General features: G+C 37.7%; 2 protein-coding genes across 6 annotated transcripts; one reads left to right on the top strand and one right to left on the bottom strand.

Moving 5' to 3' along the window:
* Positions 1-22,438: 22,438 nt before the first annotated feature.
* Positions 22,439-47,701, bottom strand: IntS6 (integrator complex subunit 6). 5 transcript variants are annotated; one of them, XM_028300349.1, is made up of 17 exons: positions 47,318-47,701; positions 47,143-47,220; positions 46,382-46,621; positions 45,822-46,002; positions 41,895-42,106; positions 40,924-41,106; positions 35,961-36,113; positions 34,610-34,840; positions 34,031-34,240; positions 33,415-33,624; positions 32,606-32,806; positions 30,107-30,418; positions 29,573-29,690; positions 28,616-28,791; positions 26,271-26,351; positions 24,941-25,070; positions 22,439-23,823 (listed from the first exon to the last, which is right to left on the bottom strand). In XM_028300349.1, exons 1-17 carry the CDS (start codon positions 47,432-47,434, stop codon positions 23,600-23,602), a joined length of 3,057 nt encoding a protein of 1,018 aa, XP_028156150.1. In that variant the 5' UTR covers positions 47,435-47,701; the 3' UTR covers positions 22,439-23,599. The 5 variants fall into 5 exon arrangements, with proteins under 5 accessions (XP_028156150.1, XP_028156152.1, XP_028156151.1 ...); XM_028300351.1 differs by having other exon boundaries at positions 26,271-26,324; XM_028300350.1 differs by having other exon boundaries at positions 34,031-34,225.
* Positions 47,702-52,020: 4,319 nt separating this feature from the next.
* On the top strand, positions 52,021-60,229 carry Snup (snurportin-1). Its single transcript, XM_028300408.1, has 8 exons — positions 52,021-52,263; positions 53,164-53,254; positions 53,834-54,004; positions 54,382-54,573; positions 54,664-54,794; positions 55,246-55,394; positions 56,324-56,484; positions 58,372-60,229. The coding sequence occupies exons 1-8, from the start codon at positions 52,121-52,123 to the stop codon at positions 58,750-58,752; spliced, it is 1,419 nt and encodes a 472-aa protein (XP_028156209.1). The 5' UTR covers positions 52,021-52,120; the 3' UTR covers positions 58,753-60,229.
* Positions 60,230-72,089: the final 11,860 nt, after the last annotated feature.

The following is a 72,089-nucleotide window of genomic DNA, read 5'->3' as shown; positions in this document are numbered from 1 at the left end:
GTGTATCAGCTTCTAGTCCAGTAAATATAAATGATTAACCTTTCGTTCCTACACAGACAGAATTAAACAAAATGCTTCGTTCTTTCCATAAGGAAACGGAATTATTCCTGTGACCTAATAGAATAAAGACGCCTACACACTACACTACACAGTGCGAACAATTACAGCGCCTCTATAAAATGTAAATTGGAGATAAACAAGGAATTTCCAATTATGATGGTGTCTACAAACTTGCTCGTCTCATACGAGCTGGTTTATTTATTTTAATCCGATTTACATACAAAAGATGTACATGTTAATGAAACATTTGGAGAATTAATTACAAACTGTATTGAATTCATCAACATCATAAATAGATTGTACAGCTACTTTTAATAAGAAATGAGGCAGTAGATAAATAGATTTTAATAGTTTAAGGCTGAGTTGCAACACCTTATTTTAACCGTAACATCGACAAAAGCCTTTTTGTATGGAGTTTGACAGATTTTTGACATTTGTCAAAGTTAAAGTAGGATGGTGTAACTCAGGCTCAGGGCCTACCACAAGTTTTTTTTTAAATTCTTAAATTAGAAACAAGAAAATTCATTTCTATCTTTTCGAAAGATGGACGCCTTCTAACTAGGTGGAAAAGTAGAGATTTGGGAAACGTTTTTGGCAAAAGCTAGATGCTGAACACAGTGTAAAAGGGCGCTTATTGTGGCACATATTGATGACAAAGATTGACTTACATAGTAGCAAATTGAAATAAGTACGACTTTTAACTTTATAAAACACTTTTATAGATAAAATCGCAACCTACAATACTTAACGTTAAGCTGCATTGCATTTTCATGACACCTAAATTTTTACAATTACCCTCTATAGATATCTAAGGCTGAGTTACACCACTTAACTTTGACGGTATAACTATAACAATAACCGATGTTTTTGTATGGAGTTTGACATATTTTTGACGTTGGTGAAATTTAAAGTAAGATGGTGCAACCCAGCCTTAATAGTGGTCTACCTGTCAGACCAGTCAGACTTACGACAATGGGTCGCATCTAAGGCAAACTTGTGTGGACAATCGATTGGGGGTCAGCAAACAGATCACGCTAGCAAAAATAAGAAGTAGAAGTCTAGATATTGCTACGAACTATTTATTGACTTTCGATTATGTTGCTTTTTCTATGAGTTATATTTTCAGTCGGTTATTATTTGGCTAGGGCGTAGTCCCTTTAAAGATAAGAGGATTCATTTCAAAATAGTTATTTAAACCGATAGAATTCGAAAATAGAGTCCTTAGGTAATTTCAAAGTGTAATTTTACTAAAAGAACAAAAAAAATCATGTTTGTAACTATGAAAGAAAAGTGAAATCGCCCTCAATTAGTTACACTTACTTCAATAAGTATTTATAGAAACAGAACAAAGAGGGTAAATAAGTTTTCATTACGAGTAATTACAATTCTTGCGGTCCATACTAAATTAAGAAATACTAGTCATAAATCACTAAACGGTAATCTAGTCTAATAAATCTCTTTAAATTTTTCTCATCTAAAAAACTAGATAAATTAAAAATCTCATTATGAAGAACGTAATTTATTAGTGTTTTATAGTAAGTTTAATGGGCAATTTATGATCCATCACTTACACTAAATACTTAGATTGAGAGAAATTACGGTTAAGCAACGTTGTTTTTGTACGAAGATTTTTAGAATCGATCAAAGCCTACGTACTTTCTTATTTGTTTTTAGGACAATCAGGTTGATTCAATGTTCTAACCAAACTAAGATCCAATACTCAAAGTTATTTTACAGTTTGTGTCCCACCTGAGAATTAAAACCCAGAACCCCGATTCTGCTGCCTCGTACCATCACAGAATAAGTACCTACTAGTACTGGTACCACTACACAATGGGCACGTTCGACTATCACAGATGCATTTGTAATAAACACCACTACTATATCTCTAGTTCGTTCGTTCGAGCCGAAAGACGTCCACTGCTGGACAAAGGCCTCCCCCAAGGATTTCCACAAAGACCGGTCCTGCGCCGCTCGCATCCAGGCGCCTCCCGCGACCTTCACCAGATCGTCGGTCCACCTAGTGGGAGGCCTTCCCACGCTACGTCTTCCAGCTCGTGGTCGCCCCTCAAGAACTTTCCTGCCCCAGCGGCCGTCAGCTCTACGAGCTATGTGTCCTGCCCACATCTCTAGTACCACTGTTCTAAAGAGCTCGAAACAGATGAAGCCCCGCTCACACCTGACCAAAGTCACCTAAAGATTTTATCTTTCAGAAAACTACTTTAATTCGATAAATAAAACAAAATAAGCTATTATTTATTAAACCGTAGTTGTCCCTATCTGGATCCTGCCCAAAACTGAATATTATTACAGTTTGTGAGGTTCCGTATCGGATACCCTGGTGCTACGACCTCTACCTATCATTTCGGTAAAAAGGTCGATTGCTGGCTATAAAAAATATGGCAAGGAAGCTCTATCATAATAAACTAGGAAAATGCAAAACATGCTCTTAAACCTTTACGACAAATCCTCGTACCTGTTCGTTCCTGTCAATAGCTCTTCAGGTTTATTTACTGTACATCATGTCAGTTTTTCTTACAGTTTTGACCTTTGAAACAACGGCATTGAGTATAAAGTTGAGTGCGAAAAAGTAGCGACTTTAGTCAAACGCCATGAATGATTGTGTATGTGAAAAAAATATTTTGTTATGAACCTAGTAGTATGATGCAGCACAGGACCGTGCATTGTGGAAAACCTTGGAGGAGGCCTTTGTCCAACAGTGGATGTCATTTGGCTAAAACAAACGAATGTACGAACCTTATTAAGAAGACACTACAAGAACTTAAATTAGTACTTAAGTCTTTATAGTCACCTTTAAACACCTTAATTAGTCTACCTTTAAATCACCTCAAAATATTAAAACGAAGCTTTAACTCAAAAATGTTATCGCTGTTTTTCACTCAGTGAAATGATCCCAAACAAAAAAATCTTACCTTTTCGGTGTCTGTCTATTCAAGCTCAGTCTTACATATAAAGGGTGGCCCAGAAGAAAGTTCACTTTGGAAAATTCAAGGAAACGAAAACTGATCATTTTTGTAGAACTTTAATTATTGCAATTTAAAGGAAATTTAGTGCAATTTATTTTAAATTTACTTTCTTTCATATATTTTATTTTTTGTGGTGTTACATTAGGAATAGAGTGTACTTTTATAATCCAACAACCATGCAGCAACTGAAGCTGAGCATTCGGAAAAAAAATTAAAATAGGTTTCGAGGTAATTCTAACGAACGCAGTTCGAGATTTTTATGTATGTGGATCGAATGTTGTAAGCGTCAAGGAAATCTCCTGGGCGATGTAATTAAATAAAGTTAAATTTAAAAATAAATTGCATCACGTTTCCTTTAAATTGTAATAGTAAAAGTTCTATAAAAATGTACAGTTTTCGTTTCCTTGAATTTTCAAAAGTGAACTTTCTTCTGGGCCACCCTGTACATAAGTCAATCGTAAGGAATTTTGACTCTTCCCATTCACTCTTATCGATTACATCAACATTACAACTAATTAGGGAGTGTATTAATTGAAATAGGTACATTTATTATGTACACACTTGTCACGTAATGTGCTTACATACGTCACGGCAAGAGGCTGTCACCGGCAGCCATCATAAGTTCCGCATAACTGCTTACGCTCGGAACAGATATGCAAACAGTGACTGTAAACATGCTCCTCACTAACTTAAAGCAATTATGGCCTTGTTGCACAAGAAATGCAGTGTATGCAGCTTAAGACGGTAAACAGGTAAAACAAGGTCCGCACACCTAACTTAAGTGTCAGATTTAAATAGATTAATACCCGTTTTCACCTTCAATCCTTAATTTTTAAGTGACCTCTATGGATACATAACAGGAATTTTGTTTTCATAGGGGAGATTGATGGTGAAAAGGGGCATAAATCATATTTTTACTTTTGCGCTACGCTTTTAAGATGCCTTGTAATCGCAGTGAAGTGTGTTAAGGCAAGGCCTCCAGTAACAGTAATAATGCTGAAAAACATTACTATTACCTGTGCTAGGTATTACTGTCATTCCTTCAATGTAATGTACTCGTGTTACTGATAGTGTCTGGTCCTTTTTAAATAGTAAACTCCAACACAGTATTATGGCGTGTTTTAGATGTAATGCATAGGTAGAATAAGCTTAAATGTCTACATAACTGCCTGCTAGATGTCTGATTTAGAATAAGGTCTTAGATGCAAGTCACTATGAATTGTGGTCAATGAATGTCAAGATGTTGAAATTGAGATGAAACACAGACTAATCTCAAACACTATCTCGCACACAACACCTTGGAACACTATTTGTTATAGCGTTTTATCACAGTCAACTTAATTTAGCTAAAATATCGAAAAACCCTATTAAGTTTAAAAATAAAGACGCGGCGCGTCCACAATTTATGTTTCGCTCGAGTCTAGTGAAAGCCTCCGATGAAAGTTTCATCCTATCTGCGAGTTGCAGGCGTGAAAATAAAATTGGAGCGCTTTGGGCTTTTCGAATGGCGCTATCGGAGCGATGCGAAGCTCTCCCTGGCTGTTTGTTGCTACGCACGCCGATTCCACTGTGGTTCCACAGTCGTTGGTCTGTCTGTATATTTACAATAAACAAACTAAAACTTTTTTGTTGTTTATTTCCGAAGATTATAGGTAGGTATAGGAAGATACGCCTCTTTTGACACTAACAAACTGTACTAAAAAGAAGCCTGTCACAAGATGCGTTTAGCTTAACTTGATGTACAAACGAATGTATAAAACTCGTATCTTTAAATCTACGAGTATATCGGTAGATTTAGATACAATTTTCTGCACTTGAAACATGGATAATATACTTATTCAAACAAAAGGTTATAGTGCAGCATACTTAGCAGACTGAGGTAAAAATATCAAAAAGATGATATTTGACTCACTGGACTGAGACTGAAAATCTGAAAAACAATACAGAAAAGGAAAAACGACCTCCAGATGAGGCAACTACTAAGAAGATGGAATACAAAGATACAAAGTAAATACAAAGGTCGCGACACCACGTGACGCTCAATGAGGTCCCGCCACAAATAATTTGACGATACCATTCACTAAATACTCTTACAAATCTTGATTGGCTATTCGATCGTAGTCTATCCATAAATATTCATGGCACACAACCACTTTGTTCGGAAAGGCTCGTATATCGTGCACGCAACTTTATCAAACACGAAGTTATCGATTACCTCAGCTCAAATAAAACTAAAAGGGTCTGCATAATCCTGTTTTGATGGACACCAGCGCTGGAACACTATGCAGCCCGGGGCACGCCGGTTGTGGGTACAATCAGCATCGGAAAATACGAACAAAGAACGCTAAATGTAAACAAAAGCTTTTATTTAGCAAAATGGTGCAACGTTGCATGTTATGCTGTTCAAGTGTTGATTCTGATGTGAGATTTTAATTTGTTTTAGATGGGTATAACATTCATCAAAGGAATTTCAATGTGTTGAATTATAAAATTGCATGCATTGGTGAAAGCATATTATCTTACGTCCATTTTCTTACACGTTTATGTACATACTCGTATGTCAAACCTTCTACAATCTGAGGAATCATATTAAAACAGTTTAACTACTGAATACAAACCTTAGACTATAGTCTTTTTCACCTAAGATGATCCGTATGACGTTTCGAGTTTGAAAGATTTAGAGATGTCACATAACTAAACCATAGCGATTTATCGATCGATTTTTTTCGGAGATTTAGTAAAACCTACTTTTAGAGAAATATTTTGTATAGGTGTTATTTAACAAAAAAACATGTTTTTTTCAATAACCAATATTATTGTAACAATTTTTTAATGATAATATTCAAATTTCATGGTTCGTGTTCAAAAAAACGATTCCTAAAAAGTACTGGTTCTGTTTCTTTAAATTAAAAACCATTAATTTATTTTTAATGCGTTTATTTAAGTCAATTATCGAAAAATATAGTTGATTTTTGTGATGTTTTTAATAACTAAGAATTCACTGCAATCGATTAATGAACCGCGGAAATAATCGATTTTATTATACAAGAAATACCCCAGCACTAAATGTATTCCGTTTCACACATTGCGTACATTAAATAAAAAATATTTTTACATCGTATTTAATTAAAATATAATCAATAGACTCAGATTTTACTACATATTTCAAGACAAGGTAGTTATCTTTTTTTATCATATTGCTAATAAAATACAAATATTTTTTCAAAAATATTCTGCATATGTAGTATGCGTAATATGGATAACCTTGAAGTGTCATACGGATCATCTTACGTGAAAAAGACTATAGGGCGAAGGTAAATGTAAAGAAGCTGAATCATCCGTACCGAAATTCAAACATTTTCCTAACTGATGAATCATTCAAAATAGTTATTCCAGTACAGAACTTAGGTTTTGAATAGAACCTGTTCCATTTGAAGTCCAAATAAAGTTATCAAACTTTTTCCGTTACATTTGTTCTAACATTTCCGAAGCCGACCATACCCTAACAAAAGGACGACTGAACAACGCAGGTAAACAAAGCGTGTCAATTTCCAGCACTTCCACTTTTTGGACGCATCGCCGGCCACGTGCGAATGAATGGAAGACAGCGGGACATATCGGCGGATTCGCTGAATTATTCTTATTCGCTCATTCTCTTCGATTTATGCGGTTCTTAGTCGGAAATGAATATCCGTGGAATGGAAATGATACTGGAAGAAACGTGTGGGTATTTATTGACGTCATATTTTGGTTCCGAGGAAAGGTAAGTTTACAGGGGCTTTTGTGGGATTGTGACTGTATTAACTTGAAATCAATAGTTTTCATTTTTTAACAAATTTATCACAGTTTGACGTCTGGCTTGGTAGTGCATGAGCATGTACCCACTTTTCGGGCTACAACGATTGGCTAGGATCGCTTGCTTCCCGTTTTCCGTTGGGAAAATCAACTAGTAATTCGTTTTCCAGAATTAAGTAACCGGAATCGGTACACCATGCATAGAATGTTTATACATCCTAGCTAGAGCGTTTCATAAACCTGGTAAAAGATATAATGTTGAAAAATATAAATGGTTTTAAACCAATTCAAATTTTTATCAACTTTAGAGTGATAGAGGATCGTATAAATCTAGTTCAAATCCTTTGATTTGTAAATAATGAAAGCTTCTCGTAATTATCTACCTCTTGAGGCCGACTTGCTTAGTTTTCTTCAATCTAGGATTTACTTTCCTCCAGATTAAAATTTCATTTTGTAATTTCTATCAACTTCAAATAGTCTGACCATTGAATATTTGAATTCAATTGTTTTACCCTAAATTGAAAAAAGAGCGTAACTACTACAAATGGCAACCCTGAAATACTTCATGGAGATTGTCTCTGCTGCCAAGATTTTCGTCTTAGAATACGCGTGTTATTAATACCTCCGGCTTCCGAAGCATTGTTTTCTAAAGGAAAAAATGTGTCTGAGCCGTCATCTCATTTTTATCAGAGTCTTTCGCGCCGCTGCTTCGTCTGAATACGATGAATTTATTGCGTTGTACAACCTTCAGCGGAGCGCGAAGAATTAGCAGACAATCAGTGGTCTGTGGCCGAGGGCGGACAATGCCGTCGTTACGACGAGAAAAATGACGCTTTTCACATTTTAATTATTTATGGGTGTTCAATAGATAAGTTCAAGTCGTAATAAAAGAATCATTATTCGAATGTTTGAAGAAATAATTTCTGAACACAATGGCAGAGCCCCCACCTTTATTTTTAACGCCCCCGAGGAATGGGACTATTTTTGGCCATCTAGACATAAGCGTAGGTTACTTATAATTATTATGATTATGATTATTATGATTATTTAGATTTTTCATCTCCATATTTATAAAATATTGATAACTATTATACCCAACGGATCTTGTGACGTTACGAAAATTGATAGATTGACGACAAAAACAAATTATCGGTTCTTTTAACTTCTTTTCGAGAAAATGTAATCTAAACTTATCTCCAAAGCTTTACATTAAACTTAGGTAAGTAATAACTTTAAGGCTAATTTGCACCACCTAACTTTGACCGTAACTTTAACGATAACCGGTGTTTTTTGTATTGATTTTGACAGATTTTTGAAGTTTGTCAAAGTTAAAGTAAGATGGTGCAACCCAGCCTTAGTCTCTTCCTATCCGGCGTCTGTCGTGTTCTCTGTGAAACAGTCTTACAACTACTTGTAATTCAGAGCCCAGCTAATTGAGACGTGTCGCAGCGAATAAATATTACACGAAGGACCAGCAAACAGTGACGAGTAACAATAAACGTGAGTAACAGTAAATGTGATCCAAGTACATATTATGATCCTACTTTCGTACTAAATATTAAAGTCGCCATTTTCTGAGAAATAATAATGACGGAATTCTGAAGAAGTTATGAGGAAAGCGATTTATGGAGAAAAGAACTTTCTGGGAAATCTTACCACTCCCGTGAGACGAAATAAGCATGATATAATTATAATATGTTAGCAAGCACTTTATCATTGTGATAATTCCGCTATCATATAGGTAGGTATGAGTAACTAGATTTTGCTACTAATAATTATTATTTTGCACTAGGTAGGTATATTAATTATATAAACATTTTACTTGTAATGAAAATTAAGTTCTCTGAAATCCGTGCTCCAGCAATGGACGGAATTCGGTTGAAATCACAACAACTTTCCTTGAACTAATTCTATTAATTAATTAAAATACCTACTTTATGCATGTCTGGAACTTGGTTATTATTTAATTATTGCGCTTTACTTAATTTATCAAAACATCAACGAACCTTCTATTAGTAATAAAAACTCATAATGACTTATCATAACCCGTCCGCGTTGTTGCCCATTCGTTGCGTTCCTCCAAACACAGAATTCTAAACATACCAAAGTTTTAATTAGATTACTAAAATCCTTTCAACTACTCAACATACTACAAGACTAACCGGAGCAGGTCCCCAACCGTTAATCCGTGTGCAGACTGACATGAACTATCCTCAGACTGTCTAATTGAAACACGTCGGTTATATTATACGAAGTGTTAGTAGTTTACATCATTTATGGTACGATGCCCGAGAACTTCATACTTATGTATGAGTTTCACGTTCGTTTCAACCAAAAGACGTCCACAACTGGACAAAGGGATTTAAAGATTTCTACAATGAACGGTAATACCAGCATACAAGCGCTTCCCGTGACCTTTACGAGATCATCGGTCCATCGAGTAGGAGACCTTACAGTACCTACAAGCTTTGCTCAATATGTACTACTAAAACGCACACTGTTTTTCTCATGGATACATCCACGGTCATCTACCATGTAAACAGCCATGGCAACTTGTATACACAAAGCTCCCAACTGAACGGATGTAGCACACTCGAGTGGCGCCATCTCCGGGTCATTTGGGGAGCATCAAATAAAGGTTTTTCCTCTAACATGACAGATGAACTAACGGCTACGTCATACTTATTTATTTCGTGACGTAATCTGTAAAATAATTTCAGGAAAGTTATTATTAGGCCCTAGAGCTTTATTATGTAGACTATAAAAAGTTTGAAATCTTTTAGCTAATGACGTAAAACTCTGTTTTGTTCTTGTTCGTGAAAGTCTGAAAGTTATGTAAAAGGACTACGCTAAAAAACGCAATTATAACCAACTCTCCGGCATATTTATGTTTTGTTATTATTTTTCGATTCAATACGCGCGAATGGCTTCTGTATTCATTGCGTCGCCAAACAGTTACCTGGGTCGATTCCGGTCAATATCGAATCTAACGGTCAATAAAACCGAGAGATATGATCGCCTCGAATTTATCAGCAGCCCATCAAATACCCGCAACATTTCACGGGTCACTCGCCCAGGGGTAATGTTTACTTTAGACTTGTTACTCTAGGGTTTAGGGATGTTCCGTTTCAACATAAATACTCGAGTAAGAACGAGAAAGAATTTTTAATCGTTTGAATTAATACATTAGCAAATTCTCGTTGAACCGATGACTTTAAGCCTTAAGCCTGGCTAAAGCTGAATGAAAGATTGTACTTTGTAGCGTTCCTTGAGTGGCTTATCCAGCAGCGGACTGAACATTGACTGACATTAGCTGAAATCATGATGATGATTATAAAAAGTATGTTTGTGGTAGCACGTCCATGAAACTAAAAAGCTTATTTATTTTCGAATACCATGGTTAAGTACCATAAAAGGAACTATTTGTCGAATATTATTTAGGACCTACCACGCTCAATAGAGATTCCAATTTATAGGCAAGGAAGGGAATCGAAGCTTCACCCAAACGAATTTACGTCGCACAATCGATTTTCATATACGACTCCGCATCTTACAAGTCCGCATCAACCCCATCCCTATCATCAACAACTCGAACACCCTATCAAATTCGATATATTACGCTATTTTAGTTATTTGCTGTTCAGGCTCGGCTTTATAATGGTAACCACTAATCTCGGCGGTCGGGCACTGGCTTTTGACATCGAGCTTTGGCTTTGTTTACGTGAAATAATGAGGATCGGTATTACCGTCTGTTAGACATTTATGCTCATTGAACTATTGTTTCGATAGTCCTGGTAATTGTCAGTAACAAATCTAAAGGCCTATTTTGTAAGCAATCGAAATCGGCACTCAAATTCGTGCAGATAAAATTAAGCAATTGAATACGAGTAGGTATGCTTTCTTGGGTAAAGTAAATTGAAATCATATTTTATTAGCTTTTGTGTAAGTACATGTGATTTTTTTGTTGCAGACCGAAATCCAAGAAAGAAAAACTACAAGTGGAATCTACTGTTAACTTTTTGTTACCTCTTTATGTAAACATTATCACACAAACACACAGCTATCTGTAGTGACAACAAAATAGTCTAGAGAAAGATAAGTGAGAGAATTTTGTTATGACAAAGTGGTTTTGTTCGTTCGTTCGTTCGTTTCAGCCGAAAGACGTCCACTGCGTTCCTATGTGAAAAACAGCCAAGTACCTACCTAACTACAAATTGGAAAGCATTGGGGGAGGCCTATGTTCAGCAGTGGACGTACCATGGTTGAGATGATGATGATAACTACAAATGGAGCACAAGGTTTATCTTCTGTAAAAGTTTTCCATGACCTTGATTAAATCAAGATAGATAGGTAAGGTCAAAAAAGTTTATATTTTCATTACTTAATTTTAAGGCTGAGTTGCACCGCCTAACTTTGACAGTAACTATAACAATAACCTGTGTTTTTTGTATGGAGAATGACAGATTTTTGACGTTTGTTTTAAAGTCAAAGTAAGATGGTGCAACCCAGCCTAACATATCTTTAAAAGCTACCGTAACAATGAACATACCTCTACCCTGTACCACAAGATCGTGGATTTGAGAAGCTTTACGAATATTCTGTGAATTCCGGAGTAAACAAGATTTTCTCGGATCAAAAGTATAAGATATGTCAATCCAGCGATTGAACTGTCTCGTTCGGATCCCGTTATGTAAGTAGGTAAGTATAGAGGGGTGAACGAAATGAACATAGAATTTCAATGGAAGGAAGTTTTCTCAATATTTCTGAACTAAACTCTTTTTCTTTACCTACATTGTATGTGAGGGAGGAGTGCAAATTATTAGCGTGTTAAGCATCGATCCATTTCAAATAAAAGGTATCAAGGTGAGAAAATCAAAGTTCAGAACAATCGAGAGCGTGTGTAATAATTTGTATTGTCACTCTATTTTGGTATGGGTAATTTATATACTTCGTTCATGATCAGTGTCTTTCTTTTTTCTTTGAAAAAATCTGAATTCTAATAACTGATATTTTACTTATCTGAGGCTGAGTTTCACCACCTAACTTTAACCGTAACTTTAACGATAACCGGTGTTTTTGTATGGAGTTTGACAGATTTTTGGTGTTTGTTAAAGTTGAAGTGAAATGGTGCAGTGCAACCCAGCCTTAATTTGTAGGTAGAGGTTCTACGCTTTTCTTTCCTAAAGTACCTCGAAAGTATCTTCCTCCACAATTCCGCTTAACGAACGCTCCCCGCGGCTTTGCTTGCTGGAATTTAAAATGCACCCACTTATCATCCCTTTGAGTAATAATGATGAACATACGAATTCATACTCCCAAAAGATTTTTCTCTTTTACAAAATCACATGGCAATATTTTGTTTAAAAGACTATAGAAGTTGGTTTTAAAATTATTCAGAAAATGTGGATTAACCAAAATAAGTAATCGTAATCACCATCATCAGCATCAAGTCATTAAGTTTCCACTGCAAGAGCATCCTACCAACCGGGCAATATGGAAATCATTGGGGAAAACCTATGTTCAGCATTGGACTTCCTGTATCTGAAATGATGATAATGATCTTATTTTCATCAGGATTCAACCCATAAGTTAACTAAAATTTAAAAAAATAGTTTCCTAACTAAATTTCAAATTAACCTCATGTTTATTTTTGAATGTACACCCGAGTACTCGTATGTGCATATAAAAGGAAGATCTTGTTTTCTGTCCTGTCCGCACCAGATTTTATTGTCTGTAAGAGAAACAGGCGCCGTCAACGGTAGATTTGTGGCGTGGCTCGCTAGTGCCTGATGTACGAACCAATCGAGAAATATCAGTGAAATGCACCTTTTACGAGTATTCCCCGTACACAGCCTGTAAAGCCCTGATTGGCAAAAGCTTAAAAGTGAATTCAGATCACTACCCTGAATCCGATATCAGCCGTATTTTTTCCCGGAAATTAAAACTGTACGTACTGATTTCGTATGGTTTTGGAAAAGTTACACAAAAAATTATAATAATAATAAATAGTCTTTATTTTCTCATCACAAACATTACAATGACACAAGTTATTAAGCACATTACAAATTCATAAAACACAGTTGTTTGTGTGAGACTGATGCCTGTGATAGGTATTTGCATACCTGTATACAGGTCATCAGGCTCCCACCACCCCAGATATTGGCACAATTTAGAATTAATTTCCCGCCTTAGGCAGTTCGATTTTTTCAAGTTATTTATAATTTTCAATTTAGAATTAATTTAAGAACCGATAGTATATTACTATGACTCAGACATGGTAGTGATGTATGGCAACGTATTAACTATTAATTAACCTAATTAATCTAAATCAGAAAAGGAACACTAGGATTTGTTATTGTAGTGNATATTTACGAAGTAGCTATTTACCATATTGCAGGACTGTATGGGATTTTGAGCTAAGGTAAGTAATTTATTGGAAGTTTCTGGTTGTTTACTAGTATATGTAATTCTTTTAATATTATTCCACAATAGCTTTGGATTATTTCGAGCATTATTTAGTTCTTGGGTGTCATATTGCCTTTTAACTTTCTTGATAATTTTAGAACAAAAATTACGATATCTGGTATAGGTTAACCTAATAACATCGTTTTCAGGTGATTTCATATGTTTTTTATGAAGTTTGTCTCTAGTCCTCATGCACCGCAATAAGCCTGGAGTGATCCACGGCTTGATTATCGTTCTCCGAGAAGAAATTTTTATTTTGGAGCTATTACTTTTTATGGCGCTTGAGATTATATTAATAAATTCGTTGGTAGTCATTTCAGGGTCGTCAGATTTAAGAATAGCCGAGAAGTCGATGTTTTTGAAAGTTTCATCTAGAGTAGCATAATTAATTTTGGTAATAGTTTTGTCAATATTCATCCTGTGGGGTTTATTTTTAATGGAGAGCAATGAGGAGTAGTGGTCGGTGATCGTGGAGTCTAAAATAAGTGTAGTAGATGGGAGGTTCGTGCGGATAAAGATGTGGTCCAGACAATTGTTCTCTCTGGTTGGAAGAGTGTGAGCCGGTAGGAGACCGTGAAAAGCGAGGCAGTTTAAATAATCGTGCTGGCGGGAGTCTGTCGATGTCGGTTTTATGTCTATGTTTATGTCTCCTGCAAGTATTTAGCTAAACCAAGTAGTATTGTATAGAGAGATGAGATAAAGATAAAATTGAGATTCATATTTCAAAAAATACAAAAGTATGTAACCATATTATTACTTTGACTGGAGAGTTTCCCAAAAAATACATGTTCTGAAATAGTTATGTTAAGCTTTTTGCAGTTATGTCCTCTTTACCCTTAATTACATGTTTAAATAGTAAATTGTAAGCCCTTTCTAGAAAGCCAGACAGTTTAGTCATAAATTTTATTATAATCCTATACTGTCGGGCAGCCTGACACACCCCAGCTCATAAGCACTACCAAGAATCGTTTACAGAACAACGTCACAAAATATTTTATGACCAAAACTATCTGCGACGTATAAATTAAAAATTATTATTTACAGCATACTGTAGCGACATAGTCCAAGCTATATTAGGATCACTCTTGAAGTACAAACCACTTCCACAATTGAAATATTTCTAACGTTTCCCGAATAACACCTTAGTATCAACTTTTTATCGAAAGGGATAACGAAGTCGAGGTTTTTTATTGTTTACGTATTCAAGACGTACGATCCGCCTCTCCACTTTACCTGAGCCAAATGCAGTTCCCTAGTACGGCGCCTAGACATTATTCGATGCCACGGACCAACTCAAACGTGAAATTCGGCACTTTGGATTTACGACGCCTCCAGTGCTACACGCTGACCCCTTTTATTGAGTACTTACCCGGATGCCGGCGATAGTTAAAATTATCAAGCCAAGGTAATCTAATGTTAGAAATAGGAGACCCTTTTTGAAGAATGAAACTGGACTATATCTAGAAAATTGCCGCCCAGTATGATCATCTTACATGAAAGGAATCAATTTATTAAAGTCCGTATTATTTGTTATTTCTTGTAGCAGTTAGGGGTAGGGTCTAACTAGAGTTCTTAAAGCACAACAAGTCTATTTTTACTCAGATCACTTAGGTTCACTATTGTCTTTACAAGTCATAGAGTCGACAGTTGAAAACATGAAAGCTTCATTTAGGACAAATAAAAGCAAATTGAAGTGAAAATAGTCCTTGGTTGTAGCATTCCAAAATGTGCCTTCGCAAGGATTACGTGCATGACAGATATTTGTATTAGAACATTGAAATATGACGTTCCGTCCATAAAAAGAGAACGCAATTTGCCGCTTGTCTAGCCAGGAGTTGAGACCGACTCTCATTTTCGGTTTCGCTGAAAATATAAGTACTTAAGCCCGTGTCGCGCCAGTCATGTTGCCGAATTTCAGGATCACAAGTAGCTATACATTATTCTTAAAATAAACATGAGAAAATTATTTTAAAATGTTTTACGCAATCACTGTAAAATTAAATGTCGTAGGCAGTGTGTTTCATTCAGACAGAAGCAGAATTTATGAAATAAATTAGGTACTAAGAAGACGATGAAGTTATGCTATCTTTTTAGTGGCGGTAAGAGTAAAGGTCAAAGTGGCTAACTTCATATTTAGTACACGCGAAAGCCTGTAAGAACCGACGTCCATATTTAATTCCAAAGGTTATGAGTTACTCACCAAAGATGTGTTTCATAAATGTTCCTATGATAAACTTACTGGTCCTAACTACAATAAAAATTAGGAAAACGCGAGTTCATCACTAGTTTAAAATTATAATTCCACAGTTAACGTCAATTTAAACAAGTGTTCAACACGTAACTAGTACTATTATTATTCTGTGGTTCAACGCACATCCAACTTTTTGTTATAAGGTCCTATACTTTTGTACTAAAAACTCACTTTGCAGCACCTGTCAAACCTCTCGTCTCATTCGTAACTTTTAATAGCCGATGGTTAGTCAACTCCATCAACTTGATTGATGTTCATCTGTCCAGAGACAAGTTTTAATAGGATGAACCGATCTATAGACCTATAATAGCAATAATGGCTCGGTATTGGTCAACAGCTCCATTATTGAAATCAGATCGTCATCGCGGCACTGGACGTGATTATCTCTATGCTAATAAGCTCATGGATAATTCTCATCATCCTAAGTAGAATGCAAAGGACCTTTGAAGCATTAATTCATCTAGTGAATGAAACAACGTTAACGTGCAAACAAGAGGCTATTGAGTGGTGGAAGTCTACACCGGGATAAAAACACTCAAAAGCGCTCATTCAGGGATATAGCAACAAAGTAACTAAGGAACTCTTAAAGTTCAAAAGATTGTGCAGCTGCAAGCTTGTGCAGTGACTAGAATACTAACCGGCCACTGAAAACTAAAGTAACACAAATCAAACATGAACATGATCGAAGAAACTCTGTGCAGGTTCTGCCATACAGAAGGAGAAAACGGCCATGCATGTTCTCTGCTCATGCGGCCCGCTTATGAGCAAAAGAAGTATCCATCTCGGGCGGCACATCATGCACCCAGATGAGATAGCAGATATCACGCTCCAAAGAATCTGGAAATTTATAGACTCAACAGGACTAAACAGTGAACTCTAAACACAAGGGCTGCCACAATACCAATGATAATAATAATAACATGCGCTTAAAACGGCCTCTACGTGTTGGATCTGTATCCCCACGCAAGCCTTATAAAGGACCGGGCCACTTTTGACCCGTGAGCTCCAAAGCGATCTACTTACTTACTTACTTATCAAATGAAATGTTATGTCTTCACCTCGGTGGACTTCTGTATGCAGCATGACACGGATGCTAAATTATTTTATCGAGAATGCGAAGTCAAAACAAGGTTTTCTTACCTCGCCAAAAGCACACTAAATACTTAGAGAGAGAGAGATGATAAATTCCCCATATTACATTTCCGTCCCTTCAAGGCTTTATAGCGCGAAAATGTAAATGTCCTTCCCAGAGGTCTAAGCTAGCTCTATACAAAAATTCATCAGAATTGGTCCCTCTATCGGTAATACTCGTAGTAGGTAAGAAAATATAACAAGCAGATCTGATCGTTATTACTGTAGCATTTATAATATTTGCAATAGCTTGAAGTTATTAAAAAAGAACTTCATTTAATTTAATTTTTCGAAAAAATCATCTCCAAAAAAGGATGATGGGCACTTTTCTATGAAATCTGGGCGTAAAACCAACAGAAATGTAACTACTATTATTTGTTAAGACTTAATATCAGAAATATATTTTCATATAAATAACTACCAAAAACTCCCGGGTTTGCTTGGAAATTGACATAACGTGTAATAGTAATAGGTGCTTTATTGCGCAAACAAAAAATATTATTAATGAATATACTTATCTACTTACATTTTAAATACATTAAGTTATTTATCCATTATTATGTCCAACAGTTCAGGAGTGGGGCCAAGAAATGGTATATTTAAACCATGTTCTACATTATAAGCGTAGGACCATACCTAGGTACCATTTAGAGAAATGACATTAAAACAGTCATGTTTCAATGGGATTTCTACCAGTTACCAGTTAAGTTGTAGTGTTGTCGCATAATCGATTACGGATCGATTATTAATCGATATTGCCAAATAACGATTTATCAATTAACAATTCGATTAATCGATTTTATTGATTACCATCATTACTATCATTTGATTGTTAATTCAATTCCTTATTATCAGCAATATAATCGATTATTGCAATCGAATAATCGATTATGATTTATTCGGTATACATACTTACTAAATCGATAGAATCGATAGTAAGATATGATACAATACTCTCAATATGATCGATAAAGGCAATCTAATTGACCTAATACTATTTTATTACCCTAATGTGTTGTGAAATACTATGGAAACTTTGCATATTCAACGACCTCTATCTCCGTATCCCCGCGTATTTCAGGATTGTTGTCATACTATGAAATGAAGTACTAGTATTAAGCTTTAATTTAGTATACTTTTTGTTTCTGTTGGTTTAACGCCCAATATGCCCATCATCCCAACATAAACCTGACAGCTTTTACAGCTCATTACAAACTTTCATCGAACATTTTCTAATTACAAAACTGTTTAATAGAACTCGTTTATATGTCAAAATGTGTCTCACTCGGGCACAGACTAATTAAACTGTAGCCTTTGTCTGACCCAGCCGAGTCTGCAGGCGAAGATAACCCAGCCTATTTACGCTCTTCAAGGTGAAGCAGATTATTTTGATCGACACCTTATTAACACCGCCCCGATGGGACTTATCGACACCTCTAAACCCTTAATTATATTATTCATGACCCTGTTTATTCGTTACTTTTTGCTGCTAAACATTGTGTCGGAAGAACATGGTATTGTAATTAGTTGGTTAATCTAATCTAATCTAAATGCGAAAGTAACTCTGTCTGTCTGTCTGTCTCTCTTTCACGCCTAAACCACTGAACCGATTTTGATGAAATTTGGCATAGAGATAGTTTGAGTCCCGGGAAAGGAAATAGGATAGTTTTTATCCGGTTTTTGAAACAGGGACGCGCGCGATAAAGTTTTTCTGTGACAGACAAAATTTCACGCGGGCGAAGCCGCGGGCGGAAAGCTAGTTAAAAATATAACAGAGAAACAAGCTCAATATGTTCAAGAATTTTGAAACAATTCATTTCTTTTTACAACACGGGGAGCTGAGTAACGAGGATCCCCTGAAATTTCGAATCAACATTAATAAGTGAGCGAGTAAAATGTATAAAATTAAGGCTCAAAGGACCGAAAAAAATCTTTACGGGCAATTTTTCAGCACTGCAGTTAACGAATGCCGTAAAATTTTCATAGGCGACTCCCATAGAACATAAATTGTGGGCGTGTTAATATACTGGGCCGCCATCCCGTTCCTGGAAATGGGAGAGCGGGAATGGGGGTGTGACAAGATGGCAATACTGTGACAATAACTAGTTGGGAATTTTCATTTAAATAACGGATTTACGATGCCATGCCTTGCCATTGGTGAATTATGTTCTACATTCACATCCATGATGACAAAATTGCAGCTCTATGGATTCCGGGAGAAGTTTCTATTGAAGCTTCCACATTGCCTAATCACCACTTTCCGTCAGGCGATATGCAGATCATGAGCGTCGTTCCCCGTTGTAATGAAAAAAAGTACCTAATTAGAAAGCTGATATACCTATTACAAATTGTAACAGCTCTATAAGATATTTATTTAAGCTTTAAACGGTGTTTGTGTGTAGGTATAACAGCGGCGGAATTTTTCAGGACATGTAACTGTAAACTTGATAACGGGGCAAGAGTTCCTTAATACGTCATCATCGCGTATACCCTCTGTAGGATTTGGATTATACGAGTACCTAAACGAGTATAAGTGCTATCATAATATGAATGTTACTGCGAAGCCTAAGCGCAGACCACCGACTTTTAGTTGGCTGATAGGTCGGGCTATTGATCAGTATGAACATGTATGGAAGTGCGCACACTACACCGATTTGGTATCGGCCGATACTTCATACAAATTAGAACCGGGCCCAACAATCGGCCAACTAAAAGTCGGTGGTCTGCCTAGGTTAAGTAACAGCTCACGTTAATGACACTCGTAAAACAAGCACACTAATCCAAAGTCTACTATATTATCAGCTGCTTAATATGCTGCAGTGTTTAGATTGATGTGCCGTCATTCGTACTTAATTAAACGGCCACAATACCCTGTTCCTTGACCTCTTTGCTTGATTAAAGAAATAATTATTCCTCAAATCAAACACGCGCAAAAAATAGAGCTTCCCGCGAACTCCGAGAATCGCCTGAAGCCGGGATATTGTTTTTAAATATTGCTTGAAATCTTTGTTTACTTTAAAATCAATTTTCAGTTTTGCCTTCTCACGTAACAATAATTAAACAGAAGTAGAGTGCTTGCCAACATGTTATTTTACTTTGTTTTTGTAATAAATCGGAACATCGTTTTTACAGCAGAATTGAGCAAAAATTTTATAGGTATCTTGGCAATAAAAATCACATTAAACGGACAAATAGCGATAAAGCACATAATTTAGATAGGGGAATGGATACAAATGTAAATAAATCTCCAACCGCTATAAATAAGGCTGACCATGGAAGAACAGTGATACGGGGACAGTCTATCGTTAATTTGAGGGCCATCAATGTCTGCTAAAGGGTTGGACAGAATAATCGATAAAGTAAATCTCTAAGTTTTCAATAAAACATTTATTTGCTGATCTGTATTTTGATCATGGTCAACATTCAGTTAGAAGTTATGGGCTAATCTGTCAACATTAATACTTTCGTAATAAGTATCAATTAAAATCCATGATATTTGGTGTGCTTGTTTTTAAGTTTTTAACACTTAAAAAAAAACGCTTACAAAAATAAAATAAAACTGCGGAACAAACGATACACGCAACGATTCTGTCAATGACCATCTATTCGAACATGGCGCCCAACGTGGTAAAATTAATCTGTTGATCCCAAGCTGATCCTATGTACTTAATAGGTAACATACTACCTACAATAGTTTTGATTATCTGGCTTAGGTAATTAAGTAATATCTTAACCAAACCGAATCCGTGATACTTATAGCTTGCCGTCATAATAATCTACACGTAAATACAAAGATAAGATTTAATTTTACGTCCCACGAAAAATTCCCAATTCCCGCCAACGGACAGCTATTCGTAATAGACTTTATCATGGGGTAAACGCGGCGCATCCAATTTTGCGTTTCACATTATCTGTGTTGTTGCAGCCTGTTCGTCTTCAATTTCCCAGAGCGGTCTGCACCAAATGCTTATTCGAAATAACGGCATTGTCTGATGGGCTAAGTTAAATTACGCTGCGATCTACTCGGAAATTATGAACTGGGGCAACTTGTTATGATCCGTCAAGCTTTTTTAGGATTCCAGCGCGCTCGCCATTAGAACAATTTCAAAAATTTATCATTTCTGTCTTTAATTCTTTAAACGCGCTCTAGGTATTTTATTGTGCAATACACACATTTAGGCTCAGTTGTACCTTACCTTATTTTAACCGTAAAAATAACAATATCCGGTGCTTTTTGTATGGAGTTTGACAGATTTTTGACGTTTGTCAAAGTTAAAATAAGATGGTGCAACTCAGCCTTATGGTAGGTATGTTGTCGCAAATAATCTAAGTAACAGAATTAAGCATCTATGGATTCTAATTACAACAAAATCTGTCCCTCAATCGCTCTTAAAGTAGCCCGGAATTCAACGTTATCAGCAAACATAAAACTGGAGCACTTTTTTCGTCCGTCCGTCACTCGTCCGTGCCGTCACAGTGCCGTTCTCTGTAGCCTGTAAGTAGCAACTTTTTGTAATAAAGTTCCCTCTGTGCTCATACAGGTTGTGAAAAACAGTAAAGTGCATACGGGTATGCAAACTCGCTGAGCAATAAAAAATAAGTAGCCGTATCCAATGACAGGCGTATCTACACTTTTAGGCATGTGGGTTAAGCGGGAATGATTGGAACAAAGATTCTCAATTTGCAATAATTTCTATAAATACCTATCTGTAAACATACTGTTTTACTGGTGATAATAACACTAACATAGTACGTTTACAGATACCTACATATTGCATGCTTGGTGCTTATGGTGAAATCAGGCAGAATGGTAAAACACTATAGCGCCGTGTCGTCAGTGCCCTGCCTCTAACTAAACGAATCGTGGGAAAACGACGGAATTAGAATCTCCCAACAACACTGTTCATAAAGCCACGGATACACCTAGGGTAAAAATGTCCCAATGCTCCGTGTTCACATCCCAGCAACTACTGCCTAGTGTGGACGCCTGTGGTAAAGTCCTGCAACATTGTACCCTGGGAACATCACGTAGTTGGTATGTTCCGCAATATGTTGCTCCATTTGTGCCCCTAGTGTATCCGTGGCCTTAGAAAAATACCTAATATAATGGTAAGAGGATGGTATAATATTATTTTAGTGAAACTTCAACAAGGTTACAATAAAACACAAAATAAAAATCCAATAAGGATCATAATTTATTTAAAAAAAGATATAATACACTTTACAATTGACCAAACGCCTGTTAATGTGGCCAAACAACTATGCAAGATTGTCAAACAAATCTATACAAGTACTTGGTACCAATTCAACGTTAAGATGCTAAAATAAGTACATTTTTGAATACTCACGTAAAATATCAAAGACAATGCAGTTGTTAGGCCACATTATAGGTCGCACATCCGATGCGACACAGCATCCTATGCATACATTCTCATTGGTAATAATAATACAAACTAATATGTACAGAGGGTATTATTTACATATCCTTCCAAACACACATTTTACTGTCATTTCGTAAATATGAAGACACCTCGGCACCATTCTCGAAATTCATATTGCTTTAAATTTACCACTAGTCACAAACTCAGAGTCCACGTGTCTGAACACACAGTTGGGTTCCGTAGTCATCTGTCAATCAATTTGATCATTCTTCTTTTTAATAAAATACTTTGGGAATTTAAGATATAAACTCTGAAGTCATCGTAACCAGATTCAAATCTCTTTATTGTCATTCGAATGTTTTCCATTGTCGATAGAATTTCCAGAACCGAAAAAATATCCACTTTGACTACAGAACCCTAATATCATCAACACTCACAACAGAGAGTGACGCATTCCACTAACACTGAGGTCGGACAGTAAAATGTAAATTTCCGATGCGTGAATACAAATAAATGCTTTGAAACTTATATTATGATATGATCCATTTGAGATGTGATTTTGAATTATTGTAAACAATTATTCATATTGCTACTCTATTTGACCGCCATTGTTCTCGAACGTTATGGGAGGAAATCACGTCCGAAATACTAGCATATCGCTGATAACTACCGATAACTACCGATAACCAAGTATTTAAGTTATTCATATTTATGGCGGACAAATTCAAGTATCATTAAAATTATTCGATAATGGTTTATAGAGTACTCATTAGTACGCCATGCTGCGATTGTGATATTCTGTATTCGTCATTTAAAAACAAGGATATCGACATTTAGAGACTTTACAAGGAAAACATGAAGGTAAACACCGATAAGTACATTTAATATCTATGTATATCGATTTATTGTAATGTTGAACAATCAGAATCACAAGGCAAATATTACGTACTAAATCAACATACATTATACAACGGATAAAATCTACCCTTTTCACACAGTATTAAAGCATTTTCAATATGGGTAACCGCGAAAACAGTTACAATTGCAAGAATCAACATCGCATTTAATAATCGATCAATAAATAAAAATACGTATCACATACTAAAATTATATACTGGAGATGACTGGTTACTTTTTGGAAATGTTTATTGCACTAGTACTTAAAGTAGAACAGGCTGACTTCGCGTCACTTGGTTTCACTTGTCAACCATAAAACTAAGTATGGAGAAACCGTAATATCAAACATGCTTCATTACAAAAATACCTAATACAAATCTCAGGAAACCCATTTTCAAGTTGATCAAGGAATTTATGCGTAACATTTTGAGTCAATAAAAGCTTAACCATATAAAAGCTACAGTTTATTAGATGAAGACAATGCGACAGATAAAAGGAACACATTTTCGCGGTTGGTTTGAGACGCAATCATTTACGACGGATCCTGTAAAATCGACCACCGCACTTCACAAATTGAGCTTCCACTTTATTTCGGTATTCGATACCTTAATGTCTTGGGGTGGGGCACACCACTAGCTGTGGTTATTCGCGTAGTTGTTCAAAGAATTAGCCACCCGCTTGATGTTGACCGCACTACTGCCGTTCTTATCGAGACCGGCCAGAAAGTCCTCAAGCAGTTTGGCCAACGCCTTCCTCTTAAACCTTAGCGACTCGTTTATCACATCACGTAACACTTCTTTTTTAGTATCCACACCACCTTTCAATTGTTTTAAGTGTTCGAACAGTTTTGAGAAATCTGAAACAAAAAATAATCATTAATTGTGCAATTGTTTTTTTACGAAATCATCCTGGCTGGTTAGATAAATGGCTCTTAATTAAGAAAAAAAATAACTTGGCAAGTACGGGAAATCCATACACAACATTTCTCCGCATAAGTTAACTGCGTATGCACACACAAGTTGAAAGATATTAGATAAGCGGCCATTCTTATCGGGGTCATTGACTTTTAAGCACCGCTACATTCCGCGAAAAGAAAGTAAAAAAACAAAACATGCGTCTAACGTGGGACAAAAAATGCGTGTTTTTAATTTCATTTGGTTTCACGAAGCGTTTTTATATATACTCGCATAATATGCGTTATTTATATTACAGTTTTAATGATGATTGATTTCATGAAGTCTTCAAAGATCAATGTTCGATTTGTTCATTAGTGACGTAAATTAATACGTTAATTGGAGAAAGTATAATTAATTTATTACTCAATAGTGAGTAGTGACATACATTGGTTACGCAGTTGGTAAATGCATATAACGGTTGTAGGAAAGAAGTTATGGCTCGAAAAAAGAATCATGAATTTAGAATAGAATCACAAAAACAAACACAATGCTTAAGAATCAGTTCAATTCAAACCAGATGTAAATTGATTGATGAGTCAACACAGAGCAGTTAAACCCCCAGATAACATAATATCTATAAATCAATTTTAAGCCGATTTCCTCAGCAATTTATAGTGTCTCTCAGATGAAGAAAAAGTTGCAGATACGTTACTAGACTTTGTGGGGCCAAATTGAAGCAGATTGCGGACTGATTTGATTGCCCACCACTAGCAATTAAATAGCAACATTACTGTAGTATCTAAGGTACGTGTGATCATTATGTATGCACAAATCACATAAGCGTTACATTTTAAAATGGTTTTATAACACATATTTGATGGGCTTATTCCACTATTCCCCGTTGACAATCCCCGTCAACGGGGATTACTGAACTTTTTGTTCACTATTCCCCGTTAACGCCAATAGGAACTTATAATGGGGAATAATGAACTAAAAAGTTCATTCATCCCCATTACGTTCAAAATAAAATCCGAATAAGCCAATTTGATGATTTTTAAATAGTGTTAGTATACTGACCTCTCCCGGGACGTCGTATCGCCCGGAACACTTCGGATCGCACGTCCAGATTGTGCTTCTTGATATCAGCTAGCTCCTTGCGCGACGGCTGCGGCGGCAGCGGCGGTGGCGGCGGCTTGTTCGGGCTATGCTGTTACGTACAATATAATATTGTTAATATATTTTGCTCCTCAGTGTACTTATAGATCGTTTCATCACAGAATAATAATAAGTACTACGTACAGAATGTTTTCTTCGCGAAGGTATTTAAAAAAATGTATGCTCAATGACGTTAACAATATGGTGTAATTTAGCTTGTCTCAAGAGTCGAACACCATTATGTTGACAAACGTCAGTGATCGGTACTGCGCCGAAGCCATAGGGCTGACTTCGGTAAAATGATGTGTGACGTGAGGTGCCAAACTGCGGAAAATGGCGGAGGAAACACATGAATAAGCATGAATTATATTTTGTTTCTGTTATTATCAGGCAGTTAAAATACTGCACCGTATTAATTACACCACCGTTTTCACATACATAGTTTATTGTCTTTACAATGCAAAAGGGTGAAGAATATACGTGCGTGCGTCAATGCTCGCTCGCGATTGGCCTGTCCATTAGTGATCTCAGGAGGCGTAGCGCGTGTATTTTGTTTTCGATGCAAACTCGCAGAGATGAACAGGCCTGGTTTCATCCACGAAGACGCGTCCCACCAAACTTTGGTCGAGGGAAGCGCGAGGTGCGGGAAGTTAGATCCGAGCAATCCGAGCGTCATTAGAGCACATAGTGTGCGTGTGCACTCATAGATAATTTAGTGTGCCGATAACAATCAAACATTAGCGGAAGAATGGTGGGGCGCGTCTTCGTGGATGAAACGATCTATACATGGTTTTTAGACTTTCTAGTTAATACGATTGATGTAGGTGCGTATTTCAGAACAAAGCACATTCGATATCAAGCATGGATCAAAGTCTTGATTGGTTGTATTTCAATATTTTAAATCAAATACAGGACAGAATCTATGACAGTGAGATAGCTGCTATAATAATGCATTGGAATTAAAAGTTAATTGACTGTTATTCATTAATTAATATTAACGATCAATTACATTTTAATTGGTCCGCAATAAGCCGTAGATTGATTGATGGTCCCATTTGGAATTAATTTAATGGATACTTCACATGAGGTATTGTTGAATAAGTAGAATTATTGGTTTTCATGAATTTAGAAAATTTTAAGAACGTTAAAAATTGACACATTGGGACACGTCAATCGACCCTTCTACTCCAAAAATAAAACCAGCAACTCTGAAACAAGACCATGACCATGACCATGACGAAGATCTTGTTACCTTTCGTTTCAGCTTGTGCGGACGCGAGTGGGCGTTGTTCTCGGCAGCCAAGCTCTGTAAGATGGCGTTGATCTGCAACTCCTGCCAGCCGTGCGCATGCGCAAGATATAGCCGGTAGAGAAGTTAGTCACAACAGTGACGTAGATGGGGTCAACTTATCATCCAATTTAATTTATGCCTAAAAGATTCGGCCAAACTGCGTTCATTTACCCTACATCCGCGATAGTGTGCTCAGTGGCAATTACTGCGCGTGCAAAAGTTGTTCACACTGCCGCGTTCGCGTTCGCATTTTTTACCGTAAAAAAATCCGCCAATTCAAAATCCGAAATGTCAAAATAACAAGCGCGATCTAATCGCCACGGCCACACGTGCAGACGCATAAAAATCTTATTAATTTATGATATTTTTTGTTAATTAATTTAACCGCCGAGTTAATAAAATAAAGTATTAGTTAGGTTTTAGATTAGGTTAGGTTTAAGATTTTTATGGATATGACTAGTGATGAAACGGATAGTTGTTTGGCCGGATACCGGATACCGGATATCCGGCCAGCTGCTAGGCCGGATAGCCGGATATCCGGCGGCCGGATAGTTGGCCCATTGTCTCGTTGCATGTCGTGACGAGTTTAGCGCCGCACAGGTGTTTCGCACGCGATCAGTGATCAGTGATCTATTAGTAGACTACACTAGTCACACTTTTCGAAAATCGAATTCATCCGAATAGAATGTCAGATTTTGCCACTTGTCTAGGGGGCAGATTAATTCGGGCGATTTTGGTTACCATCGTGTGTGTGATTGAATAGCGAAAATTTATTTGGCAATATTTTGACATAACAGATATTTACCATTTATGTATTCTTCATTAGAGAGAATAGCCCAGAAAAAGAAATTAGTTTTTTGAAAGGCCTTAATATGGCTTTTTTGTAACTTTTTGGACTTTAACACATTGGCTGCGAGCGTCGCGCCGTACGTTATCCCTCAGTGCTAAAATCTCACACAAAGCGTGAGCGCCCGCACCGGCGTTCCGCGCGCTATCTGGATCCAACGCCTGTGCGGCCGAACACACATTACGCGTAAAAGTTCGACGATACGGCTGTGCGGGCGCACACGTAAAGCGCGTAATAATCTGCCCATACGCCAGTGCGGCCCAACACATATGCTGTGTTTTTCTATAAATTATGATTTTCGAATGTTTCTTTTGTCAAATCACGATCCTGACCACACATACGTTTTAAAAAGCAGTATTACGATGAAAAATACTTGTTGATAATAAGTAAGTAAAAAGTAACTTGTATTTTCAACCGACTTCAAAAAAAGGAGGAGGTTCTCAATTCGATCCGTATGTTTTTTTTTAACGTTTTACTTAACCTATTATGAAAGCGCGAGATAATAACGAATCTCGTTTTCCAGAAAACTACTTACATATTTTATGTAATATTTAACTAAGTATATAAATGGTTTATCGACATAACTCACATAATAATGGCAGAATGTTAAAGTGCATAACAATACATCCGACTTCGTTGTTATGAGCAATTGTGTCCCCACCCCCCAATAAGAGAGCGGAGACTCAAAAATAAGCGTATGTTATGAGGCGTGCGTGTTCGTTAATTCATTTGAACTTCATTAATCATTGATGTGTAATAAATAAATCGTAATAATCAGAATTTAGTCCTGGTACTTAAAGGAACGGAAAAAAACAAATGAAACCGCGATTTAACTTCCTACAACGCCGTCATTATTATAAGCCATTTTATTGATATTTACCCCAAAGATTTAATGTATTTCATTTTATTAATAGGAAATTGTCGTAGTTTTTTAATATCCGGTATCCGGCCGGATAGTGAGTTACTATCCGGTATCCGGCCGGATAGTAAATTTAGGCCGGATATCCGGCCTACCGGATAGTTACCGGATATCCGTTTCATCTCTAGATATGACATTTTGCGCTTTTTTTACATTTTGCGCCTAAACCGACGCTGCATCGGTTGCCGCGGCCAATGACATGAACACTTTTCTACAAATTAATACGCGATGTCTGATCGCTACCATACACGCTATCGCGCACGCAGGCTGAACGCATCCATTTCGCCGAAGCTTAACGGGTGTATAGTCTGGTCTGTGAGCACGTAGAATTTTGTCCAATGACCCCTAGCTACCCATCCTTATCGCTCGCGCGTAATTATGTTGCTATCGCGCTCGCACACTCACTGCGGGTGCCAGTCGCACAGTCGCGACAGCAATATAATTACGCGCGAGCGATAAGGATGGGTAGCTAGGGGTCATTGGACAAAATTCTACGTGCTCACGGACCGGGCTTTAGACCATAAAGATTTGATCTTTTACCTTCCGTTTCCGCTTGGGCGGGCGCGAGTGGGCGTTGTTTTCGGCGGCCACGCCTTGTAAGATGGCGTTGATCTGCAGCTCCTGGGAATCATGCGCAGGCACATGAATGATCGGCGCTGCGATGGTGGGCGGCGACGGAGACCGCGGCATCTTACTGCCCATGGTTGTGTACGCGTCTGGAATGAGACAAATGTAAAATTTAAATTTTCCCGTTCCATTACAATGAAACAACATAAGATAGAACAACAATAAGTGAGTTGTGTGCCATAGTAACATCACTAGTAACATAACAAGTGTCTTAAGGCTAAGAACTCAAGGCGCGTATTTCACCCGCGCCCGCGGCAGTTGCGGGCCCGCAGCTTCTGTAGAATGCAGATACTTATGTAAAAACTAATGCAAAACTCACGACGCGGTTTTCGCCCGCAGCGGGCGCGGTTGTAATCGGGTCCCGCTCGGCGGTTTTCTCCCGCGCGAAAACCGCCCGATCGGCGGGCGACCATTTTGTACCAGTGACTTAGCATGCGGCGCGATTTAAAATCGCGAATCGCGCCGTGAGTTCTAAGAATAACCGCGCAAATAACCGCTCCCGTGAGTTTTAAAATTAAAAACCGCAATTCCACAACCGCCGCGGGCGCGGTTGAAAATCGCGCCGTGAGTTCTTAGCCTAACAGTAGCCGCAAATCTTCAAGCCCTTCCGAACAACCAGACCGCTGCTTGTGACCACGGTTGTAGTTACACCACTGAAACGTCAAACTGTATGCATACTACCTTTCGCATTTGAGACCCTTGTTCTCAGTTTCAAAAGACAATATAAGGTTCAATAATGTAGTTATTTGGTGACCCATTTTGATCGATCGATATGAAGCTATCTCAATTTTTTAAATAACTATCGCTTCTAAAATCTTTGCGACTGTAAATATTTGATATCTAAAAAGATAATAGGATAAGATTGCTGACCTCCATTGAGAAAGGGCTTGATAACAGGCGGTAGGTTTGCCGGCGCGGCTGCCGGCGGCGGGGGAGTGGGAGGTGCGGGCCCGCCGACCGGCCCGCCGGTATCCACGTTTGGAGGCTCCTGCAAAAGTAAGTCAAATTGTTAGATAAATAAGACTTAAAATCAAACAAATGTACCTAGTGCCCGTTCAAGCTAACGATGAGCTAAAGCAAAAATAAATCCGTGTAACTTATTTGCATAATGTCTTGCATCATCAAGCATCATTTGCATTAGCATCATGGTTGTTGCTGATGATGTCATGTCTGGGTGCGAAGTAGAAATCTGGCAAGCGTCTACAAATATAGGGGCACCCGGCCCGCCTTCTATTAAGTTTGCGTTAGATCCGGAAGAAATCCCACAGTTTCCACTTATAACGAGTGACAGAGCACCGGGGTCTTTTTAATGGGTATGTCTCGTCCTTCTGACTTGATGTGCCCCACATAACCTACCCTGTCCCCGCAGGGTAGGTATGCGATTCAACGCAGTGGTTATCTTACCTCGGGTGGCCTTCCAGAGGGTAGATCCGAGGGTACCGGCGCTTGAGGCGACACCGGCCGCCTCATTGTAACCGGGGACAACGGAGCGGCGGGCGGCGGCGTAACCGGCGGCGCCGGCGAAACCGGCGGCGTCGACACCGCCGGCGACGACGGCCGCCGCGCCACAAAGTGCGCGGGCAACGGCCCCACTTTCCTCTTCGGCGGCATGTTGCGAGGGGTCTCTGATCCCCGCTTGCCCCCCGCGCCGCCGCCCCCGCCGCCGCTTTTGACGGCGCTCACTGGGTCAACGTCCGCCTCGTCGACCATCATTCGCTGGAAATTGAAAAAACAAATGAGCATCTGGATTGATAGAACAAAGTGATAGTCATTTGTTTTGATTTTACGTAAAATTACAACAGAGAACGACGATATGATAAGTCATTTGTTTTATTTCACGTTTGTTAGTAGACAATTAACTCGGCTTTGAAGTCAATTTGCGTATCTTGGCCTTGCTGCGAGCTCTTTTAATGAGGGCTATCGTTTTTATACTTAACAGTTGGCACCCCTGGCGATTGACAGGACCTTACTCTACAGTGGCGCCATCTTGATAAGTGCAAATGTGATAGTCCTCCTACCACTTTAGCGCTCACAAGTTGGCGCCACTGTCTTTGCGACTAGCAAGTGACAGGACCTTACTCTACAGTGGCGCCAACTGGTGAGCGCTAAAACGATAGCCCTCATTGAGGCGTCATGCACTTGAGATATTCCAGGTAGTATCCTGCGCTCACCCTTCCCATTGCTGCTACTACGCAACCTATATGACGTCAACATCACAAAACAAACCTTGTCTATCTTGAACGGGTTTNGCAGCGGGCGCGGTTGTAATCGGGTCCCGCTCGGCAGTTTTCTCCCGCGCGAAAACCGCCCGATCGGCGGGCGACCATTTTGTACCAGTGACTTAGCACGTGGCGCGATTTAAAATCGCGAATCGCGCCGTTAGTTCTTAGAATAACCGCGCAAATAACCGCTCCCGTGAGTTTTAAAATAAAACCGCAATTCCACAACCGCCGCGGGCGCGGGTGAAAATCGCGCCGTGAGTTCTTAGCCTAACAGTAGCCGCAAATCTTCAAGCCTTTCCGAACAACCAGACTGCGGTTTAAGACCACGGCTGTAGCTACACCACCGAAACGTCAAGCTGTAAGTATTCATGAATACTACATTTCACGTTTGAGGCCCTTGTTCTCAGTTTCAAAAGACAATATAAGGTTCAATAATGTAGTTATTTGTGACCCATTTTGATCGATCGATATGAAGCTATCTTAAATATCACAAAATCACTTTTTCATATGACTATCGCTTCTAAAATCTTTACGACTGTAAATATTTGATATCTAAAAAGATAAAAGGATAAGATTGCTGACCTCCATTGAGAAAGGGCTTGATAACAGGNCTTAGTTGCGGCGTCATGCGCTTGAGATACTCCTGGTAGTTGCCCATCTGTGCCACCGGCATGGTGTGAAGACTGTCCTCGTCTACTATACGCGTTGACTTTATAACCTATATGACGTCGACAAAACAAACCTTGTCTATCTTGAACGGGTTTCCAAACATGTGTTGCCGCACGGGTTGCGACTCAAGCTCTCTTAGTTGAGGCGTCATGCGCTTGAGATACTCCTGGTAGTTGCCCATCTGTGCCATCGGCATTTTATCAAGACTATCCTCATCTACAAACGCATGGACTTAACCTATGACGTCATCAACATAAAACAAACCTTGTCTATCTTGAACGGGTTTCCAAACATATGTTGCCGCACGGGCTGTGACTCAAGCTCTCTTAGTTGAGGCGTCATGCGCTTGAGATACTCCTGGTAGTTGCCAATCTGTGCCACCGGCATTTTATCAAGACTATCCTCATCTACTAAACGTATGGACTTAACCTATGACGTCATCAACATAAAACAAACCTTGTCTATCTTGAACGGGTTTCCGAACATGTGTTGCCGCACGGGCTGCGACTCGAGCTCCCTTAGTTGCGGCGTCATGCGCTTCAGATACTCCTGGTAGTTGCCCATCTGTGCCACCGGCATTTTACCAAGACTATCCTCATCTACTAAACGCATGGACTTAACCTATGACGTCATCAACATAAAACGAACCTTGTCTATCTTGAACGGGTTTCCGAACATGTGTTGCCGCACGGGCTGCGACTCCAGCTCCCTTAGTTGAGGCGTCATGCGCTTGAGATACTCCTGGTAGTTGCCCATCTGTGCCACCGGTATAGTATCAAGACTATCCTCGTCTACTATACACGTGGACTTTGTAACCTATAAGACATCGTGGACATNGGTTTCCAAACATGTGTTGCCGCACGGGCTGCGACTCGAGCTCCCTTAGTTGCGGCGTCATGCGCTTGAGATACTCCTGGTAGTTGCCCATCTGTGCCACCGGCATTTTATCAAGAATATCCTCATCTACTAAACGCATGGACTTAACCTATGACGTCTTCAACCTAAAACCAACCTTGTCTATCTTGAACGGGTTGCCGAACATGTGTTGCCGCACGGGCTGCGACTCGAGCTCCCTTAGTTGCGGCGTCATGCGCTTGAGATACTCCTGGTAGTTGCCCATCTGTGCCACCGGCATGGTATGGAGACTATCCTCGTCTACCAAACGCGTGTGCGCTAGCGATGGTTGCAGGAAGTTTGCTCGCATTCGCACAACCTGAAATTTGAAGAAAAGTAGATTAATTATGATTCCTTGTTGAAACCCGTTTGCTGACCCACTGTTTAGACCCGCATGTTTGTACAGCTGTTCGCGCGAGGACCTACTTTTTACTCAGTCCAAGTAACGATCCTCTAGTGCAGTTAAAATATTTAGTTCGTTTTTGTACGAAAGAGGGATTCTTTTTCTTCCCAATTCTCAAAAATAAGCAGAATAAGAAATACTGACCGCCGGTCTGCGGTTAGTGACCTCTGAAGTTTCCACTATTTATCCTATTACAAATTGAGTCAGTCCCTGAATGTCAAAGATAATTGATTACGCGCATGATTCATGCTGTCGCCCCTTCAAGGATCAAAACAGTTTAATTAGCTCATCGTACATCGCACCTCAAGAACTATAAAACGAGTAAGTGTAAGCAGAGTAAATACAAATGAGTAGGTCATCTTTATAGAAACTCACCGAGCGCAGTTTGTATGTGAGCGCTCCAATACGTATGCGGCGCGCACGCACACACTGACAAAATTTAGCGTAGATTAGCGGGGTGTTGCGCCTATGAAGATGACCTACTCATTTGTATTTACTCTGGTGTAAGTAATAATAATAATTACCTGATCCAACAAGTCCCTCCTCTGTATATCGAAGGGGTTCCTATACGTGTGCACTTGTGTCTTATGCCGTCCCCGCGAGAGTCCCACTACGAAGCCGCCAAATTCGTTGAGCTGATCCCTCAGCGCTGTGAATTTGTCTTGAAGACACGGATGCGTGGTCAAGTCCTTTTTGAGCGGGGAACGCGGCATCACACGGACGCTTTCTGCTATCTGAAAGGAAATTCAAGTAATTTGTTAATAGATGATTATAAGATAACTTTCAATTGGATGAGGTTTTTTTTGTTTCTTGAGTGTAGTGTTTNAGTGTTTTAATATTATAAAACGAAACTTGAGTAAAAATACTTGCGTACTGACGTAACTACGCACGATCGGAGATAAAATTTGTATGGGGCCGCGTGCCTCTTATATGAATTACATTGTAAACGAAAGACATCACGTTATAATGCGATTTTACAGCCAACACTGAACCATTCCAGCTATGACTTTGACAGGAGGGGGCCACTAGTTTCGATATTTGCCACTTGACGTTTCAGAATCGTTCAACTTTAAGCAATGGTATTCAAGTTAGACTACGAATGTTAAAAATAATAATGTAAACAAGTGATATTATTATTACCTTCTGAACATTGTTACTGGAAGACTTGTTTATGACGTCAGCGCACAGCTTCTCGAATTCAATCTTAGCTTGATTCTTCAGTCTTTTCAAATAGTTCAGTACTGAGAAACTGAGCGTGTTGTCTTGCATGTCTGGAATGAGGCTCTGAAGAAGTGGCGCTGACGCACCCATTTTCGTTAAAGCTCTGCGCAGGGGCTGAAACGTGGAATTCTAAACTTTATTCATTTTATATGTTTTATTTCGTAAAAGAAAAAATAATAAAAAATAAAAATAAAGACTATGTTAGTGGGGTTAGTAACAATGGCCTTAAATTATGTTAGTTATGAAGCATTTTTAAAACAAACTTTGCGGTACATAGTATGAAATCATGATTACCAAAGGAAGATCATTTAACTAAAAATTTTCTTTTCAAAATAACCACTATTGCAACTAAATTAGATGCCAGTCTAACTGTTGAGCTTTCATGTTATGAGCTTTCATCAGTCTGACACAAGTCTTTCTGCAGTAACAGGCACATACGTCACCCAGCTAGTCATTCAAAATCATAAGCCCATAGGAAACGTAATATACGCAACATACCGCTATATAGTACGACGGCATCCTATCCAGATACTGCTGGAAGGCCAGTTTCCACTCCGGCGTCGGTTTGCAGCGGTGCACCTTGAATAGATCGTCCAGTAAAGGCAACAGCACTGGATAGTTGTACGGCAGCACAAACAAGTTCACACACGTCAGGTTGGTTGAAGCTTTCAGGTAACCAAAGGGATGGTTCACTTCGGCATTCTTGCAACCACTGTTCGCGACGAACACCTGGGGAAATAGGATAGGTATAATCTATAGCTATAAAAGCGAAATGTCACTGACTCACTCATCACGAAATCTCGGAAACTACAAGTGCTAGGAGTCTCAAATTTTGCATGGGGATCCTTTTAGAACGTAGGTCACTAAGACGGGATTTTACGAAACTCCACCGCTAAGTGAATAAACGGGATCCACGCGTACGAAGTCGCGGGCGGTCATTAGAGCCTTATATTCAGATCAGAAGTGACTAAGTAAATATAAACCAGTAAATATTTAAGACATTCAAGCTTTTGCTTTCTACTAAATTCAAGGAGTGGGGTCACTAGAAACGCGACATTTATTACGTAGTAAATGAGCTTGAAGTTTCAGGTCACATAAAGACATCAGCTTAAAAACCAGTGATTTTATAAAAAAAAATAGCCTATTGATAAATACCAGTGATAATGTGAGAAATTATTATCAATAATAACCTAGTAATTTAATATAGGTAAGTTAGTTATTATGGGCAATCCCAAAGCCGTTATTTGTGTGATAAGATAAAGGTCAACTCTAGTGTTAGCAGTAATATTGAAATTATTGCCTTTATTTGTATTAAATCATCAATATGGATCATCATTTGACCTTATATTTGATCTGTAATGCCCAAGTCTATATTTAAATTCAAATCAGGGCTGGATTTTCGTGTAACTTAATTTTCATCCGAAAAAACGATAATCCCATTCCTATAGCAGAACCAGTATACATAAACCACATGAAAATATTTTATGGTGCTATGTTGTAACTGTTAACTTTACCATTTAACACTTTCACTGATGTAAGGTTTGGTTTGCTATCTCATTAGTAGCTATAATAATGATTTGTATCAACAAGGATCCCCATGACATGACATTGACAGATATGTCAAAATCCACCAATCATGCAGCATTTGGACCTCCCGTTTACGTATTGCCATCTGGCGGATTTTTCAGTCGCGAAAACCCTCATTTAAAAAGAACTAAAAAATACGAGTCTTTGAATGGAAACTTTAATCCAGCCAGTATTATCCATAAATAACAAATTAAAAAGAAATTGTATTCGAAAATTAAAAACCCGTGTAATTTTCTTTTTTTGTAAATGTCAAAATACCAACCTGCCAGCAGATGGTCGGCTGTTTCCTCGCTAGGATGAACTGCGTCAGAGGACTAGGCTCCAACTCGTACTTGTCAAAAGGCAAGTTGTCAATCACCATCGGCTCCTGGCTCGAACAAGTGAACTTGACTACTGGGTGCGCCGAGCGAGGTGGCTGTAACAAACATTCAGATTAAAATGTATAGTTAGACTTTATATCAAGCTTCTTATTCTTCTCTCCGTGTTGTCTAGAAGTCGCTACAACCGCCTGTATTTTTTGCGGTGGGCAATTTAGCAAGAGTCTATTTATGTTATTGAATCTTTTCAGGAAGAACATCGCAAAAGTACAGAATCTTATCCATTCTTATTTAACGATATTTTTTATTCAATGCTACAAGCTGCAAAATCATTTACAAAATACAAAATATTTATTTATAAAACAAATGTTGTCATTTAGAAATAAGCCTCCATTTGACATCGGTCTGCGTAAAAACATCTCCGGGAATACCCGAAAATAAACTTCAGCGACCTACGCGCGCAATGATAAGGGGTGGCTTATATGAAAATACTGAGAAATTGTAGCTGGCATTGATTTGTTGTTTCCACACTTCTGAAGAGGCATATAAATAACATGCTCCGAACATTGATTCGTTGTATCACTATTGGAATGATGAACCAAACTGGACGCACTTCAGTTAAGTCGTTATGCGACTTTGCATTGTGAGTCGTGTTGAGCTACATATTGAACGACGCGTATACATTTCGTATCGCCCGAGGCACAAGAGAACGGATGCGATTTCCGGGCGGATCAAATCAATAAGCTATTTTTATTAATTGGCTAACAAAAACCCATTGTCTCTCTTTTATTCTTGCAATTCCTCTTCGACTAACTAGTATATGAACATAAGTGTGACTGATGTGGCTAGTGGTCAAGTCTAGCGCCTCCGTAGTCCATGTGAGAGTGAGACTCTCTCGTTTCGGACATTCTGGGTTCGATTTCCAAAATAATTAAAGACAAAAATCTTTGTTCATGCGGGTCACAGTCCGTTTAATTAGGTTAGGTTTGAAATCTAACTGTCCGAAAGGAAAAAATTCGAAATATATAGCTTCGAAAGGCAGGCGCGGTTGTGTGTGTGTGAGAGATGTGAGACACCTTAGCGGCTCTTTTCGTCCACACACTAGTGTTACGACAGATCATACCCACACGATATCGATAACATCGAAAGATAGACACCTAAATTAATACAAAAAAGAACATGATAATAAAACCGAAATTTACACTCACCAAAGCGGGCGCGTTCGGGTCAGGCCTAAATGACTCCGGTATCGGCCAGAAGCCAACTGCGAATCCCTTCTGAGCGACCGTGCGGGGCACGTAGATGAGCCGCCGACAGGAGTGCCACGCCTGCGGTGCACTCTGGCCTTGGTTCGGGGGCATCCCCGTTTGGTACGGGCCACCGTTCCAGCGCTACAAACAATAAAAGGTTATTGTAATAAAAGCCATAAAATTTTCTGCAAATAGGCTTTTTTTAAATCGCTTATACGTCGCGGTATTACTTTAAGGCCCGATTTCCACCAAGGCGGAGCGGAGCGGAAGAGAGCGGAGAACTGTTTTGAATAACCAATCTGACTAAGCGCGCGGCTGCAAAATTATATAGAAAAATTTGACGGCTCGACACCTCCGCTCTGCTCGGCCAGACCTAACTCTACCACTGCATCGGAACAATAAATGGGCCAGATAGTGTTGAGGAGAAGCAGCGCAAAAAACTTAAGTCACCATTGTCAGACAAAATAAAGAAAGAAATGCACAAAACAGCTACACAGATAACCATTACTACCTAGAACTGGTGCTGCGTTTATGAAGACTGAAAGAGGTGCTACTTCTACTCAGAGTAACATGTTATTATTGAACAAGCAAGACGATTATACAAAGGTTTTCTTCAAAACATGTAGTCGCCGTAAATAATGGATTGCAGCGCGACTATCTCTGGGCAAAGGCGCTAATAGGGGATGTGACATCACCAGTCAATTAATAGCCAACTGTGACGTCACTTGTAGGTTTTGTTTTTTTCAAAGTCAACTGACCTTTCAAATCAAATAAAATAAATGATAGATTTTCACACATAATTTAAAATCGTCGTTTTATGGGTTCAAGAAATCAATTTTGAATACTGTCCAATTCCCTATAGCAAGTGAAGCTAAAGTTTTCTTAAGAGCACTTAGGAAAATAGCCGACAGTGGATTATCAAATGATCGGATACACATCAGAAATAAAATACAAACTTAATCATTAAGCAACTCTGACTCTATATGGATGATGTGGATCATAGTTCTGATCTATATGGATGATAGTTCTGATGAAATAAATATTTTTTAAAGATACCAACCCCATTCCTCTCGCTGTCTCCCTCCATATCCTTATCGACATCGTGGTTCATATCGTCGCCCTGCTCGCCCTCCCTATTGTTCCCTCCATCTATGGGCGGCGGGTCGGGGCCAATCTTCTCGAAGTTAATGACGACGCCGCTCTGCACTTTCTGCACCAAGCTGTCAATGCACTGCATCAACATGCGGTGTGAGGTGATGCAGTATGATCGGCCTGAAGCAAGGGAATAATTGTCAGAATGGGAGGCTCCTTCCCAACTTGACACGTCCCCAACTTGACATTAAATAACTACCAAAAAATTCCAACTGGGCACGAAAAGGTAAAAAGTACTATCAGAAAGAAAAATACGAGTACATATTTATTTATTTTATTTTTTATTTTTTTGACAATGTTTCAACAGCATTTAATCCTACTAATATTATAAATGCGAAAGTCTGGATGTTTGTTACTCTTTCACGCAAAAACTACTGAACGGATTTGATTTTGATGAAACTTTACAGTATTATTGTTTATAACCCAGATTAACATATAACGCGGGTGAAGCCCTGGGCAAAAGCTAGTTGTACATAAATGTGCAGGAAGATAATATTATTATCATTATCACTTCTTTTTATTATCTACATAAATATGAAATTGGGTCCAGTTGGGAATAATCCGAATAGGAATACAGTAAATACTTTGTCGTGATCTGGTGAAGGTTGAGTGAAGCACCTGGATTAGGGCAGCGCAGGACCGATGTGGAAATCAGTGGGGAAATCTTTGTCCAGCAGTGGATGGCTCTAGGTTGAAATGAAAGAAAAACACTTTCTAAGACACTATTTCTCTCGTTTGCATCATGCTATTCATGAATGTGTCCTGAAATTCAGTTAATAGTAGTACCTAGGTATTATAAACATAGATAGAGCTATGAAAAAAGCTAATGTTACATGCAGAATTTTGGTAGGTAGACAAGACATTATGTGCATAATGTTTACATTATCGTAAAAATCTTTATTTCCTGCATGTGTGTAATTTAAAATTTTACCGTGTCATTGCTGCAAAATTACCTTAACTAGTTCGATATTTCGGAACCGTGTATAACTGATAATACTCAATGAGTACCTATTATCCTTTTTATCAAAGTATTTTTATTTTTATAGAGACAGAGACCGAGAAGCTTTTGTAGCTCAAAACTCAAGGCATGCAAAATTATTTGCTTTAAAATACATCGAGTGTTTAATCTGTAAACCGACTGAAAATCATTAAACCGTAACACCATTATTAATTATTTATGAGCATAGATTACATAAGTACACTCTTTGAAGATATCTTTAAATTATGAGTATCACAAAACTGGATAACACATCGCGACAAGAGGAGGGTCCTAAATAATAACCTTTAAAAAACGCTGCTAGGGAATGAATATCATCAATTTGTCGGCAAAAAATGATAGCCCGCACCTATTTAGATTATGCTATAATATAATGTACAGTCACCGTCAAATAGTTCGTAACACCCAAAGTTGCCAAAAAGTTGACATGACAACACAACCTTATTCCAATTGTAACAAAGACGTGTTGCAAACTTTTTGGCTACTTGGGTGTCACGAAATATTTGACGCTGACTGTACTTTAATAAGAGAGACCAAAATATGGTAAAGATAAATCCGACCTTCAACTAAGATGGAATGCGTAAGACTTAGATTTCAAGCAACATATTTTAAGTTTTAATACTGAAGTACAGAACACCTTGACACTCCATGAACTATACAAAAACTAGTTAGACAGGTTTTAAAGGGCTCACCCATATTCAGGCTAATCCTTTATATTTATTATGATAGAGACTCAAAGCGCAATCATTATTAATAATGCTTTCGGTTCGCAGTAATCCCCTTTATTTTTAAAATTAATTGTATTTGTAAAATTATCTAGAACCTGAAACACAAATTTTAAATTGGAAACCTATTGCGATAGGAGCATGATTGGAATTNGAAACTTGCCCCCCCTCCCCCTGCTACCACAGGGGGGGCTCCCGATGTCTACCGACGGAAATCCACTCAGGAGCACCCAAAGAACCACTGTTGCAAAAATGAGCCTTCTATACCAAAGTGGATGGGTTCTTGCACTAAATTCCCTACTATATACATTTCGAATCGCCTGAAGCACAAGAGAACGGATGCGACTTCCGGGCGGATCAAATCAATAAGCTATTTTTATTAATTGGCTAACAAAAATCCATTGTCTCTCTTTTATTCTTGTAATTCCTCTTCGACTAACTAATAATATGAACATAACTGTGATTGATATGGCTAGTGGTCTCTGTGATCCAGTGGTATGAGAGTAAGACTCGCTTCGGGTTCGATTTTGAAATAAGAAAATCACTTTGTGCATGCGAGAAATATGAAAATGCTAAAAAAAAAGGCAGGTTAAGCAGTTGGTCCGATTGTCCCACGTCACACGCTGCTGATTGCTGCTGCTGCTACAAATTGTCGTCTAGAGCAGTCTAGTCTCATTTTTGTGATAGGTCACTAGCCACACGATAAAAATCGAATTCGAAAGGTACTCCAGAGTTTTTACATTGATATGATAATATACAAAATAAAATCGAAATTTACACTCACCAAAGCGGGCGCATTCGGGTCTGGCCTAAAAGACTCCGGTATGGGCCAGAAGCCAACTGCGAATCCCTTCTGAGCGACCGTGCGGGGCACGTAGATGAGCCGCCGACAGGAGTGCCACGCCTGCGGTGCACTCTGGCCTTGGTTCGGGGGCATCCCCGTTTGGTACGGGCCACCGTTCCAGCGCTACAAACAATAAAATGTTATTGTAATAAAAGTCTTTTTTTATTCTGAAAATAGGCTTTAGAAAAGCGCATTTACACGTCTCGGTATTACTTTAACTCTACTGCTGCATCGGACGGAACGGAACAATAAGTGTTATTGAGACGAAGCAGCACAAATACTCAAGTCACCATAATGTAGCAGACAAAAGAAAAAAATAAATGCACAAAAGAGCTAAACAGATAACCATTACTACTTAGAACCGGTGCTGCGTTTCTGAAGGCTGTAAGAGGTGCTACTTCTTTCTACTCAGAGTGACATGTTATTATTGAGCAAGCAAGACGATTAAACAAAGGTTTTCTTCAAAACATGTAGTCGCCGTAAATAATGGATTGCAGTGCGACTATCTCTGGGCAAAGGCGCTAATAGGGGATGTGACATCACCAGTCAATTAATAGCCAACTGTGACGTCACTTGTAGGTTTTGTTTTTTCAAAGTCAACTGACCTTTCAAATCAAATAAAATAAATGATAGATTTTCACACATAATTTAAAATCGTCGTTTTATGGGTTCAAGAAATCAATTTTGAATACTGTCCGATCCCCAATAGCAAGTGAAGCTAAAGTTTTCTTAAGAGCACTTAAGCAAATAGCCGACAGTGAGGATTATCTAATGATCTGATACACATCAGAAATAAAATACAAACTTAATCATTAAGCAACTCTGACTCTATATGGATGATGTGGATCATAGTTCTGATCTATATGGATGATAGTTCTGATGAAATAAATATTTTTTTTAAAGATACCAACCCCATTCCTCTCGCTGTCTCCCTCCATCTCCTTATCGATATCGTGGTTCATATCGTCGCCCTGCTCGCCCTCCCTATTGTTCCCTCCATCTATGGGCGGCGGGTCGGGGCCAATCTTCTCGAAGTTGATGACGACGCCGCTCTGCACTTTCTGCACCAAGCTGTCAATGCACTGCATCAACATGCGGTGTGAGGTGATGCAGTATGATCGGCCTGAAGCAAGGGAATAATTGTCAGAATAGGAGGCCTATTCCCAACTTCATACGTCCCAAACTGGACACGACAGATAAATACCTACCAAAAATTCCCAACTGGGCACGAAAAGGTAAAAAGTACTATCAGAAAGAAAAATACGAGTACATATTTATTTATTTTATTTTTTATTTTTTTGACAATGTTTCAACAGCATTTAATCCTACTAATATTATAAATGCGAAAGTCTGGATGTTTGTTACTCTTTCACGCAAAAACTACTGAACGGATTTGATTTTGATGAAACTTTACAGTATTATTGTTTATAACCCAGATTAACATATAACGCGGGTGAAGCCCTGGGCAAAAGCTAGTTGTACATAAATGTGCAGGAAGATAAAATTATTATCATTATCACTTCTTTTTATTATCTACATAAATATGAAATTGGGTCCAGTTGGGAATAATCCGAATAGGAATACAGTAAATACTTTGTCGTGATCTGGTGAAGGTTGAGTGAAGCACCTGGGTTAGGGCAGCGCAGGATCGATGTGGAAATCAGTGGGGAGGCCTTTGTCCAGCAGTGGACGGCTTTAGGTTGAAATAAAAGAAAAACATTTTCTAAGTCACTGTATATTTATCTCGTTTGCATCATGCCATTCATGAATGTGTCCTGAAATTCAGTTAATAGTAGTAGGTATTATAAATATAGATAGAGCTATGAAAAAAGCTAATGTTTCATGCAGAATTTTGGTAGGTAGACATTATGTGCATAATGTTTACATTATCGTAAAAATCTTTATTTCCTGCATGTGTGTAATTTAAAATTTTACCGTGTCATTGCTGCAAAATTACCTTACTAGTTCGATATTTCGGAACCGTGTATAACTGATAATACTCAATGAGTACCTATTATCCTTTTTATCAAAGTATTTTTATTTTTATAGAGACAGAAGCTTTTGTAGCTCAAAACTCAAGGCATGCAAAATTCTTTGCTTTAAAATACATCGAGTGTTTAATCTGTAAACCTACTGAGGAATCATTAAACCGTAACACCATTATTAATTATTTATGAGCATAGATTACATAAGTACACTCTTTGAAGATATCTTTAAATTATGAATATCACAAAACTGGATAACAGATCGCGACAAGAGGATATTCCTAAATAATAACCTTTCAAAACGCTGCAAGGGAAGGAATATCATCAATTTGTCGGCAAAAATGATAGCCAGTATTACATATTCAGATTATACTATAATGTACAGTCACCGTCAAATAGTTCGTAACACCCAAAGTGGCCACAAAGTTGACAACACAACCTTATTCCAATTGTAACAAAGACGTGTTGCAAACTTTTTGGCTACTTGGGTGTCACGAAATATTTGACGCTGACTGTACCTACTATAATAAGAAAGTCAAAAATTATGGTAAAGATAAATCCGACCTTCAACTATGATGGAATGCGTAAGATTTAGATTTCAAGCAACTATACTTTTAAGTTTTAATACTGAAGTACAGAACACCTTGACACTCCGTGAACTATACAAAAACTAGTTAGACAGGTAGTAAAGGGCTCACACATATTCTGGCTAATCCTTTATATTTATCATGATAGAGACTCAAAGCGCAATCATTATTATAATGCTTTCGGTTCGCAGTAATCCCCTTTATTTTTAAAATTAATTGTATTTGTAAAATTATCTAGAACCTGAAACACAAATTTTAATTTGGAAACCTATTGCGATAGGAACATGATTGGAATGNTTGGAATTGATCAAAATTTAAATACGTGAAATCAGGGACGATAATAATCGTAAATCGATCTAATTACAGTGTAATTTTACATCGCATCATTAAATATTTTTGTGTTATAATATTATACATGTCTCATTTACTTAAAATTGCTGGCCTAGATTTTAAAAACCACCATTTTCTATAAATGAATAACCTAATTACCTAATAAACCTTGCCTACTTATTTTTATTAAAAAATCTCTTGAGACTAAAAATTACGGTGTGGATTTCAAATCATTTTATGGATATAGGAAAATAATTTTACAACCCACTGTGAAGACGGCTTCGGCCTACGCCTTTCATAAAACGATGAGAGTGAGATGAACTTAATTAATATTTAATCCGTTTAAAAATAGGACAGCTTAACAAAGCTTAAGATGTAGAGAATAATCGCCAATCTTAAAAATGTCTGAAACTGTACTAGAAACGCTAACAGCCGACTATACTGGAGCAGAAAACGTGTAACGATCTATTTCATCCAAGAGATAACAGCAGATCTCATTGGCAGCAACTCTAGTAACTTGAGTCTAGTTCAACTAGTATAGGTACTCTTTATTGTATTGGCGGTCAAGCTGTAGATTCTGGCTACACAAGAGTTGCAGCGATGGGAATAGTCCCGTAGTTATGGTACTCTAATCAGACTAAGTAATCTTAGGGACAAAGGCCGACTAACTTGACGCCAAGCTATTCGTCTAGTGTTGCGAATAAACCTCTCTATGATTGCTAGTGAAATACTGTGACTGCAGTCTCGATATTATTTTAACAACTGTATATTTTACGAAATTGCTGAAGGAATTGACGCGGACTATGCTAGTATAAAAAAAACGTTTCGAAGGCGATCCGACCCAGACTGCAGTGGCCGGTGGCAAATAAACGTTCGAAAGTATTTTCATAGAAAAGCATATGATATGAATTTTCAAATATCTGAAAGGAATTCGTAAATGATTTATGTGTTTTCGCATGAGAATTGGAATCCTAATAGTACATTTCCTGTAACCTCATTGGAATGGTCTGCTGATGCTATCTTCCTCCTTCGAGCTTATAATGGAATCATCAATGTCATCTTCGCCGGGACTACAAGTCCTACGACCCTATGACAAGAGTGGGACAACTTTGAAGATTGAACAATTTGAGATACTTTGCGACGTCGTCACTGGCGAAACGAATTCTTTGAGATTGAGGTAGATACTGCTTAAATGCAAAAAAATATTGCATTATGATGAATGACGATTCGACGATGCCTCTAAAAGCTTGAAAACATGCCTGCAAAGATGTCATGTTCCCAAAACCTTTGTTGGGGTACTGAAGTCTCGAGAGGACACATTATGTAGAACGGAAACACAGGCAGCCACGCCCACTTTACTATGACGTATCTAAATGGGTTTGCGTAAGTTTGACAATGATCAATGTAGCGTAAATGACATAAATAAAAGCAGATTAAAGTTTTTAATCACAGCTTTAACGCTTATAGCTTTATATCGTTAATTTAAAAAAAATAATGGCGCATTTTGGCGCCAACAGATTCCAAAATAGTGACCAATCAGAATCAAACAAGTTTTTTTTTTATTAGTATATTTTTTATAAAATGGGCAAATATAAAAAAACTAATAGTCGTCGTCATTCGTAGAGGTTGAAAAAAGGAGTTATATTTATTTATGTGGTGGTACACAGCAAGCCACAGTATAGTTATCTAGCTAACTTCCCACCATGCGGTCTTTGTGAATTTAAAAGAAATTCGTGACCAATTCCAACAAAGTTAGAGATAAAAGATAGTTAAACATGAATGTATAAACCACTACAAAATCATGACTCTAGTTGTCATATGAGATTAATTAAGCACAGGACCAGGTGTTGTAAAAATCTTTGGGAGTGGCCTTTGTCCAGAAGTGGGCGTCATTTTGCTGAAAGGAAAAAAAAAGAAATTAATTGAGATAACTCACCACCAGTAACTTCACACATGGCATCAATGGGCGACGAGTCTGAAGGCACCAGTCCAGTATCCCTCTCCACTGCAGGTGTACCAGCCAGACGAAGCACCAGTGAGAAAAGTCTTTGGTCCCATCGGAATGGTTCTCGGGTCAGTTCGGACCCAGGTATTGGGCAGTTCATAGGCAGATTGAACTGTGAAGGAAAAATTTAATTTTTGGAAACCTATTGTTAAATAAAATATTATTGACCCATTCCCTGGTCATAATTCAGTATCAATGGACATTAAAGCAGCACCTCTCATAGTAATCTTATTGCAATAAAGTTAACTTAATAATTGAATTTGCAAGCTATTAAATATAAGATAGCATCGATAGCATTAACAAATTCAAAGTACGTTTATTATGGTTATAGTGCTTCAGTTTACTACATGTTTGAAATATTGTATAGTATATAAATTCATTAAGATTTTTGGAAAAACAAAATAATTTAATCAAAATTTTAATAAATATTTAACTCAAAAATCCATAATATGGGTTTGATATCAAATCCAATAATAATATAAGTTACTCACTTCTTCCTGAATGCCAGCATTACTTGATAATTTTCCTCCATCCGTTATAACAACTATAACAGATGGTTCCAAGTAAAAGGGGCATCTGCCTTGGCCATATGTATCGATTCCAGTCTGCATACGATTTATATTCAAGACATCGAAAGCATGTTTCAGAGCTGCACCCATAGTAGTGAGACCAAGGCATTGTAAATTCTTCAATTCATTAATAAATGTCGCTAAATTCTCCTTCCAGCCTGCCTATAAGCATACATTAATATTGTTGACATCATTATTCACACATTTTTATAGCTATCTAACTAAATGTGTAATAGGTATGTCTTGTTATCATTGTTTGTGTTTTTTAATAATACCTAAATAGTTCTTAAAGATTTAATAGGATGAAAGTGCTTAATGTTTGAGCATGTTAAACTTATAAGAATTTAGTGAGCGTAACTAATAGTGGCGATTTCTTCTAACTGCGCTGTTTTAAATTTCCCCCCCAAAGCGCCATTTCGTTGTGTGTTGGCGTGGCCAATGAGAATGCGACGAGAGCGCAGTCGCTAGCGCTATCAGAAGGCAGCAACGGCGGCGGTGGTTCGTCCTGTTTACGTCGTGCTGTCTATTTCAGTCAATTTCGGATTTTCCCACCTATGTTATGTTCTGGATTGCAGATTATTAGTGCTTTACAGGTGGACCCCACGAGACCGGCTGCGGCCACCTCACCAACAGCTCAAACAACAACAATATCCTCGATAACGTGTTCACTTTGCTATACTAACCTTGATGTTCGCGGGTGGCTCTTCGAAAGTAAGAAGCATATATCTGTCGCCTCGGCTTTCGGGAGACCGCTGACGAACCTAAAGAATTAGAATTAAATCAGTTAACACACTAACACGCGATAAACAAATCGATCACAAAACGAGGCGGTTGACGAGTCGATGACACTGCACGTACCTTCACGAACGTTTCCACAGCGCCCTTGGCTACATCGAGCAACGTTGGGCGTCCGCCCAAATAAGCTCTTTGGTTCATAGAAGCAGACGTATCTATTAAAAAGACTATTATAGTCATCGTGATAATTGCCTGAATATCCTTCTAAAGACATTAAAATATGCGCACGCTAAAATGAACTAAAGAACAAAAATGGCCGCTACATTGTACGCCGACTCGCTGAGAGGCGACCGTCCGACAGCCGCTTCGACGAGCAGCTGAACAAGCTACGCCACGAAGACTCCAAAAGTACCACGTGACCTAATCATTCGTTCGGCTATTCTCGGCATCCAATAGAAAAACGTTCGGCAAAACTCGTATCCTAGCAATAATGTTGCCAGTTTGATTCTGAAATCACCCGATTAAGCAGTTTAAATAAAAGATTGTGAAATTAAAAAGAAATTTAACCTTTATGAGAATTTCTTATATTTTATCAGATTAAACGAATATGATCTTTAATTTTCAAGCCCCTTTATTGTAAATTTCACAACACTACACAGCCAAATATTAATAACAATTCTGGAAAAAAAGGTCTAGTCAAATTAACATTATTTTGTTATAAATTTAATTCTTAATTTTTTTAATTAAGACGAACAATTAACAAAGATAAAATATAATTTTAAAAAATCTTATAGGGTTTATTTTTCAAGATTTACCACTATAACAGGAAATAAATCTTAAACGGCATCACTAATATGTACTGCATAAATAAGCTATCCATATCAAAATAAGTTATTATTTAGTGGTAAATTATACAATAATAACTCTAACACTAGATTTTATATGGCATTAATCTTGTAAATTATCAAATAAATTATTTAAGACATTTTAACTGTTGCGAAATTTGGTTTTCAAAGGGCGGTAAATTCAAATTTCATTCATGTTTGAAGAAGATAGTTTTTAGCACTACTGTACCGGTGTACCATTTTTAGTCCAGTCATTATAGTAAGTTCACCTCGGAATTCGAGATACCCAGCTGTAAGTTTGTAAATAGTTGTATATTGACACCCTAAAAATTGTCTCAAAACCTACATATGGTAGGGTGTAAGCAACTATTAAATTTTAAGGTCAAAGGTTACAAAAATCTGTTTTTTGCGCTTTTTTTTATAAATATCTCATTTCCTATGGGTTTTTGCTATTTGTATTTATTATCAATATTGTAGAATACAAAATTCTCTACAAATTTTGTTTAAAAAACGTTTTTATACGGCGAACCGTTTTCGAGATAGAGGGCGGAGAGCGCGCGGTCACTGCATCACTTCAGGTCAACTTGAGCGGTTTAGATTTTTCATACAAAAGGATTTTCCCGCTAATTCCCGTTCCCGAGGGAATTTCGGGAATTCCTTGTTGTAACTAAGCTGTTTACTAAGGTACCTACATGCCAAATTTCAAGCGTCTAACTTAAGCGGTTGAGATTTTTCATACAAAAGGATTTTCCCGATAATTCCTGTTTCCGTGGGAATTCCTAAGTATACTATAACCTGCCCAGGAGTATGAAGAATAATTGTACCAAGTTTCGTTAAAATCCGTCGAGTAGTTTTTGTTGCTATAAGGAACATACAGACGAACAGACAGACAGACAAAAATTTTACTGATTGCATTTTTGGCATCAGTATCGATTACTAATCACCCCCTGATATTTATTTTGAAAATATATTTCATGTACAGAATTGACCTCTCTACAGACTTTTTATAAGTACCTACTAGCGGCCGCCCTCTATCTCGAAAACGGTTCACCGTATAAAAAATGTTTTTGAACAAAATTTGTAGAGAATTTTGTATTCTACAATATTGATAATAAATACAAATAGCAAAAACCCATAGGAAATGAGATATTTCCAAAAAAAGCGCAAAAAAACGATTTTTGTGACCTTTGACCTTAAAATTTAATAGTTGCTTACACCCTACCATATGTAGGTTTTGGGACAACTTTTAGGGTGTCAATATACAACTATTTACAGACTTACAGCTGGGTATCTCGAATTCCGAGATTCTTACCTAATTTAAGCTTAAATGACTGGACTATTTCTCGATATGTCCAGATTTCATACATTTTTAAAATCTTACTATTTATTTATGTATTTCGAAAAGGTTAATGACAATAGATTTTCAATATTCAAATACTTGTATAATAATTATGTCTGAGAAAAGCCTACGTAATATGAAATTAATTAAGATGAACACACATTTAGATCAACAGATTTTGATATGGTTTTCTTTATTTTTTTTCACTTACTTGTGTTGTGTGGTTTAACAAAACGATGTACGATGAAATAAATTGTTTCCTTTTAAGTTTTTTATTGAAGTCCGCGAAGTACAGTATAATAATTAAATTCTGCTGAAGGATAGCTTAATATTATTTAAGACCGTTTATCTTATAATTACCATTTTAGTCTACTTATTTTTTTATTTTAAGTGCCTAACACAAAAGCTTTACAATAATTTATTGTTATAGAAATAATAATTACAAATAAAAAAAATCAAACACAGGATTTATTATCATGTATCGGAAATGTTCCCAAACAAAGTAGGTATTATATCATTTACCTAATAAATGATTATCACAAAATTAATTCAATACTTTTTTGGATGTCTAATGACCTGTTCCTAAAAATCTGAAGCTCTGTATTAAACGAGATTATAGGCATCAAGTATTGTGCTACACTTTTCTTCCAAGAGCATAACACAATATAATAAACCCTTCTCCGCGACTTCCTGAAAAATCTCCAGTCTTCTGATGTGGTCTGTATTAAGTGAATAACGTCAATCACTTGCACTTTACTTATTACATAAATAATAATTTTCAGTTACAGAGAGGCTTCGGCAGACCAAACGCGGGGCAGTAGCAGCGCAGTTCGAATGCGGGCCGCAAGTTGTAATACAAGAAACTCTTTGAAGTGCGTCACACCAAATTTGAACGCGGGCCGGCTCTTCAACCGCTCCGCGCCGCGCCGCACTGCAACTGCCAAACGACAAACCAGGCGGCGCGGGAGCGCGGCCAGTTTTTATCAGAATCAAAAAAATATATTTTATGTTGCATAACTTTAAAAAATTACTGATGTAATTAAACAAGTCAAATCTAACCTATTACCTAGAACTTGGCACTTATTTAGATCTCCATTATTTTTGCGGCGAAGCCCACAGCCAAGCATAATTTTTGTATTAAACTTGGCTCTCTTTTTTTATATTTATGTTTTTTTTTGGATTAGCATGACTCACCGGAGGCAGAGCGGCAGCAGTGCAGCGCAGCGCGTTGAAAGTGGTTTACGAATATTGTATTTTGTTACAACCGCCCGCGTTGCAACTGCTTTGAAACTACCGCTGCCTTCAGTGTGCCTACTACTGCCGCGCTGCAATGCAACTGACCCGCACTGCTTCAGTCTGTGGAAGCCTTGATTATAATAGGTTTAAAAATTATTTCTGTGACACAATTAAAGTTAGTCAAATTTTCCGCATGACACAAAGTTTTCACAAACTCTCAAATCTTTTAAATATCTATTTTGAAAAATCATTGACTTTATTGTAAGTATCATTAAAACAAAATAAAACTACATCTCTTGAAATAAATAGCATTGATCTATTTAAATAGTATCTTAAATCCTTTTGACGTTTCTACAGACATTATTGTTCTCGATTCAAATAAAATAAACGTTTTACTATTATGCATTCACAACTTTATGAAATATAGGCTAACATTATTATAGTGAGTATAATACGCACTACGATTAGGGTTCAGCTATGCCCGTTTGTCTCAAAAAAAGACTTAGTTTAGAATACCGCTGGGTATGGTATTCCTTCCTTGAAAGATGATAATATTAAAATTAGACAATGAATAAATGTATGAAGAAATATATTGACATTTTATAACAGTCTTTGCTTATTTCCATTTTGTTTCGTAGGGGTAAATAGTTTCATAGGTAGGTAACACTGAATAATACGTCATATATCAGTGAACGAATGAATGACTTTAGCTTCCCTGCTTCGTTCAGTTATATTCACTGATCACTAGGGATGTGACATTGTAGATAAAAAATCGAGTTTTAATTAATTGTAAATATAATAAAAGAAATATCGATTTTTTATTAATCAATTTTTCTTAAGAAAATAATCGATTTTATTATATAAATAGAAAATATTGACGCCAACTACTTGTCGTTCTTTTAGTCGTAGACATTGTAAAAAACGGGACTTTTAAAACACTAAAAACTTTTTGTCATGAAAACCTTTTAAATTGTCTGAAAAATGAAGTTTCAGCAACGAATAACGATCAAGCGAATGTCGGTAAAATAGTACAGTTCATCGTTTAACTCCATCTAGTGAATGTTTGATTAAATTAATCAACTAAACTGTTTCAAAAGCACAGAAGGAATGCCATCATGAATGCACAGCGGATGGCGTTAATGTAATATTATGGAGCTATGATAGTATTCTTTGGCAATTCGCGTTCCGGGCTCCGAGCCAGAAAACGTAATATCGGGGTGCATCTATTGAATGATTATAAAAAATCGATTATTAATTGATTATAAAATAAAAAAAAACACATTTTTAAATCAATTTTTAATTTATAATAATCGATCTTTAATATTTTTTTCCATAATCGATCATTTTTTCACATCCCTACTGATCACTCATTCACAGAGTACGTAATAAATAGTCACTCATTCATCAATCAACAACATTTATTTACTTGTTGAGGTCGAGGGCAGTTTGAAAATTTATTTTCTTGTGATTTTCAAGTAAATTAAAGGTAGTTTAAAAACATTCAGAATGGATGAATTATTGGACAAAATGGAGTCTGCTATCATCAACCCTGAACCGCCAAAGTCAGAATATGAAACTCTTTACAAAAACTGGGGCAAGTTGAGCAACCAAGAAGAAAGACGGAAGGAAATATTGGAAGTCCAGAAATGGTAAGCATTTAATTTCAATAATATTAAACTTTAAACATAAGTAAAGCGTTGACGACATCTTAGTAAAACACCACGCACTTTTAGCTACTGTTTTGAAACAACTGTCATTAAGCTGGACTAATTAAGTACATATTTATAAAAGTAAATATAAAAGTAAACCCGTTTACCTGAACACTAAACTGTGGTATTTTTCTCTCTAAACACTAACAGTACTTGATTTGTATGCCTAATGCATGAGGGTACTACCTGTACCTAAATTCATAATTCTTTTTTTACTACAGAGTAAGATCACAATATAAATACAAAAACAATATAAAAAATACCATGTCAATAAAGCCACAAAGTCCTTTCAAAACTTGCACCCCTAAGAGATCCAGTTTGGACTTTGCAAGCCTAAATTTTATTAATTAGAAGGTATAGTTGATGACGAGATCCGCAAGAGAACCGATATAGCTTACAGAATTGCCAAAATCAAGTGGGGCACATAGTTTGTAAAAATGATGGCCAATGGGGCAGAAAAGTTCTTGAGTGGCGACCATGGGCTGGAAGGGTAGGTGGACTGACGATCTGGTAAAGGTCGCGGAAGGAGCCTGGATGCGGGTAGCGCAGGACCGTTCATTGTGGAAAACCTTGGGGGAGGCCTTTAACCAACAGTGGATGTCATTGGGCTAAAACAAACGAACGAACAATAGTTGATGCGAAACCTTGGTTCTTACACTCTGTATTATCTGGAGCTGCTGGTCTAATCAAGATAAAAATAGATGTCACAAATATCTTATGGGGTCTTCACTAGCTTTGTTACAACTCTCAAGTGTAACTTATGATTGATTATTATTTATTATTTTCTAACCCACTATTATTATATCTATTCATTAATGTGTCTTCTCGCTCTTCTTTTAGTCAACGGAACGACAAAATAGACCAATTCCGAGGAATATTGGAACTTGTTCATGCAGTTGAAGAAAATAACATCTTCAATAATAATAAAAGGGTATGATTTATTTTACTTTTCATATTAATTTTTCGTCTACTTGCACGAGTGTCATAGATTCGAAAATGATCAAGTCCACCTCGATAAATTTTAGTTTGGGGGTGCATATAATTTTTTTATGTAATCTTGAGATCCGGAGACGTTACTTGCTTTTCTGCTGTTTGTAGTCATAAATTAGAGGCTTTGGGCAACTTAAAAATAATGTGTACTGACAAACAACATTGGGATTGTATTGTAAATTGTACCGCTGTATCATTGTTTCCCCAATGTCAAAATGGTGAGGGACAACAGGAATACACTGAAAATAATTATTTAGTTTACTTCACCAATAACAATTTCATAATTTTAACTTAAATTGGAAAGTTAAGTTGATGCAGGCCGCTACCAATCAATCAACATGGAAAGCATCGGGGGAGGCCTATGTTCAGCAGTGGATGTCCTATGGCTGAAATGATGATGATCACATACTTACTTTTCTTTTGAATTAATGAATTTTTTTTTATCCACAATGCGGAAGCTCTTGGCTTGTATCTCAAATCTGTTGGATCAATTTATTAAGACCTTTTTAAATTATTTTAGGTCAATTATAGACCTAGTATTTATGTGGCGGGTTTCAACAAGGTGAACTTGTCCTACAAGAATGTACTTATGATGTCTGAATGGATGATCGAGAGGCCTCAAGACTTGGAAGAAAACTGGTATGTGACTCCTTGTCCCAAAGGAGTTCGAATGCTAGTTGTCGCTCATCAGGTAAAAAATTCATATGTATTGCTATTTTGGAATACCCAATTAGAAAAGAAAATATATTGTTTAAAATATGTAAATTCTAAAACACTAATCAGAATAAGGCCGAAGGGCCTACGCTATAACTTGCGCAAGCGCACGCATGCGTCTGTATCGAAAAATAGCATGAGCAGTGGCCAGTGCAGTGTATTGCGAATGCATATCACACACTCAGCGGAGGGCGGGCGCACGCGACTGCTGCCCACCGCGGAGCACAAGCCTATTCATGTAAATGCATGCCCGCGCTAGTTTTTGCGTAGGCCTTTAATCCTTTACTTTAGCACTTTAATTGACATATTTTCACATTCCAAATCTTTGTTAATAGTTTAATTATTATTTTTTAGGGTAAAACCAAATGTTTCACCAAGTACGGCCAGTTCAAGTTTGAAATGAGCTCCTCTCTACCTGGTGGATACTCCGGACCGACCGCGAAAAAATCTTGTTGCGTGTTAGATTGTTTTTATTATGAGGGAAACAACACCATGTATGTTGTAGATTTTCTGGCCTGGAACAATCAACCTATGACCGATTGTGATGTAAGTATTTTGAAGATTGGAACAACTTTCACTTTGAATGTTTCATAATATTTTTGAATACCTGCATAATAATAGTAAATAACATTTCAGACGGAATTTCGTGATTATTGGTTGAGGTCACAGTTCAGTGAAATGCCACAACTAGGAGTTGTCAGCAAAAGGAACGAAAGCAAGTTTGTGTTACTGCCTAAAGTCCCATGCACCAAAGAGGAGCTGAACAAGTAAGTTAAATTAGATTTTTTATCATTGTGTCCCCTGCATCCGGTCAATTAGTTTAACAGTTGGTACATTTCTAACTTTATAAACTCGATTTGTATTTAAAATATGATATTTTAATGACTTTAAAATGAATAAACAGTTTAAAGTCATGTCAGTTGAAACAAGAAATAATATTTGAATAAATAAGAATGGAAATACAAAAAAAAATTTGGTTAAAAAAATACGCCTAATGCTCTACACATTGGCAATGCAATGGAATTTCTTGAAAATATTTATCTAATTTAATTTTCTAGTCATGAACTGTATGTACTTTGGCAGAAATTCGTTCAACATTCGTATCTCTTGATATTAGTACCGACTACACTAATTGCTATTTAATTATACGTGATTAACACCATTCCAAGTTTCCATATCTACATTTAATACTTAAAATAATGTACTCTGTGATTTCAGATTTATGATGAAGGTTCCACAATTTGAGCATAACTGCCCTTATTTAGATGGTCTGTTGTTCTACCACAAGAAGGCACACTACCAGTCAGGGCAGACACCATTGGTTGGATGGCTCTTTCCTTACATGGTCCAAGAAATTTTGGGAACTGGTAATTAACAGTTTTATTTATTATCATAATAACTTTAGTCACATAAAAAATTATAGCGTGCGTCCCTGTTTCAAAAACAGGGATAAAAACCTAATCCTAAGTCCTTTCCTGGGACTCGTATTTCTATACCAAATTGATTAAAATCAGTTGTGGTTTAGGCGTGAAGGCGTAACAGACAGATATAGATACTGTCGCATTTATAATAATATTTTTTAATTAGTATTTAATGTATGGACATTGGACAGTGCAGTGAACTCTGTTCAGTATTGTTCGTCGATATGTAAATTGACATGATTTTTCTGGATCAGTATTAGTTAAAAGGGGTCATCCATAAAGTAGGTACGTCACACGTAAAGAGGGGGGGAGGGGGTTGACAAAGTGTGACATGGTGTGACAAGGGGTGGGAGGGGTCCTAAGTTTTGTGACATCACATTTCAATTGTTTCAAATTTTTGATATAATGTTGATTTCATAAAAAAAAAGTGCTTAATTTAAATGGAAATAAAACTAATTTCGGAACTGCTGTTAATTTAATAATTTTTCGATGTGAAATTGCAAAACATGTGACGTCACACTAGGGAGGGGGGGGTCTCAGAAATGTGACCACCTGTGACAAGGACGGAGGGGTGGTCAAAAAATCATGAAATTCGTGTGACGTACTTTATGGATGGCCCCAAAGTCGCTTGCGTCGTTGTGAAATGACGATTGATTTTAATATTCTTCATATCTAGTTACTATTATATTGGGTGGGTTCGATTCCCAGATGTAACAATAAAAAGTAAGTTGAAAAACTTGATAGAACTATCAAGTTTCCAGTTGTAAAGTTATTTAAATATATGTTAAGATGTCTCGGCGACGGGTACTTATTATGAGAGTTTAATAATCCAGACATTTATGTTTTTCATCCCTCAAAATGATTTCATGTTCTAGATGTCACAGTCCATGAAGTATATCTAGCGAAAAAACCAAAGGATTACGTTGATCAAGCTACGTTCATCAAGAGTTTCGATGAGGTGATTTTAAAGAAGACAGCCTGGACTAGACGTCCGAAGAAGACTACCAACATGGATACATCCGAAGTTAAGACTGAGGTAAAAAGCTTGATGAAAATAGTTTTATTAAATATTTTTCATTTGCCTGTATGTATAAGATTTTAAACTTTCGCCTTCCATTTCGACAAAAATATAATATTACTAGCTTTCTACTAGAGATGAAACGGATAGTTGTTTGGCCGGATACCGGATACCGGATATCCGGCCAGCTGCTAGGCCGGATAGCCGGATATCCGGCGGCCGGATAGTTGGCCCATTGTCTCGTTGCATGTCGTGACGAGTTTAGGTGCTTCGAACGCTATCAGTGTATCTATTAGTAGACTAGACTAGACACACTTTTCGAAAATCGAATCAGTCCGAATAGAATGTTAGATTTTGCCACTTGTCTAGGGGGCATATCAATTCGGGCGATTTCGGTTGCCATCGTGAGTGTGTGATTGAATAGCGATAAGGACATCATCCACGATTCATACATTTTTGGTTCAAAATCAAAAGTGCCGGCCAAAAAAAAAGTGCTGTATTCTGACAGAACACGTCTGCCTTAGCATTTGTCACTATGGCACCAAAGTCATGCCAAGCCATTTATAAATGCCATGTTTTGGCAAGATTTACTCAAGACTGCATTTGTTTTAGTAAATAGTTTAATCATAAATGTTAAAAAGATAGACTTTTAGAACTCGAATACTACGATGCACAGTGGTGTTACAGCTTTGGTGCCATAGTAACAAATGCTAAGGCGGACGTGTTCTATCAGAATACAGCACTTTTATTTTTTGGCCGGCACTTGTTTACTTGCTGCGTAATCTGACTAAACTGCATCATGACATCAGACCATCAGTTAAAAAAGATCACCTATTTTATTTGGCAATATTTCGACTTAACAGATATTTACTATTTATGTATTCGTCATTAGAGTGAATAGCCCAGAAAAAGAAATTAGTTTTTTAAAAAGGCCTTAATATGGCTTTTTGTAACTTTTTGGACTTTAAATAAAAGCCGTCATTATAACAAGCCATTGTATTTCATTTTATTAATAGGAAATTGTCGTAGTTTTTTAATATCCGGTATCCGGCCGGATAGTGAGTTACTATCCGGTATCCGGCCGAATAGTAAATTTAGGCCGGATATCCGGCCTACCGGATAGTTACCGGATATCCGTTTCATCTCTACTTTCCGCCCGCGGCTTCGCCCGCGTGGAATTTTGTCTGTCACAGAAAAACTTTATCGCGCGCGTCCCTGTTTCAAAAACCGGGATAAAAACTATCCTATGTTCTTTCCCGGGACTCAAACTATCTCTATGCCAAACATCAAAATCGGTTGCGAGGTTTAAGCGGGAAAGCGTNGATACATCTGAAGTTAAGACTGAGGTAATAAGCTTGATGAAATAGTTTTATTAAATATTTTTCATTTGCCTGTATGTATAAGATTTTAAACTTTCGCCTTCCATTTCGACAAAAATAGAATATTATTGGGTTACATTATGTACTTGCGGCTTGACGTTTCGGCTGCTACGCTGCAGCCGTGGTCACACAGCCGCCTGTATGTAACTTATCGACTCCATCGAATTAACATCTAAGGCCCCGTTTTTTGATACATAGTTAAAACTGGTTGTTTTTATAAAATTTTATGACAAGTGGTTAAATATCAGCAAAATACGTTTTTTGAACGAAGGTTATCTTGAATTTTAATACATTTTTTTTACTATTCGTTTATATTTGATAATTAGTTGAGTTAGCTACAAAAAATACTGGGCCTTGAAAATCAGATGTCTATGGTAAGAAACTTAAGTCCAAGAGTGGAAGTATATTTCGGAATGAGGGCAATTATTTACAATCGAGCATAATCTAGATTGTTTCTAAGCGTGCCATCGTGTAGTCACCATTGTGAAATAAAATAATAAAACCATAAATCATCATTACTTTTCAGGATCAACCAGAAGATGCTACCCAAGAGAATGGAGCTGGTGACACAACACCTTCAGAAATGGAAGCAGAAGACGTGCCCAATACCTCAGATAAGGAAGCAGAAGCGATTGAAATTCCGAATATGGAGGCAGAAGAAATCGAAACCCCACAAATGGAGGCTGAAGAGATGCCAGATACAACGGCAAACGAGGCAGGTGACTGTAAAACGCCAAAAATGAAAGCAGAAGAGTTGCCTGACTCAACAGTTAGAGACTCCGATGATTCCAAGTCACCNAAGTCCCCAGAAATGGCGGGTAGAGACTCATCTCTGAATCTGTCCAATAATTGTGCCACTCCAAAGCAAGAAGTGGAAAACGTAAGTGTTACAGCGGAGTCAGAGTAGGTAATATGATTCCAAGATGTTAATCGGCGGTATAATACGATTATGTGATTTTAGAATGTGATGTGTTGCCAAGAGAAAAAAAATATGTTTAATATTGCCACCGTGGCGTGGGAATGTGGCAAACAAAATCGCGGTAGTTCCTTGTTGGACCGCTAGGAGCTGCTTTATTCAATTTTTATAATATAAATATTACATGTTGGTTGTACTTTTTCTATGAAACCTGATAAACGTCTATGTAGAAAATATGAATCTAAACTGTATAAATTAGTAATAATATTTTAAGAAGGCTCCTGTATTCTTACACCTGTGACGTAAGAAGTAAGTATTTGTCGTAAAGATAATGTTATAGTTTTTGTGTCTGCAATTGGCGTCAAGTTATCAAATTCATTATTGGTTCAATCAATATTGTTGCGTTTCTTTTCTATACACTTACTGGGCCTACAGTTTGCTACATATGAATAAATTATCTAAAACTAACTACAGAAAATGATGGTCGAATTGTAATAATAATTGTATTATTCTACAATTTCTGGATTATACTTCGCTCTATACTACCGCCCAATGTTTTGTGTCTATATTTTTGTTTACTGTGTCATACTTTATACCATAAGATGAAGATTTGGCGCAGTTGCGCAGCGCAGCGCACTTATCACATGGTGATTCTTAAAATTGTATGTGTTCATTAGGTTAAAAATGTTTTAAGTTTGTATGATAATGTTGATCCTCATACCATTACTTTTCTAGTTGATAATTTTCTTTTATTCATCAAGGAGGAAGGAACAAAATTTGTAATTTTCAAACCTCTATATTATATCGTAAAAAATGTAGGTAATGCTTACGTTTCATAGTCATCACTTTGTGTCAAGTCGAAAAGTATTTTTTGCAGGGCAGGCCCTGTGTGTATTTGTACACTTCCTCCTTGGTGTCTAACTGATTCTATTTTGTAACGTATTTGATTTCTTCTAATTGGTTTTGTTACGAATATTATTTTAATATAAGTTGTATTTTTATACTGTTTTATATACTCACTATGGTTTTGGCATTCATTTTAATTAAGTTTTACATATTGCACATGCTACCAATTAATGTGGGGAGGATAAAACGGCGGCCATTTTGAGCATTTATGATAATAAAATCTTAAAATTAATGAAGATTTTAAGTGTCGCTTTATGGCTTCAAAGTTCATTTGCATTTAAATTCAAACGTCCCGAATAATTCTGCATGGCATGCACATCAACGTACCACAAATTGTGAAAATTCCTGAACTGATTGTGAACCATACTATAAAGAAAGTAAGTTTAAAGTCCAATGCCACATAGCACTGTGAATATATTTTATTTGAATCTGACCGGGTTGTTATTACGCCTAAATATGTGAGTAATTACGTTTATATCTAGGTTATGTGTCGTACTAATGTTTCAAGGAATTCTATTGTGAAGGTGCTGAAATACGATTACCATGGCAGTAAATTGAAGTTTTATAAATGCAGAATTTAGAAATAGTAGCCTACCTCACGTATTTTATGTTTAAAGGTAAGCTTTTAATTATAAGGGTTTTATATTAGTTCCTATGTTCTTAAAATGTCTTTGTAAGTACCTGAACTTACGTGATTACTCGATTTTATTCTATGGTTGAGTCAATGCTGTGTTAAATCTTATGTATACCTCAATCAAACAATAATAAAATTATTACTTTCTTAACAATTGTTATCATTTCTACACTTTTTCCTTACTTCGTATTTATGTCTTTATGTTAAGCTGTTATTTCTTTTTATTATTGAATGGGTAACGTTTGTGGTTTGACCTCAATCCTTACAATAATATTTCCACGAATAGGTATTCTATTTGGTTTATTTACCTCTGAAAGTACACAATTCACTATCATAAATATTTACTTACTTCAGGAAAGGTAAAATAGTTTCTAATGTTCTTGCAAACAATTTGTAAAATAGAATATCTTAAATCTTTATCATCATTTAACTGACACATTTAGCTAAACAGTCTGCCAACTGTGTTGTGATTTTTTTCGTATGTTTTACGACTCTGGGTACCTACATGTTTTTTAAGTCGTTGAAAGATCATAAAGGTCTACGGGACTATTCCCACCTCTCGTTCCCACCACTGCAACTCCTGTGTAGCCAGGATCTACAGCTTGACCGCCACAAAAACCCAACCAATGAAGGTCAAGTTTGTCCCGGGGGAAAGTTAAACTAATTGGACCCGCAACGAAATTAATCAGAAGAACATAGGAGGAGTTCGAAATTAAGGTTCGACTTCCCTCCATTGCAAAGCGGATGACAGGTGACAAGCACCATGGACAATGATCAATTAGCAACTATACTTACCTGCCAATAGTATTTTTCACAAAATCGCTTAAAAGCACGGAAATTTGCCCTTGTTGCGACAAGATCGGTGTAATAAATTGCGGAAATTGATGTATGTTGTATTGAATTAAGCATTAGGTATATCACGTTCATGTTTCCAAAGATCACACTCCAACAAGATATGATGGGCAGACTGCTCATGACTGACATCATCAGTGGAACACTCACAAAAAGGAGACGGAACTAGTTTGAATTCGTGAAGTCAATGTTTAAAGTTGCCATGCCCCGTGAGGTACTGCGACGAGCAATGGTCGATTTCTAACCATCGCCACAAAATCCATCGCCTAGTTAGACGTTCGCGTACATTCGGGAAGAATTTATAATAAGTGACGTCCTTTGACTGACGTATCCCATCTTTTTTGCCACTCATCCAGTAATTCCTCTTCAACGACTTCTCGGGAATCAAATAATCGGCTTATTTTAGAACGGTCGCGGCTATTTAAGAAATCGGAGGTTATATTTTCCCTTGATGCCAAGTACATAGCCGCACGCTTTTGTACCTATAAGTCGACCGGCAGTACACCAGCCAGGACTGGCAGAGCCTCCGTGCTCACAGTTCTGTAAGCTTTGCAAAGAAAAATCAATGCAAGGCGTTGACTTTGGAGTAGTTTCCGTCGAGCGGCTCCTATAGTAGCTCTGTCAGCCCATAAAGAAAGATCAGATCAGATCATAAAGTGCATAACTCAGTCAGTGCCTGAAGTATGGGACCGGCACGGGAGGGGTGCCATTGACATACTATTACGTAACAGGGCATACAAATCTGAAGTCACGTTGACCCCGTGCTTAGGGTTGCCAGGTCCAAAAACACAAAAGCCGGACTCTGTGCTTCATTTGGCCGGACATTTAACCCTAAAAGCCGGACATACCTTTTTAATAGCTAACGCGAACGTACCATGTCACGGGCGGGGGGGGGTGAAAAGCCTAACAAAAGCCGGACAGGCCGGACAAGACAATATTTGGCCGGACAAGCCCCTAAAAAGCCAAACATGTCCGGCTAAAGCCGGACGCCTGGCAACCCTACCCGTGCTGCTCCCGTGCCTCGTGCCATATTTTGGGACAGTCCCGGAGTTCCCGACGGCTGGTCGCTTTCTAAATATTAATATTATTATTACTTAGCTGATAGTGTGCAGATTGGTGTGCCTAATAAAACGTTGACGGTTATTTACAAGCCGTAAACCGATGACGCTATAACAAATAATATCGACTGCGCTGTACATTTATATGGGAATCGTAAATAAGCTATAACTTCTCTATTGCATTTCATAACTGGTACCTAATGAAATCTGTAGGTAGGTAAGGTATCTTCTGGTTTTAGATGGAGCATCAAATGCTTCTGAAACAATTTCTTAAAGTTATGGAAATGATGAGAATAAATTCAGTGTGGTGAAATGTATAGAAAAACTGGCCTACTGTACCTACCTCTTGCAGTGACTATCAGTGGTAATAGGCAACTTATTAAATTCAATAAAAACTGTTTTTTATTTGCTATAAGCTTTCTGCCCGAGGCTTCTCCCGCGTGTAATTTTGTCTGTCACAGAAAAACTTTATCGATCGCGTCCCTGTTTCAAAACCGGGATAAAAACTATCCTATGTCCTTTCCCGGGATTCAAACTAACTAAATGCCAAATTTCATCAAAATCGGTTCAGTGGTTTAGGCGTGAAGCAAGACAGACAAGAGTTACTTTCGCATTTATAATATTAGTATAGACTAGTATAGATATTATAGAAGTATAGATTTATTTTTGAGAGACCGTTCACATGATTCTTATGCCAATTCAAATTATTTTGATTTTGTATGATTTTTCTTTTTAATAAACAAAGGCTGTTTGTCGTTACTTTGTCAGTATTTTCCAAAAGATTTATTTTATTGTAAACCTATCTACCAACTAACTATTCAGTGTCATGTTTAAATCAATTGGTCTTTACGATATGATTTATAGCATTTGATGGCCAAACCAGATACTTAAGTTAATGTAGACCCAGCAATTTCACCTAAGAATATTCAGTTTGATTTATCACCGACAAGGGGGATATTACCAGGAATCGAACCGTAAAAATAAGATAAATCTAACCGTGTAACATGGGTCACCTAAAGTAGGTATTCTACTATTTAGCATTAAAAGAGCTGTGTGCCTACCATGAGTTTACGTTAGGTGTGCTCGCTAGCGACTGCGTAAAAAAATGACATTCAAATGTATGACATATTGTGCAGCGCCCCTAGCGGCTACTTTCAAGAAATAAAATCTTCATAGAATTTTTTGACGTATTCGCTAGCGAGCTCACCTAACGTAAACTCATGGTAGGCACACTGATGGCCGGTTCGAATTCAGCGTGAGACAGTAATCACACCTTATGACAGTAAATAGGTACAAGTTATTATCTACTCATAAAAAAGTGAGTTGTTCAGTTTTAAAACTTTAGTTAAGGTTCATCCAAACCAACGCAACCACACGCGATCAGCCGGTGCAGAGATGCTAGGCAAGTAATCAATAAGTATGCATTTAAGTCTGATCGCCATCGCTGCAAGCCGACTGATCGCGTTGGTTTGACTGAACCTTTAAGCAGATAATTATAATTACCTAAGTAGGTGCTAAGTTATTAGTGTAGTCTAGTATTATATTATTATCTGTGGTGTAGTTGTTATCTATCAATGTCGCTGTTATTACGAGTTACCAAATATTGCCACTGTGCTATAAATCCTATCCTAAAAAAATTTAGAGCTTAACTCCTTTCTTTATTTTTGCTGTTCTAACGTAACTTTAACTTAACCCATAATTTATTATACCTTGCCAGTAAATTCTCAGTTTGTATTGCCTCAGCTTCCGACTGATCTAAAAGGATCGAAGTATTAAGCTGATGACCTGGCGCCGAGCCAGTTCGATGTCCAGTTGAAACGGTATCAAATCTTGCGGTGCTTCCAAAATCTGATTGAATACCATTCCGTCTAAGTATCACCCCACCCATCTATTCACTTCTATTCGCTCAAAACATGGATATCAAAATCATTTTCTTTTAATCTTTGAGATTAAGACCGCTACCAACCGGGCAACATGGAAAGCATTGGGGGAGGCCTATGTTCAGCAGTGGACGTCCTATGGCTGAGATGATGATGATGATGATGAATCTTTGAGATGAAGTAGGTCGTTTCAATCAAATGACGTCTACTGCTGAGCAAAGGTCTCCCCCAAGAATTTCCACAACGACCTGTCCTGCGCCGCCCGCATCCAGGCACCTTCCGTGACCTTCACCAAATCGTCGGTCCACCTAGTGTGGGGCCTGCCCACACTGCGTCTTCCGGCCCGTGGTCGCCACTCGAGAACTTTTCTGCCCAAGCGGTCATCAGCTTTGCGTGAAGTAAGTAGGTAGGTACCTAGATTGATGTAAGTACTTATCTCTTGGTAACTCGGTCGTCGTGCATGTTGAAAAGTATTAAAGTTGTGTATCCTGAAACTAAATGAAAATTTAGTCCGTCTTATTCTGTGGGTTGTAGAAGGAAGAAAAAGTGAAATAACTTTATCAAAAACTTTTTGCCGAATCATTTGAAACGAAGATTTAGTTTGGCAGTTTTATTAGTTTCTTTTTGGGTTGTGTTCTTGTGCTATTTACATAACAATCGTTCCATGCGAAAATACACAGTAGGACCTCTGCCTGCTGTAGGTACTTATCATTGATATTTTTTGCCTTTCCAGTAGGATTGATTGCTTATAATGTACGTTTAGTGATATCCTTCTTAAAATCTATGCGTTGAAGTATTAAGCGAAACGAATAATTTCATCTGGTTTCATTTCCTTCTACGTAAACCGTCTGGATCAAAGTTGGTCAAATGCGGCTTAAAGTTTTGAATGTGCTTGCAGCTCACTTGCTTCTGGCTTAATTTCCTTTCCGTTTTAAGGTCTAAGCTACATAAATATTATGTAACTAACTGTTTAGCACATCATTTGATATTGGCATTAATATCAGGACTTGTGTATAAATAATGTAATGAATAATGTAAGTCCAAATGTCCGTGTTCCTGAATTACCTATCATACATTTTCAAGGCTTTATTTAGGCAAAAGCAGCCTCATCATCATTTCAGCCATAGGACGTCCACTGCTGAACATAGGCCTCACCTAATGCTTTCCATGTTGATTGATTGGTAGCGGCCTGCGTCCAGCGCTTCCCTGCTACCTTTACGATGTCGTCGGTCCACCTTGTAGATGGACGTCCCACGCTGCGTTTTCCGGTACGCGGCCTCCATTCCAGAACCTTTCTGCCCCATCGGCCGCAAAAGCAGCCTACTTAGGCATCATCTGGGCAAGCTTGGTCCATCGGACTTTTGTGCCTTTTTGGTCACCAACAATAATTGGTTTTGGAGCATTACGTGTCATAATAGGCGTTCATAATTATCCCGTAATTCATGTGCACGAAATAGGTACATGCGTGGGTAATATAATAAAGCCTCAATAAGGATAAGATGGGGCATGTATGTTGCGTTGTTTTTGTTCCGCTGTCCCAGGTGTGTGTAGCTAAATTCATTCTTTGTAATTTCGCCATTCGTTCGCAGTAAAGGGGAGCAAAACATTTACCACCGGTGTTATTTTTTATTATACTTGAATAAGGTTGTAATAACTTAAGTTAATAATGCTATTATGTTCCTAATTTACTGCAAGCACTCGTCTTTTTGAGCTTTATTTAGCCTTTGGGAGACATTTAATGTAAGGGCTAAAACTATTATAAATATCCATGGCCTAGTCTAGTCACAAATTAAAAGCTTGTGGACTCCATAGTCGCATTTGCTTAGGACAAGATTTAAATCTGCTACCGCAGGGTACTGGGTGTTCACCAAGTCAGAGGCCATTTATTCTTGACTACTTAAGTAGATATTCAATTTAATTAGTACTTATTAGCTAGGAATTTTTCAGACATAGGTCTGTTTATGTTTTTAAATATAATATTTTACTAACACACACGACATGTAGGATAAAGATTCTACCCTACCTGAGGAGGAAGGGAACAATACGATATTGTTCGTGCAAATGAAATTTCAGACGAACACTGTTGTGTAGACATGTATTGTTTCTACTTAGCATTGTTATGGCGAGAATTAGGTTTTTCGCCTTTACAATAGTCCTTCCTAGAATTGCCCAAAATAATAATGTTTTTAACCCAAGTTTTTATTTTTAATAAAATTACAGTAGTATACATTTTTTACTTATTAAGTACTTTTTCATTGTAATCGTGAATTATATCTCTGCCTGACCTGGTTGACTGGTTTGCAAATAAATCCAACATTTGTAAACTTTACATGCAAAATGGATTATTAATAGATATTTAGCCAGGCTCTATACTAACTTAGTAACTATACGCTCACACACAGTGGCATAACCAATGTTATACAAGAATCTTTTTTTTTAATGCATGACAAGGCAGGTATTTGGCCACAATCACACCTGGTGTTAAGTGAGATGCAGTCTAGGATGGTACATATCTGCCCTGTAAGTGCCTATTCACTCTCGCCTCGCCTCGGAAATACAGCAGCAGGCAGCGAGTTCCAGTCCCTAGCTGTTCGCATTATAAAAGAGTCGTCGAAACGCTTAGTGCGAGCTGGTGGAATGTCGACAATGGTTACTAAAGGACGACGACGACTGACGGACGACTTGTTGGAGTGAAGCGGAAGATTGTGAGTTTGTATCCCACCGTAGGTGAAGAAACCATACCTACGTGAAAACCGAAACCAATATGCAGGATTTAGATGCCCCATTAATTTTGGCAACTAAAGAAAAAGGGTGTCCATTCACATAAGCCCGAGAAACTCACGCTCGCAGTACATTATAAAGTAGGAACATTATTCAGGGTCTTTTCGCGTTATTACCATAATAAAATCTGCGGAAATAAAAAGAGCAATTTGACACAAGCGTCTTGTGGCGTATCGAGAACTCGGCAATGCCATGAATGGTTACGATAAAAAAGTGGTTATTTTTATTTTGGGCTGTAAGACTTGTGGTAAAATTACATAGCAATTGGCAATTTACCCTTTAAGTATGCATACGTTTTTGTAAGGGAAAGGATTTTTTCTTCTTTAATAGCAGCGCATGTACCTACCTATACCTACAAAAACATTAAGGTATTGTAAAGTAAAAGATGTGCGTAGTATAATGGAGTTCTCTATCCCTATGTGATTCATTCATTCTATGAGTTACTTAACTATGTTTATTTTTAAGTCGATACTTACCACATCAGATCACTATACATGTAGACACAATTTTATTGCAAAATAGCCCTATTTACAACTACATAGGACTTCACAATGTGTAATCGTCGTCGTCGATGTGCTGTCGTCCGTACGTTGAAATCGTGCGTAGGTNGCGTATTCAAAGTGTCATCGAAAAATTTTGTATGAAAAATTAAACAGCGCCCCCTAGGGCGGCTATAATATAGGGGGCGCTGTTTAATTTTTCATACAAAATTTTTCGATGACACTTTGAATACGCAACGAAACGAACTCGAAAGTTTTTCCTACTAGAGGTACTGTACCTCTAGTACGAAAAACTTTCGATTTATGTACTGATGTCATAAGCAAACGCAACGTCATTAACAACACCTCGTTATTTTATTACAACCGTAATAAAGTAATGAATGTTACTTGACTAGTCTCACGAGTATTAAGACACATCGAAACAATCATTTTGTTCGCTTAAAAACCGTAACAGAAAATGTAAACAGCATTGATTGCTTTATCTTTGATGCTTGAATAGTACTCGTACCTACTTATTCTGAAGAATACCACAATTACTTTAACATATTATATGTATATGATGTACCTTTTGTTCTCTCTGATGTAAAACATCGTACGCAAGCGCACGGCTGGTGGGGGCAGTAAATTATAAAGATTAATTTAATATTAACATCAGATTGTTTTAACGCAATATTATGTCATCGCCACTGTTGTTGAAGCTAGGTTTACCACGCTGTGCTGAAATAAATAAAGTACAACATACCATTTCTGCATAAATGAAACGAATAAAAATATTGGTAGAGTCATAATTTAGAACCATTGCAGCTTAGTGTACGTAGGTGATTATTTATTTCACGTATCTATTTCTGGATAGTAGTTATGCTACGTCTAACTTGACTATAAAGTATTCGTTGTGCTTTCCTAACAAATGGGCTGTAATAACTCATGTGAGAATTTATATTTTTTTAAATTCCTAAAATTCATGATGCATATTCACTCTACCAGTTCAGCCCACGATGCTTCTGGGGCAATGAAACTGAGACCGCCATGTCCCGGGAGTTAGCTGATGCTGAGGTTGAGGCTGCCTGACATTATTGTCCTTAATACGTAGCGAATAAGTAGTTCCATGTCTTGTAGATGTTCCATGACTATGTACTTAGTAAGTATTTTACAATTTATTCCTATGGCTATAAAGCCACTTTCGTTAACTCTTGACTTGACAAACTAAATATTGCGACACATTATCTGCAATTTCAGCTCAATAAATAAATCGAGATTTTGATACGAGTAGACGTAAGTACGAGTACATTGGACCAGGATTCGAATCAGGGAGCTCAGCTGGCATTCAAAGCTTAGTACCGCTATGAACTATGAGACCCCAATAGTGACTTGTAATTCCGAAATCGCTTCACTCCTAAAGCTTCAGCCAAACCATCGCGTGCAAATCGCGTCGGCGATGGTGATCACTGCGCGCCCAATGACAGAACGCGCGACCTGTCATTGGCTTATGCACGCGCAGTGATCGCCTTCTTCGCCGACGCGATCTGCACGCTTTGGTTTTGCTGAACTTTAGCGATTTCGAAATTAAAACTATCACGAATGTTACTGTATATACTCCTCCAGGCCAGGCGGTCTGATTATTCTCGTCTCTGTTCTTAAATACTTACCTACCCACACCGAACTACCCTCATAAACTTACCGAAAGCTCGTCTAACTCTCCCACGTTGTAATTATGCCGGCAAAACACAAACATTAGGCGCATCTAATCTAAATCAGCGATCCATCTCGTAGCTAATCTCACAATGGCTTTTCTATTTCAGTTAATAAACGTGGAATACAGTAGGTTTAGTAAGAAACAATTTATACCTAAAGTACCTATTACCTAAGCTCGATCAATCAATCGAGTATCATATTTATAAATTACAACTTGTAGCCGAGAAGATTAATAGGGAGTTAAAGAAGAATACTTAAACTTGTATTTAGCAGGTTAATATTATGTGATATTTTCAGATGGTACTGTTTATGCTGAATAAAACTTTCATGTTACCTATATTTCATAACGAAATAGGCTATTTCAGAATTTTTTCCTAGCCATTTAAGTATGATAAGTCTCTTTTAAATTTCTCTCTTTTATTCGGGATGGACTGTCCCGCTGAAGCGCGCAGGGCGCTACGCAGTGTTTAAATCTCTCAAATTAAAGCTTGCAGAATGTAGATAATTTCCAGACGCGTCAAACCAGCGTAGAGTAACGGATCGTTAGCAAATACTAGTCCAAAAGTGCTTTAGATTGCCTGCTGTAAATCAAAAGGAGAATTCCAAGGAGAATTTTGTAAAAAGGACGTCCAAAATAATTTGTGAATTTTAACCATAACCGACATGGGTAACGTCGAGTAATCTTTCTGTACGTGCTTCCATTGGCTTCTGTCTCTCCTCGGGCATATTAAAAACGTATCGAATGTTCGCCGTAATCTGTTCTCGGTGCGGGCCGTGAATACTAATTAGCGCGCGCGGCATCTGTCGGGATGTAATGAACGGCGTGATTTTCCGATGGGCGCAGGGCCGGATCTACCATATGGCCTTTTGCGTATCGGGACACTTGCGCGAAAGAAATTTGCGAGAAGACACTAGCGCGAAAAACGTCCGTTCGCGCAAATGTCGTTTGCGCTTATGGCTTTTCGCGCAAACATCCATTCGCGCTCTTGTCTTTTCGCGCAAGTGGCTTTACGCGCTAGTGTCTTCGCGCAAATATCTTTCGCGCTTGTGTCTTCGCAAGTGTACTTACCAGAACCGGCTTTTTGGGCTCAAACCCAAGGAACCCTCCCCCAGCTGTCAAGTAAAAAAAAATGTTTTAGTGTCTCATTTTTTCTTACTTTGAGTAATTAGGTGGGCCCCTAAATAGTATTAGCCCAGGGCCCCCTAAACTCATGGTCCAGCCCTGGATGGGCGGATTCTTGAAGATGGCTACGAATACGTAGTCAGTATGTAGGTATTGTTATGAAAAGACGACGTCGAAGTGTAGCAAGCTGATTTAATAAATATCTACTTTCACAAGTTTAGTGGGTAAAGTACACACACCGGCAGATTTAGAGGAACGGAAAAAAAAGCATCAATATCATCATTATTTTAGGAAAAAAATGCCTAATTATGACATTATTTTTTAATTTAATTCTAAATANGGACCCGCAACGAAATTAATCAGAAGAACATAGGAGGAGTTCGAAATTAAGGTTCGACTTCCCTCCATTGCAAAGCGGATGACAGGTGACAAGCACCATGGACAATGATCAATTAGCAACTATACTTACCTGCCAATAGTATTTTTCACAAAATCGCTTAAAAGCACGGAAATTTGCCCTTGTTGCGACAAGATCGGTGTAATAAATTGCGGAAATTGATGTATGTTGTATTGAATTAAGCATTAGGTATATCACGTTCATGTTTCCAAAGATCACACTCCAACAAGATATGATGGGCAGACTGCTCATGACTGACATCATCAGTGGAACACTCACAAAAAGGAGACGGAACTAGTTTGAATTCGTGAAGTCAATGTTTAAAGTTGCCATGCCCCGTGAGGTACTGCGACGAGCAATGGTCGATTTCTAACCATCGCCACAAAATCCATCGCCTAGTTAGACGTTCGCGTACATTCGGGAAGAATTTATAATAAGTGACGTCCTTTGACTGACGTATCCCATCTTTTTTGCCACTCATCCAGTAATTCCTCTTCAACGACTTCTCGGGAATCAAATAATCGGCTTATTTTAGAACGGTCGCGGCTATTTAAGAAATCGGAGGTTATATTTTCCCTTGATGCCAAGTACATAGCCGCACGCTTTTGTACCTATAAGTCGACCGGCAGTACACCAGCCAGGACTGGCAGAGCCTCCGTGCTCACAGTTCTGTAAGCTTTGCAAAGAAAAATCAATGCAAGGCGTTGACTTTGGAGTAGTTTCCGTCGAGCGGCTCCTATAGTAGCTCTGTCAGCCCATAAAGAAANACCGGGTCCAAAGCGGGTTGTTCATACGACAACCCACTCGACACTCGATGCGCGCTCAAATTCGAAGTATTTCAATGTTTTTTATAATTTATCACTTCACTGCACTTTAGAACACAAAATAACACCAAAGAAGAACGGTCATCTGTGACCCAGGCCCGACAGAAACGAGACATACCTCAGTTTTTTTGCCATGTCTTAATTAGTTAAATTATATATTTTTTATATTCAAAATCTATGTATAACACCAACATATTACCCTTTGTTTTTGTTCAGGCGTTATACAAAAACTAATACAAAATGCCTATTTATCACCAAAAATGGTGAATGTATGTACCTAAATGTCTATTACAGCTGCTATGGAATGTATTTAGGTGACCCGGAGATACAGCCGGATTATACAGGGTGGAAACGAGAAGTTACAAAATCCAAAAATTCAATGTTACCAGCTCCCATAATCTGTAACCTATTATTGGTACCATTTGAAAGAGCTCGTGAAGCACTTTCAGAATCAGTAACTAGTTTTTCGATATCTTGTACAGTTTAGAAATAATCGAGTGAGATCACTTATCGTTCCATATGTATAACCATCCTGTATAATCCGGCTGTATCTCCAGGTCACCTAGATACATTCCATAGCAGCTGTAATAGACATTTAGGTACATAAATTTACCAAATTTGGCGATAAATAGGCATTTTGTATTAGTTTTTGTATAACGCCTGAACAAAAACAAAAGGTAA

Source organism: Ostrinia furnacalis, unplaced genomic scaffold (genome assembly GCF_004193835.3).
Source record: "Ostrinia furnacalis isolate ACB-3 unplaced genomic scaffold, ASM419383v2 OfSCF0710, whole genome shotgun sequence".
Lineage (NCBI taxonomy): Eukaryota > Metazoa > Arthropoda > Insecta > Lepidoptera > Crambidae > Ostrinia > Ostrinia furnacalis.
The sequence above is the reverse complement of the archived record's forward strand: the minus strand, read 5'-3'. Positions and strand labels throughout refer to the sequence as shown.

Coding starts and splice junctions, on each gene's coding strand:
- IntS6 (XM_028300349.1), bottom strand. CDS start 47,434: ATGACTATAATAGTCTTTTTAATAGATACGTCTGCTTCTATGAACCAA. Junction 34,241..34,609: donor TGCCGTCGTACTATATAGCG/GTATGTTGCGTA, acceptor AATAAAGTTTAG/AATTCCACGTTTCAGCCCCT. Junction 23,824..24,940: donor GATACGACGTCCCGGGAGAG/GTCAGTATACTA, acceptor TTTTTGTTTCAG/ATTTCTCAAAACTGTTCGAA.